The sequence below is a fragment of the Rhagoletis zephyria genome, unplaced genomic scaffold, assembly GCF_001687245.7.
Source record: "Rhagoletis zephyria isolate East Lansing unplaced genomic scaffold, Rhagoletis_zephyria_1.1 Rzeph_scaffold_00019, whole genome shotgun sequence".
NCBI lineage: Eukaryota > Metazoa > Arthropoda > Insecta > Diptera > Tephritidae > Rhagoletis > Rhagoletis zephyria.
This window is the reverse complement of record NW_016157103.1, coordinates 144670-215146: the sequence shown is the minus strand read 5'-3', so window position 1 is coordinate 215146 and position 70477 is coordinate 144670. Positions and strand designations below refer to the sequence as shown.

General features: G+C 35.2%; 2 protein-coding genes across 11 annotated transcripts in view; one reads left to right on the top strand and one right to left on the bottom strand.

The window, feature by feature from the left end:
* Positions 1 to 17291: 17291 nt before the first annotated feature.
* On the top strand, positions 17292 to 60727 carry LOC108361469 (uncharacterized). 10 transcript variants are annotated; one of them, XM_017614143.1, is made up of 8 exons: positions 17293 to 17382; positions 17751 to 17868; positions 43827 to 44337; positions 47755 to 49030; positions 50347 to 51130; positions 54257 to 54660; positions 56087 to 57208; positions 59780 to 60727. In XM_017614143.1, exons 4-7 carry the CDS (start codon positions 48262 to 48264, stop codon positions 56932 to 56934), a joined length of 2805 nt encoding a protein of 934 aa, XP_017469632.1. In that variant the 5' UTR covers positions 17293 to 17382; positions 17751 to 17868; positions 43827 to 44337; positions 47755 to 48261; the 3' UTR covers positions 56935 to 57208; positions 59780 to 60727. The 10 variants fall into 10 exon arrangements, with proteins under 10 accessions (XP_017469618.1, XP_017469601.1, XP_017469610.1 ...); XM_017614129.1 differs by lacking the exon at positions 17751 to 17868 and having other exon boundaries at positions 17292 to 17432; XM_017614112.1 differs by having other exon boundaries at positions 17292 to 17868; positions 43827 to 44042.
* A 9062-nt stretch (positions 60728 to 69789) lies between these two features.
* The window catches only part of LOC108361441 (protein terminus-like), a 1161-nt gene continuing 473 nt past the window's right edge, over positions 69790 to 70477 (bottom strand). The window contains exon 1 of the mRNA XM_017614063.1: positions 69790 to 70477. This exon is cut by the window's right edge and continues 473 nt beyond it. Within this exon, the coding sequence (XP_017469552.1) occupies positions 69790 to 70477 (688 nt within the window).

Genomic DNA, 70477 nt, shown 5'->3' with positions numbered 1-70477 from the left:
CATAATCAAATAGATCCCTTCTTAACCCTTTTTATAGTCCACAGTAAATTTATTTACTACTACAATGACACTTTTCAAACTCATTCCTCAACCCTTTCCCTACAAATCGTAGGAAAAAAAATTGAGTAAATTTACTAACTTCCTTTTTTATCGCTTGCGAGTGTAATATTTATATGCCAAGCATCGGCAACCTCAACTCACACCAGTTCACCCAACCCTGACATTTGTACTCCATTACAAGTACAACAATTTAATATGTGTCATACAAATTGCCTGAAAATATTTCCAAATCAACACAAATCCCTTCTGTGCCACAAAAGGCGGCACAGACCAGAAAAAAAAAACCACAACAACAACAACAAACAAAACACCAATTCGAATGCAAAACTTAACAAAACAAGCGGAAAGAAGAAGATCAGAGCATTTAAATGCCATTGCCGCATTGTGGAAGGCGTTTCAAGCTTTTTGCGGCACCGCCCACCCACCGCCAGCGCATTAAATGGTTTGTGCTACGCAAAATTTGAATAGAAATGACATTTGTAAAACCGTTTTCAAATTGTCACAACGCTTAGTATTTAAGCTGGCTGGCGTAACATACGAAATAGAGCAACTTTTTGCCACAGTGGCACACACATGCACGCATTCACACGCACACATGCACACACACACTTAGGCGCTGCGGTCTATTCTATTTTTTTTTTTTCACTTCCGCTTTGCCACTGTTAATGTCCTGCTGATTTTATGGCAACGCACAGCATTCGTACACATGCATAAGTAAATCAGCGAAAAAGGGGCAAAGACGCACCCAAACCCGCTGAGCGCTGGCTTGCTCAGTGCTTTGGCGCTCAGCTATACCGGCGCGCAGTAATGGAATTGAATAAAGCAATAAAGTTAATTTAGTTGCATAACAAACTGAAAAGTAAAAATACAAAAACAGAATACTTATCTAAAAAAAAGGGTTCAAAAGCGAGCAAAGTTTTTGTCAGTCGCTTAAAATTTGTTTAAAACAAAACTTTTCTTTCGCCTATTACTGTTTGTGCTTGCTTTCGGTTGTGCAATTGTTGTTGTTGTTGCTGTTGTTGTTTACTCACTTGCAACGCATTTTGTGGTTTAAGTTTATGAGGCTGCTAGCCAGCCAGCAGTCGAGTGAGTGACCCAAACGACGGCGGCAAACGACGGGTGGCCGGCCATATGGTTATGGTGACGGTGTAGTAAGTTAATGTCGGTTGGTAGCAGGAGTGGGGCAAAGGATAAACGTATCTAATATAAATAAAAGTGTACTTTTTAAGAGCATTATGACATAATACACAAGAGTGTGATTAAACATTTAAGCTTTCGGACAGCAGTTGGCATGGAAGGCAGTGCAAAGTGATTGCAGTGCGCCGCGAGTGGGATTTCGGTTTCGTAAGGCAGTGAGCTCGAAACTTGGAAGCCAATTCGAATGCACGCACACAACAGTTACATTAGAAAATTACAGAAAATATTTCATATTCTCGCTTTTTTTAAACGCGAAGGGACGCAATTTTATACACAATAGAAGCACTAACGGTAATAATTGGTTTTTATTATACAGGCAGTCCCGACACTATCCGGAGTTTCCAAAAATCCCGAACGATAACGGCAAAAAAATGAATCGATGAAAATGCCGCAAAAAACCCGAAAACGGCTCAGAAGAGACCCAGGAAAACCCAGGAACTTCCCGAAATGGTGGAAGTGCCCCGAAACCTCCAGAAGTAAAGCCCGAAAACTTTCGCTTAATAATTCCGTAAGACCCGAAAAAGGCCTGCACATTTCCCGAAGGATATTAAAAAAAAAAAATAAAACACGAAGCCTCCCGAAAAATCCGGAGAGTTCCAAAAGCTTTCATAACGTAAAGCACAAAGGTAGTGTGAAAAAAATTCCGAAATTCGCGAAAGACCATTTCAGTAAAATTCTCCCAAGGTCCTGAAAATTTTCTAAAAAATCCTGAAAAATTTATCAGGAAGTAATGCGAAAAACTACGAACAATACAAAAAAGAACTCAACAAGTTTCTAAAAATAACTCCATTAAAATTTTGAGAAGTCCCGAAAGATACTGAAAAATGTGCCAAGCACTATTCTGAAAGATCTCGAAAAAAACGGAAGTACCAAAAATAACTTCGAAATTTTGCCAAAAGAGATTGCTAAATTTATGTAATACGAAGTCTTCCGAAAAATACCCAAGATAATATAAAACTTTCCAGAAAGTAATGCACGAAAAATCCAGACAAAAATCTAAAAAAACACTGAAACGTCCTGAAAAATCGCCGTAGTGAAATTAAGAGGAAAAAGCCAAACGACAATTACTAAAAGGTCCGGAAAACAATTCCGTAAAGTTCACAAAACTTATCAAGAGATCCTAAAAAATATGTACATCACGAAATATTCCGAAACATCTCGAAGAAAAACTCGAAAAATCACTTAAGATATCGGAAAATATTTCCGAAAAATTACCCGAAAAAACTGTCAAAAAGTTGAAAAAATCTCGAGGAAATCTGAAAAAAAAACAAAAAAAAAATGAGATGTTTTTATTTTTATTTTATCAAAATAAAAAATGAAGGAAAATTCTATATTTTTTGCGGAAATTAGTAAGAGAAATGTTTTTTTAACTCACAAAAAAAATTACTCCGCACTGAGAAAGGATTCCAATGGTAACTTCTGAAAAATTGTACGACGCCATTTCCAATTTTTCTTTCGGAAGTTTACAAGTATATCTTCGGACACTTTCCGAATTTCTTGAGAGGAAATATATTTCGGTGCTTTTTGATTTTCTTGTGACCCTTTGATACCTTTTCTCGAGCTATCGCAAATTTTCCAGATTTTTCGCGATTTTTTGAGACTTTTCGCGATTTTTTTAAATTTTGTATGGTTCTCTGGAGATTTTTCGAAAATTTTTGGAAACATTTCCAGCTTTTTCCGGGAAGTTTAGTTTTTTCTGGACTTATCGGCGTTTTTCGAGATTTTTCGGGGCCTTAAGAACTTTTCCTTACACTTCGTTTTTTACCAGATATTTCGGCCTTATAATGCTTTTTACGGCGCTTTTTCGAGTTTGTCTCCTTACTAGACTTTTCGAGGATTTCTTCGGAATGTTTCACAATTTTCCGGAACCTTTCGGAATTTTCGGGACTTTTCGGGATTTTTGCAAGACGTTTTAGGAAATTTTAAAATTTTTTGAGGGTTTCGGGAACTTTAGGATTTTTTCGTGACTATTAGGAACTTTTTTGAAGTCTTAAGAATTTTTTTGCATACCTTGGAGATCTTTCAAGATTTTTGGGAATTCATCGCAGGTTTTTTTCGGGAAATTTCGTTTTTGCTTGGACTTTGAGAACATATTTTTTTCGGATTCTTCCGGTTTTTCGAATTTTCATGGGTTTCGAGAGCTTTGGTATTTTTTCATGACTATTTGGGACTATTTCAAGACCCTTAGAAATTTTGTTGCGTACTTTGGACATCTTTCGGGACTTTTTGGAATTTTTGCGAAGGTTTTAAGGGAAGTTTCGTTTTTTCTGAACTTATCGGCGTTTTCGACCCTCCGAGAATGTTTTCGCGATCCTTCGGAACTGTATTCATTTTTCACTATCCCTCCGATCCCTAGGTCTTAGAATGCTTCGGCATTTTTACTGCGGATTTTGGGGTTTGTCTTTTTTTTTTTATGTCACTACGGGGATTTCTTCGGGATATTTTAAAATTTTCTGTGACTATTTGGACTTTTTTCGGTTCTTCTTGAATTCTTTCAATATCCCATTGGATTTTTCGCCCACAATCGGAAGTTTTTGGGATCTTTCGTTTCTTCAAGATTTCTTAGGAATTTTCGTGTCTTCTTGTCATGAACTTCTTGAGACACTGCGGGATTTTTCACGAGTTTTGGGATTCTATGGGACTTATCGGATTTTTTTAGAAACACTTCGGGATTTTTGTGGAAAGTTTCAAAATTTTTCCGGGTCTTCCGAATATTTTCTACTTTTATTTCGGTAATTTTCAGGGGACCTTTGGTTTCGATATTTTTTCGGGGTTTATTTGCTTTTTATAGTGATAAAAAGTCTATGGTCAAGAATTCCTCACCCTTACCTAAAGCATAGTAAAATTCCAAGAGACTTCTGAAGTAGATAGATTATAAATCGCTATTATCTGCGTCTTTGGAGTTAAAAAGATGCAAGTGCTTTAAATTTTTAAATTTCAGCTACCTTCACACATACATATCTATGTATATGAATGCCATACTGAGCGAACTGATTTTTTTTTTTTAATTCTCTTACATGAAAATAAAATGTGACGAATATTCTTAATAAAACCCATTTTGGTCAAAATTATTACAACATTGTTAGTTTGATGGCAACAGCTGCTGGGGAACAACAAAGGACAAAAGATGACAGAGAGTACTGGACATAAACAAAATCTTTATTGGGGTGGAAGTAGGCCGGAAAAACTGAAATACTCATTTCTGAAGTGTGGAATATAGAGGACTAAAATGCTAGGAGTATTAGATTTTCAGATTTTCATGTAAGCCAAGGATAGGAAATATGTATGTATATTAGGGTGGTTCTTAAATGTAGGAAGATAATTGAAGTTGATGCTACTATAGTCGAAGATGTCACATATAAATTTTCGTCCGATTGGAGACGGTAAAGTCGTGTCGCACTCGGGGGCGAAGTTCATATTACCATATGAAGACGTCTTAACCGACTCCAATCGGGACCAAAATCTATATGTGAAATCTTTACCATTAGTAGTATCGATTTTCAGTATTAAATGAAAAAATAAATTTAATTTTTGGAGTCTCCATAGGGGCATCCGGCCATTGACCTCTTTGCGGCACGCCTTAACTCCAATCGGGCCCAAAATTTATATGTGTGATATCATCGACTATGGTAGTATCGATTCTGGGCAGATGAAAAAACAACTAATTTAAAGCTTTCGAGTCTATCGAGGAATCTGAACTTTTCCACCTGTGCGACCCGCCTCAGTTTCCAATTGAGACCAAAATTTTTATATGATATCTGTGACCATGGTATTGCCGATAGAGGACCACCCTAATGTAAATACATAGATAAATAAAATACACTTGCTAAAAATAGTTGAAAGCAGGCAAACGTTCATATCGAAGAAGGCGGAGAGTTGAATATGTGAATGTTCATAGGCATATGCACAAATGTATCTGGTTTTGCGTTGATGCTACTAACTATGAACGGTTTGCATATACTTATGTACATGGGAAACTTATTCAGCATACTGAGATTGTGAAGTTGTAAATGGTTGCAGTGTGTAGTAGTAAAATGTTAAAATTATACGAACGATTTAAATATCAAAAATATCAGAAAGGCTTATAACAAAACTAAAAAGCCGTATGCGGCTTCGCTGCTTGCTCTTCAGTCCAACTGCACTCCATAAGTGTACTTATGTATATGCAAAAAAGGGTCTTAGAAATTAGTGGCGATTAAACTGTGCTGAATGTCGTAAAATGAGTTTATGACATAAAAGGCGATAAAGCTTAGAAAAAAGATTTTCTTATTATAGCAAACACATATGAAAATAGGCATACCAAGCACTGGGAGACTGGAAAGACTTACATTTCATATCGCACACCACCTTCCAAGGAGGCTGAACTCAAATATCTGAACTTTGTTAAAAGAAAGGCATTATCTTAATATTTTTTTTTAAAAGTTAATGGTGACATTGTTCAAAGAACATAGTTTGTTTTAACGCTCCTTTGCTAGAAGAACTTGATTACAAAATAACGAATTTTTAAGAAAAAATTTTTTTAAAAAAGCTTTAAAAGTCTTAGTCCGGATTTTCGCTCTTAAACAAAATTCTATAATATTTTTTTATTGAGGAGGCATCATTCTTGCCGGTTTAAAAGTAACCGAGACGATTGCAACCTAATCGATGTAAAGCAAGACGAAGACGGCCACTAGAGTAATAAAATTGCAAACAGTGACGATGTCGTCTCGGGCGATTGGTCCGTGCGGCCTATCGTTCGAGATACATAATAAGGCTGTAAGTACACTATAGAAAGTGCACGTAAAACTATCACTGAAAAGTATTTATTTTTTAACCATAATCTTTGTAAATATCGAGCCCTAACCGCCAAAATAACGTACGCGAAATTTTTTTAACAAATTTTCTTTTTAATGCAGAAATCCATCTAGCTGCTCTAGGAATATTTCTGCATCAAAAATTAAATGTTGAAAAAAATGTCGCTTACGTTATTTTGGCGGTTAGGGCTCGATATACGCATAAAATGTTCAGGATATGATTTTAAACATGAGAGATGTTTAAAATAAACACATAAATATAAAAATTAAATGTTTAAAATTGCAAAAATTTTGAATGTAAAATTACATTTCCCACTAATAAGAAATATTAAGTGCTCATACTTACTAAATTTTTAAATATTTTATGTGTAATTTTGCTGTAAGTGAAAAATTTGGTATGCAGAAGTAAACAGGCAGTGTTTAATTTTATTATACGGTGTGTAAATTTGCGCACATTAGGACAGGAATCTGTGTGGGTACCTCTTCTATTATGTGGAAATTAAAAAGAAAGTTTTTAGAGCAAATTTTAGACATTTTATGTGTAAACTGCGCAATTTTAAACAATAAGTGCTTAGAATTCAACAAAAAAATTTGAAATTTGTTCTACGCCACCCGTATGGTACCTAAGCAAAATAAGAAAGTATTGTTTAATTTAATTAACACGGTGTGTAAATTTGCAATCATTAAGACAGGAAACTGGTTACCTCCCTTAGTATGCGCAAATTTAAATACACATTTTTTTAGAGTGTAGGACTAATGTACGGTTAGATGACGGAATGTCAAGATATTAAGTGAATTCGTTTAAAGAGGGTCTAGGTATATGGAGGTTCAGCCCCTTTGTACGGAGGAGGATTGGTTAAGAGCCCTACCAAGATAATTAGTACGTCCATTCCGCACTGCCGCATGGTAGCTCTAAATGTATTGACCATCTTTTTGAGCACCCTGGGGCTAGGTTTAGGTCGTCGTCGGTAGTTTACCCAAGTAGAATGCATCTGGCGCTGCACCGCCGTTTATAAACTATTTCTCTAAATAGGTGTGTTGGTTTCCTACAGGGTAGTCAATAGACATGTATTTGCATATATAAATACTTGCAAAGCTGAGAAGAAAACACACAGATATGTAAATACATACGTACACGCATAGAATTTGCTCATATTTCATAGTTGATATGAAAACATTTCTGGTTATTTTCGAAAATTTCAGTTCATGCTGCCGAAGTGCAAATCGTCAGAAATGGGCTGGACAAAGTGGATAAGGGGAACAGTTGAAGCAGAAAGCAGAGTAAATTTTTAAACTGGCGAATGTAAACTAAAAGCCATCAGCTGGTAGAATTTCATGTTAGCATATAAAATTTAAGTCTGCATATTAATTTCTTAAAACAAAAAAAAAAACTTCCTAGAATATGTGAAAAGGGTTTTACGCCTAGAAAATAGTAGTAGTTTAATGGCTAAGCTGTTGGGGTTATTTTGTGGTTAAAAGCAGTGAAAAAGGGCAGGCAAAATAAGTGCGTATGAGAAGTGGGTAATACTGAGTTTAGTTTGGTCACCACCGCTTTTGTAGTTGTTTTTTTTTTAGGCTTTATAGTTTCTGTTGGCGAGAAAATAAAAGGTGCTTTTCCCAGTTGCCTCGTTCAACGATTTTAAGTCATAAATGTTTAAGTTAAGTTAAAATTTCCAGCAAAAATTTTTTAGCTAGTTCTTAGCTGGGAATTAATGTCAAAAATTAATTTACAAATTGCATGCGCCTTTTTGGTGTTTTGTTGTTATTTTATAGAGCAGCAACCACAATCACTTTTATTAGATGCATGCAATATTTTGTATATGAAAAAGTAGGCAACACAATCATATGGAAGCCTAAAAAACTGGCAATCTCATTTACTTTTGCCTAAGAGCAGCGCTGTTGGTGGTTTTGTAAAACAGTTTTTGGGCCGGCGGTTAATTTCACACAGTGTTTTTTATTACTTTTGTAATTTTTTCCATTTTTTGTTTTGCTTTGAAATATATACACAATTAACGCCTAAAGGCATACATATGTATGCACATACGCATACGTCTACTTAAAATTGTTAGTTCACAATTTTTAATAAACTCATTTTTAGTTTTTGTTTGTGAATTCTAATTTTTAATTTGAACTCGACCCGCAAATATTTTTGGCTTAATTACTTGTACACATCGCTTTAATTAACTCTGAATTTGGCTTCAGACACTAGTTAATTGCCATTTATATATGTTTTATGTGTACGCCTTGTGTACGTGCATGAAAGCATACGTTTAGGCTTCAGCGCAATGAGAAAATAAAGAAAAAATACAGAGTAGTGTGAAGGTCGAGAAAAAAGTGCTTTCAGCGTATAGCTTTAAAATACAGTTTTACTTTGACTCGCATGAGCTTTAGCTAGATACTTTAATAACAATTTTTCTCAGCGGAAGTGTAAGTGTTTATAACGATTGTTTTAGCAAAATAGTAAACATTATTGAATAAACTATTTTACTGAGAACCAATCACTTTTTGGTCTAACATGAATTTTGTTTTTTTTTTTGCAAACCCGGCAAACGTTTAGTTTTGGTGGTTTAAAAACTAGACATGAATTTATGGTCATTAAAAATTGGAGGTATATTTTTGTTTATTGCTGAACTAGACATATGTATGAACACGATATTTCATTTAAAAAGTGTGCATAGATTTTAAGTCTTTTTAAAATTTCTGAACATTTGAAAATTGGCCATAAATTGATGGCACTTGAAAACTGGATATAAATTTTTTGGTCATTTGTTAATTGCACATAAAATGTCATTGAAAAGCAATACTGAAACGTTAAGTAGTCTAAAAGCTGGACATCTATTTTATTGACAATTTAAAAATCGGGGCTCATTTAAGTTTGCGATAAAACTCACAGGGATTGTTCCTTGAACAATTTAAGGAGACACGTATTTTTTCTTTTTGCTCAGAAATGCGAATTTTTCGAATAATGAATTTTTTTCTTTTTGAGTACGAACGCTTCTTTTTTCCTCTCTTAATAGCAACTTTTGATGAAATCGTTTATAACTGCCGCAAAAAAGCAAGGATTCTAACGATTTTTTTTTTAAATTGCAGATATTGATCTACTGAATCGATCTAGTGAANGGAATAGTATAAACTATTTTCAGAGCGAGTAGCAATATGCTAAAATTCGTCATTTTCGAGTTATGTTTTTTTTTCTGAGCAGATTACAAATTTTTAGACTATGTACAATAAATTTAATTAAAAGGTAAACGTAAGAAAAAAAAATCATTCAAACTCTAATTCCATCCACAAATCAGCTGCAACTTCATTACGCGCGCGCCTTACTTTAATTGAGAAGTTGTGAAACCACAAAATGAATGTGGGTACACCAAGATGTTGTGAATATTTGCATTCGCATTCGTTATGCGAATGATTCGGATCATTTTACACATTCGCATTCGCATCAAATGTAGTTTGGTGTAGTGCTTAGCCGTGCGCGCTACCACTCAGCAGCGCCTGGGTCCAAGCACGGCTCAACCCAACAACAAAAAATAAAAATAAAAAATTGTTTTCTAATAGCGGTCGCGACTCGGCAGACAACGGCAAACCTCCGAGTGTGTTTCTGCTTCTCATAAAAATACAATCGCCGTTCGGAGTAGACAATAGAGGTTTATTTTTTTTAAAGAGTTGCCACCTGTTAAAAAAGTAAATTAAAATTTTTAATTAATTACATTAATTAAGTTAAATGAATCATTAAGAGATGGGTATCAATGCAAATGTGTATAAAAAGGGTTTATTTCTTAACTGCATGTGGAGGGTTGCCACCTGTTAAAAAATCAAATTCCATTGGAATTAAAGGAATTAGTTATTGAAATAGATAGGTATCACCAAATGGGAGTTATACTAAAGAGGTTTCAGAAGGGTTTAGCTTTCAAATATTACGAAGAGGGTTGCCACCTGTTTGTAAAATCAAATTTAGTTAAACTAAAATAATAATTTTGTCAAACCAAAGGTTTATGACATCGTATTTGTTATTTAATTACAAATATATACATTGTCAATCAGTGATTTGTTTTGATTACATTACTTTTCAATTACTGGACTCTTAAATTAACTTAGGAATGCTTTTACTGTTCACTTATTTCTTGCTTAATATGTCCAATTTTGTATTTGGTCTCATACCCATATTGATATATGTACATATTTCAGTTACCTTATTCCCTTATCTAAAATGAATTTAATTTTTTAAACATGTGGCAACCCTTCTACGTGTCGTTTAAAGTAAAACGTTTTCAAAACCATTTCAACTGACATATTGTAATATCTAGTTCATTTAACCTATTAAATAATTTTAATAAATTTAGTAACAGGTGGCAACCCGTTTAAAAAAAATAAAATTTTTTTTTGCACATCTACAGGCCAAGCACTGTAATTTGGCACCTCACTTTAGAAAATGGAACGAACTATATGTACATACCTATGTAAATGCCACAAGAACACAAATTTTCAACTTCAAACTGCATTTACAGTGAAAGTATGAAAGTTATCCAAAAACGCAGTTTTGAATTTAGCGTCCTCAATTTTACTAAGATAATTATATCCGTCCATAATTATATTTTTGCCCACATTTCATATGGAAGAGATGCACTGTACGGCGGCGAGAATGTTAATAGAAAAAATAAATTTTAGCAAGTTTTGGTTACTTTTCTGTGTTTAACAAATGTTTATTATTTTTTTATGAAAATATAACGTACTATCTAAATAAACATGTAAGTCAAAATTTAAAACTTTGTTGAACATTACAAAATTTCGACGAATTTTAACAAATTTTTTTCAAAATTTTAAATATTTTAATCAGATTTTCTGGAATTGGCTTGAGTATGCAGTTTTGCAGCCCATTAAATTTTGGTAGAATAAAGGGAAGTAGTACCCTTGATTTTTGGCAATTTTTTGTTTGCGGATTTTCTTCCATCCAAAGTGCTATCTGTCTAAAATTTTGTTTGTATGGAGAAAATGAGCAACACCTTCCACAAAACAATTTACCAAAAATCAACGGTACTCATAATGTTTCTAAGAAATCGAATTAAAACGCTCAAAATATTGACGAATCTTTGTAGAATTTTGCTCATTTTTGTACATAGTTTGAAATTTTGACTTACCTGGCTTTTGTCAGATAACGAGCTGCACTTTCGTAAAAAATAATAAACATTAATACTAAATGTTAATTAATCGAGAGGAATAACCAAAGAATGCTCTGCCACGTTTGTACGAAAAATTGTTTTTGGGCCAGAGTACAGGAGACTATTATTAAATTTATTAATAAATAAACAACTGAAAATCGGGACTTAATCGGTACAAATACGAAAAATCGGGACACTTATACGTACCGACTTTTAAAAAATATTCAGCGGGACAAATTTCTCAAAATCGGTACTGTCCGCCAAAATCGGTACGAATAGTCGCCGTACTTACATATAAGCAACCTAGAAATAATTTAAGATTCCTCCAGCGAAGGCAAAGTTAGTTTTTTTGAAATATAATATGCCGCTTTTGAACTTTGACTACTAGATTAAAACACTGTATAGGTTAAGCACTCGTTCAATGTTCTAATAATTTACAATATTTTTAAGTAATGACTGAAGTTGATTATAACTTTTTAATGTCATTCCTAACATTCGCATTCCGAAAATTCGCGAACGCGAATGTCACAAATACGACATCCGAACCATCCCTAGTGTACACTCATACTTATAGAAATCCACTCATTGGCATACAAAAATTTATAAAATTACATGGCACTTAGGTTGCGTATACGCACTGTTGAACGCCCACACCAGAAAAAGCGAACATTTCAAATTCAATTTCACTTAAGTGAGTTGTGCACGCACATACACCGCTGAATTACGTTAAAAAAAACAAAAACAGTGAAGCCCTACAAAAATAACCAAGGCACTACTATAGCGCCATATCAGCGACAACAACAACAACACAAACTAATTGACAACAAATAAAACCAAAGCAACAAATGTAATGAGGCTTACTGAACTGCCATGCGCTCAAAGCAAGGCCAAAACAAATTCAATTTGAATTTTGTTGTCATTGTTGTTGTTGTTGTTGCAGTTGTTATGTAGTACACCGAAATTAACGCATAGCTGGCTTAGCTCAGCTTAGCTTTTTGTGGCGCTTAACTGTAAATTAAAATGTGTGTGACTTGCCGAAACGCACCAAAATCTCGGGCTACGACTCAACATGATTTGTGTATTATGTGCGCACGAGTGTGTAGATTATGCATGTATTACCTATGTATATGCATGTGTGTATTTGCACGTTTTCATTTGTTCATTTGCGCGCAATTTCAAATCATTTGCTGCGCACAATTGCAGAAATTGCGCCTGCCAGCCAGGCCGCCAACTTAATAGTTTTTGGTCGCTGAAATTTGGCTGTTGTCGGCATTACATACGCACTTACATACATGCTTTCGTAAGAGAGCTTGCGGCTATTTGATTGTCACCTGACGCTATTTCACACAAATCGTCTGCAAAATCTGCACAATCCGCACCTGTTTGCCCCATGTCGCAACCGATGTGGCTAGAGTCGTGTATCTAACAGCGCTCAATTCAAATCCACCATCGCCACATTTTCGACTACATACTACTAAGTAGTTGTGTTGCGTTTCACCTGCAGCTATGCTAGCATTATGGTCAATCGTTAAATTGAAATCAACAGCCAGAATTTAAGCAACTCACTACTGATTGCGCCCCTATTTGATTCTAAATTATATTTTGCTGCCGCGTTGGCACACATTTTACGCTAATATGATAGAACTAAGATTTGCCTTCAATTTCCAGGCAAAAATGCTAGAGAGCTGTATTTTGTTTGTACCGAATTTCACTCACTGGGGGAGGGAGGGCATGTCACCAGTCCACAAATTTTTTAAGCAAAAATAGATATTTCTCAAACCTAATTTCATTGGAAGTGGATGACATTTACCATATCCGCCACCTAGTTTAGTGGGCGTGGCAGTTCGCCAATTTTTGCCAGTTTTCATACTTTTCTTTCTTTAGTGAAAGCGGTTTAAATAGCAAATTTTTCCAAAATCGAAATAGTTTTACATCCCTTTCCTGCAACTTTTATAATGACGCAAGTGAACCCGCATGGCGTTAAAACGCCCAAAATTTAATATCAAAAATTTAAATAATATTCCAAATGTTAGTCAGAGTTATAAGAGATCCGAGTGTTGAATATTTAATCTAAAACACTGCAGTCGTTTCTGAGTGAAGAGAAGTCTCGCATAGTATAGGTTTTTAATTTCATCAAATTTCGAAACAAATTAAAAAATTAAAACTTCATCACACATCTACTTTCTCATTTCTTTTTTTTGACCTCCCATTTTTTAAACTCCTTTTCAAAGGTATACTCAAACTAAAATCTTCTTAAATCTCTTTCGTCTGAAATTTTGATACGCATGTATTTCAATAAACTGATGCACTAATTTGAATTTGATTATTCGAACCAATGGCAACTCTCCTAAATAAAGCTTAGAAATAAAGCCTTTTCAAACCCATTTCGATCGACTTTTAATAATTCATCCAACTTATTGAATAATTTGAATGTAACTTTTTAAACATGTGGCAACCCTCTTCAGATATTCCAAAAGTTCATACTAAAGATTTCTTAACAATTTTTTTGTTTTTTTATGGTAGTTTTATATTTCATATACTTTTCGTATTAATTAATTGAATTAGATCTTTCAAACAGTTGGCAGCCCTCTTCGAAAGTATTTTCAAGCTTAATCCTTGTTAACTCTCCTTCGTCGGGCATAGCAATACATATTTTAATTAACTGATGAATTAAGTGGAATTCGATTTTTCAAACATGTGGCAACCACGCCACAGAAATAAAAAATTTCAATTGATAGCCATATTTTAATAATTCATTGAAATTATTAAATTATTTGAATTTAACTTTTTAAACAGGTGGTAACCCTCTTCCAACACATCAAAAATATTATTTGCGTTCAAACTAAAGATTTCTTATTACTCCTTCGTTTGACATTAATATTTTTAAATTTCATCTAACTTATGTATAAGTAAACTGAATTGAACATTACAAGCAGTTGGCAACCCTGTTCAAAATACTACTACTTTCTGACAGCCCTTTCATTTGGCACCCATATGGTGATGCATACAAATTCGTTTTACCTAATTTACTTAATTGAAATTGAATTTGATTTTTTCAACAGGTGGCAACCCTCTTATTGATCAGTTAAGAAACAAAGCTTTTCAAAACAATTTCCACCCATTGATACCCATTTTGTGATAATTAATTTATTCTTTTTAATAATTTGGATATAATTTTTTAAAAGGTGGCAGCTCTTTTCAAAAAAATAAAAACTATTGCACATCTGCAGTCCAAGCCTTTTAGTATGACATATCACTTTGGAAAATCGAAAGAACGGTGCAGATATGATGGTATTGATTATTAGAAAATTTGAGTTTAATTATTCTCCAGGTGGCAACTCATTTCGAAAAAGTAAAACCAGTTTGCACATCTACAGACCAAGCGCTTTGATTTAACATCTTAATTTTTAGAAAATCGGGCGAACGGTACAGATCTTTTGTCCTGTATATATATATAGATATAGATGCCAGTGTGAAGCATGCAGTCTATGGAAGATTGAAGCGGACGCAGCTGAAATTTGTCTTGTTATTAGTTTAAACTCTGTAAGGACAAGGAAAAATGATGAGGACATAATGTGGAGCCACCCTTGCATACTATTGAACTTGATATTGAATATGAAGAAAAATCCAGTTTCAGCCGATCATTCAACTACCGTTTCTGAGTAGCTAAAATGCCTATTAAAATTTCTAAGTAAATATTCTATTCACAAAACCGACTTCCTGTGTCCTTTGATAATTTATAGAGTAGTTTTTTTCAGGAAACAATTCTTAAACCCTGTTTTCTAGACATCGAAGATGCTTTTAGTTTTCCGGCAGAATGGAGCACGGCTACCACTATCCAGTGTACGGAGCTGCTGAAGGAGCTCCAGTTCACCCTGCCATTTGATTACATTTGCTGTTGGCGTTGAACTTTTAGCGAGGAAGAAATTACTGGATACCCTTTATGATCTGTTCCAGTGCTACTTCAACTGGGTGACTACTCAAAGTTTAGCAAAAAGTAGACTTGCTATAAATTTTAGTAGGATGGAAATCTCCTGGTTCACCAGGAAGTACATACCGCAGCTCACGAGACTCTTCCCTCAATTGGACGCGTGCGCTGGCGCTTATCGTTAAGACTAAAATACTTGCGCTTAATTCAAGGCAGGAAGCTATCGTGGAAGTCTAACATTGAGGTAAAAGTAAATAAGGCATCAGTTGCATTCTACTACCACTGGAAGCCAATTGAGGCCAAAGGTGAGGCTGCGACGGCAACTACTAAATTCAGCCTTAGGTGCTTAACTGACGCAAGATCAAGAGTTCAACTAAATACTTATGTACAACGCTAATAAACGGACCACTGCAGGACTAGACTGCATCAATCTAACTGACATGAACTTCTCAGACGGATACACGCTAAGCAGTGGCTGGGACGAATGGGTCTTTGGAGGGGTATTTTCGGGAAACTTTTCCACGCAGTTGTAGCTGGCATTAAGAAAGCGGTCAGATGGCTTATGATTTGCGCGAAGTCGACATTGGAGCTAAACCTGTACATATTTATGTACTCAGTTAGCCAAGCGGTAATTAGACTGTTTGGTTAGCTTACGGTGCGCTCGAAGCTAATTGGCAATAGCATTTCCTTAACAGACTTTCTAAGTGCTGCCAGGTCCTGAAATATCGCAGGAATCTTTGTGCAGCGGATGAGCTAGGCTAGCGAGGCACCCTCGAGTCGATCTCAGCGTAGATATGTACAGATTTCTGATGACTACTGTTAGACAGATGGACCTGCTGTAAAGAAGCTTCCTTAGGCTCACGAAAGTGTAACTCTTATTTCTTGTGTGTGGATTGATAGGACACTGTTCGGTTAGACTTCACGTGTTTAGAATAAATATAACATAGGGTCCTTACCTACTGTTGCCGCTGCTTAGAAGGCGATGAGGTGAAGTAAAATCAACACGTTTTCTTAAGATAAGCAGCTTCTTTAGATCGTGGGTGCACTTAAATTATTTCAATTTGAAACAAGTAACGATAAATTGCGGTCACTTTTAGTATTTGTGTTACTTCCAATGGGCTAATGAGCTACCAAAAATATTTAAAAAAAAAATGTATACAAAAAAAGTAATTTTTAAGCAAAAAACAAATCCGACTTCAATTCTAATATACAAATTTAAGATTATCGTTGATTTCTTCATGATCCAATTATCGGATTTCAACCAAATTAGTATGAAACCACCTTAGAGGTAACACCTTTCCTTTAAGAAAAGAATTTTAGAAATCGGTCAACGTGGTCCAAAGTTATGCGGTAACATACATTAAAAAAAAAATATTCCGACGAATTGATAACTTTCTCCTTAATAAATTTAAAAATGTTTTTTAGGCCCCAAAATGTAAACGAATCATTAAAAATATTCTACCTCAATTTTGTCATAATTAGGTCTTAAGAGGATAGCTTAGCAGTTACCCTTTAATAGAACCACAAAACATGGGAAGAGCATGCAATTCACCACTGTGGACAAAATATGTACCATATTCGACGGAGAAAGCGCAGATTGAAGAGGCATTGAATACAAAAATTCAACAAACGCGTGAACGCCTAAAAAGATGCTAAAAACCTACCAAATTTATGAGAAAATGAATTCAGGAGCAAAAAAATAAACTACCAGAGCTGCAGAGAAAAAAAAGGGGAACTTACGAGGGAGAGAGAGCGAAAGAAGGGTAAAATAAAATAAAGTGAATAGTTCATCCAACTCAACTGTGGTGAATTATCTCACAGCTAACACTCCTTCACCGGTTGCCATATTCCTGCCTTTAACGGCACCTTAGCTATGGTCTTATTGTCAGCTCGTTAGCATTCGCAACATAATCGTTAACAGGCGCGTCAAGCAAAGAAGGCAGTGTGTATTAACATTAGCATAACTGTTAAGTGATAAGTGAAGGTGTATATTTTTCTTTGTAATTCTGTGTGTATGCGCGTTTCTGTATGAGTTTGTAATTTGGCTGACTTTCTCATACACCACAGCTTGGCACTTACAACTCACCATAGTTACAGCGCAGCAGGAAAGCTATCAATTGGCTTGGCCAAGAACCCATCAGTTCGGGTCGGGCATTTAACGGTGAATGTACGCTGTTGGTCAACGACGCGACGCAATGGCAGTGACAATGACAGTTAAGTGACGCGAAAAAGTGGGAATCATAAAGTAAGAAAATCGAGAAAGCAGTAACAAATGAAAATTAAATAACAACTAAAGTAAGAGCAAGCGAAAAAAACAACAAAAATTTAAATGGATAATTAAGTAATGCCATGTATGTATAGGTATTCTGATATACAAATACATTTATACGAGTATGTGCATCCACACGTATTTGTTTGAAAATAATTAAAAATTTATGTTTACGCGCCTGCTTTTGTGCCTGTGTGTGTGTGTGTGTGTGTTGCACAGCTCAGCTCATTTTTATTAAACGTGTACGGCGAGTGTGTGCTCTCTGCCTCTGCTGCAACTACTTCCCAATGCAACTGAGCATGTAGTACGTCATTGCGGTTGGCCGTTATCATTTTATGGCGCAGCGCACTTCCCCAGAGTGACGTTTTTACTTTCCGTTTTCACTTTTTCCTGGCTTCTCTGGGCTACGAAATGAAAGTGTTACAGAGAATGAAAATTTAAGCAGCTTTAAAGGGCGAAATGGTGAGTGAAAATTTAGTAAATATTTTATATAGATTACAGTAAGAGGTACCTATATTTACTTTAAAATATAAAAAAAGATAATTAAGTAGTCGTAGTTTTAATGAAAACTATGCTTTAAGGAGCTGATTAGGGACTTATTTTGGAATTTTGATACGCGTATGTTATTGGTTATTGTGTAAGGAACCAAATACAAAGTCATATCAAAAACATGATAAGAAATTTGGTAGGAGCAGAATATAGAGGTTGGTTTGTCGGACCAAAATTTCCGCGGTCATCTTTACCCAGTTACCACTTACACTTATTTTATATTCTTTCTCCATGGATTCCAAGCCAAGATTTTTCTCAACTTCCCCAACTTCGGCGGCGTGCTTGCTCCCATGTTTTGAACGATGTTTCTTAAGTCACAGATAGATGCTACCCGTTTACCAGGACATATCTTATTACATTTAACGAGCAATTCTTGTATATATATTTATATATATATCCATAGGGTTCTCAGAAACGGCTCTAACGATTTTGATGAAATTTTCTACACAGATAATGATTTGGATTTTAGGATTATCTGAATAGGCATTATCTCCGAGATGACTGGTATAAGGTTGCCATCTATTCGAAATTAGTTACAAATTAATTAAAACATCCTAATATGGGTATCAAAAGGAAGGTATTTTAAATATCCCTAATCCAAAATATTTTAAATAGGGTTGCCACCTATTTTTAATCGCATATTTATTTAATTTTTTGTTTAGAAAAAAGGGGAAAAAATATTACTGTTCATGGGTACCAAGAAAAGGTTCTTAAACAATGCTTTCCCTATATACAAAATGTTATCCCTTAGGATAATAGTGTAAGGTTGCCACTTATTTTCGATTTTGCACAATTTATACAAAACGCCGCAATATGGATATCAAATGAAAGGTATTATTGAGAACTTTGGTCTGAAAATATTTGTCATCAGGGCTGCCACGCTTCTATGTAGTGAAAATTTTTATTTTGTTACTTTCAATCAGCATTTTTTTTACACTACATATACGCTCAAGATATGCACCATTCATTCCAGCGTATGTCGGAATAGGATTGCCACCTAAATTTTGGAGTAAGAAATTTACTTAATATATATCGAAATCCAAATGTTTTTTTCTTCCAAAATATTATTTTAAAGGTATTCAAATCCTAAAAACTTTAAAAAGTATATGCACTCCGGGCAAAGCTCGGTGAACCTGGTACTACTCTATTATAGGATATAGAGAATCTTCCACGATCGTGCTTATTTAGAGAATTAGGCTTTTTGTGCCTTAACCAATCGGCTCACATGCAGAATTTCGCCGCTGAAATAGAAATATGGTAGCGACTATTTTAAGCTTAGCCTTTGGAACCAAAGCTTTTACCCGCATTACCGACGAGTCATCAATGGCGTTAGAGGATTTTGCCTTCTCCTTATCATCCAGACTTTTGTAAATGCCGTAGATTTGCTAATACAGTGAAACAGAGATATGACAAACCTTGATGTAAAGCTTAATAAATAAATAAATAGTAAAATTTTTCCCTTCACTACTTTATATATAAAAAAACTCATATCTGAACAAGAAGTGGTATAGGAGGTAGCTTCGACCTTGAAAATTTTATCAGTAGACTTTGTATGATTATTTAAGAAATAGCTCAAGAAATTGCTCGATTTAAGCCGTCCCAATGAAGGACTTATAAAGGAAACCCCCATATATGAACAATCAGTAATATGGATGCTATAGGTTTTAGTGATCCAATCTTTAGTAATTGAAATCTCTTTGATTCTGTTGATTATGAGTGAAAATAGTGCGCAATTTCATGTTACTGGCTTCAAAAATGGAGGAGTTATAGAACGCAGTTGCCACCATATAAAATATATTCGAATTTTTTTTTGTTCGGCAGAAAATAATAACAACGGCCGCAAAAAAATTGAGAAAAATCAACGCGATTTTTTAGAAACTTTAAACTTGCACTTGCACTTGGAATTTTTCTAAAAAATTTGATAAGAAAAATGCAAATTAGTATGCAAATTAAGTGATTTTTTCTGCGTTTTGCACAACTTTTAGAGATTTTTTGTTGTTTGTTGTTGTAGTATGAACTATATTTTTATAAAAAATTCGCGAAAAGAATTTATTTTATTACAAAAATTTGTCCGTTTGTTCATCACAGTATAACGAAACTATAGATATAACGAAGCATTTGTCCAACCCTTTTAACTTAGTTTTATCGAGGTTTCACTGTACTCGCAGGTTCGTCGGCTAACTTTACAATAACTGCCTCTAAAAGTTTAGCGTCTACCCGTTCTATGGTTTCGTCGTCATCTGTCCAGTCGGATGATTCCAGCCAATCAGCGCTGCGATTAAATATCTTCTGGCCACATCACTGACATTCGACACATTTCCACACAGCTTGGCTGGCCAGTGAGACTACCAGCAGCCGCAGTCCAAGGGTACGAAAAGTGTTCAACCTCCTCTTGTCCAGATATACATAAATTTAGGCCTCACCGGTTACACAGGACCGACTATCGTGGACGTCTCCTTCTCCTCTTTTAGTTCTTTTGAAATCTTCCCGTTGTCTTGTGATGAATGCTGAATGCTTTCTATGGTTGAAGAACGATCCGTGCTGGTTGACTTTAAATTAAATTAAAGTTTAATTAAAACTTTTGTGCCATTTTGATGCACTTCTCTTGACTTTGTATATATCGATGGCTGAGTGGAAGATCGACCGATCGCGGCAGCCAGTTCGAAAACGCTCTATCTCAAAAAACTTTTCAAGAACGCCCTATTTCAGAATTTAATTGAAAAACACCCTATCTCACTTCAAAATGTATTGAAAATATGCTGATATAGGGCGTTTTGAGTCGGCAGCTGAGATAGGGCGTTTTTGAAACGAATTCTGAAATAGGGCGTTCTTGAACAATTTTTTGAGATAGAGCGTTTTCGATCTTCCACTCAGCCATCGATATCTAATATTGCTTGGTCGAACCTTCTGAATTCTCTGCATTCTGATGCATGTAACTACTTCACTTACTGTAGCTGCTGTTCTAGTCTGCTGGTTGTGTTACTAAGTCTCTTTTTAATATTTTATGCCTATTATCTGCCAGGCTTAGGCACTCACCTAGAACAGGCAGGACATATACTTGCTTCGGTATATTCTGGCTGACAGTTACGCCGAAGCAGATTCAAGGTCTTCGTCTCTTGATATCTTGATAGCGTGCAACACTGACTAACGGTTTATAGCCGGTCCGAGGAAATTCCGATTAATTTCTCTTTGGCTTAAGAATGCAGTGCCATCGCTTCGGATTAATATATAGAGGTTTCTTTCGGAAATTGACTGCCTTCGTTGTTCCTACTTATATCCGGTAATCCAGACAAAAAATGCGTTCATTCAATGAGACATCACAGCTTCCGAGAGTTTTGCTCTCCGTTTTGACAGAGCGGGGTAATGACAGAGAAAATGTGGGACGGTTTCCTCTTTGTCTACATCTATGCAGATTCTTTAGTAGTCGTTCCAGGGTGCGCCCAGCCTAGCTGCATGTAATCCGATCAGACAATGTCCGGTGAGAGCTCCAGTCACTATGCGAATGTCCTGCCTCCATAGATTAAGTAGAGGCTTGGTACGTTAGGCGTTCGTGGCGGGCCAGAGTGTTTTGGCAATGTGACTGATCGGTTCCATTCGCCATCTTTCATTGGCAACTTCTATGAATTTTTCATTCAGTAGATATTAGCATGTTTGCAGAGGGATTCCAATAGTATCCCTCATGTCTGTATCAGGCAATGTCGTTGCATGATGCGTGAGTTCGTCAGCCTTGCGGTTTCGCTGAATGTCGCAATGGCCAGGTACCCAGACACGGTGTGTGCTGAATTTCTCAGCCATCTCGTTGAGGGATCGGCGGCATTGAGCAACTACTTTTGACGTCAGCGACATATTTCCCAGAGGTTTTACCGCCGCCTGGCTGTCAGTTAATAGATATCATGACTAGGAATCCTATCACACTGGACCAGTGATGCGGCCTTAGAGATAGCCATCAGTTCCGCCTGAAAAACACTGCAGTCTTCAGAGAGGCGGACGCTGAATGATATTCAGAATAGACCCCACCACCTGCTCATTTTTCGAACTTCGAACCGTCCGTGTAGACATGGATGGATCCGCTTTTACTGACTGTGTCCATTGACCATTCCTCCCTTGAGGGAAGAAGGGTAGTGAACACGGCCTTGGAAGTGCGGGTGGGTGGAATGTAATCGTAGGAAACTGAGCAAGGTCGTTCAGAATTTTGCAGTAACCGATGTGTGGATGCGTTCATTTATTGTCGCGTTGAGCCACACGTTTTTGCATATAGATCCGTCGGGAGAAATGCTAGCAGCGTGTTGAGTGCTTTTGTGGCTGTTGTTTTCATGGCTTCTGTTATCAGTAGAGAAGCCAGTCGTTGAACTTTGCTCATTTTCTTAGAGTTAATCTTTTTATTGAGAGAATCCCGCCAAACTACTACCCCGTAGAAAGGAATCGGTTTTACCACCGCAGTGTAGATCCATGTTACAATTTTGGGCTCCAGACCCCAGTTTTGGCCAATAGCCCTCGTGCAGGAGTATATGGCAGTTGTGGCTTTGTGGACCCTTTCATTGATGTAAGGTCTCCAATTTAGTTTCCTATTCAAAGTTAGACCTAGATATTTAACCTGATCAGTTCTGTGTAGTGTGGCACCATTTAGTGACATTTGCATTCCTTAACCAGCTAATATTTGAGAAACGTCCAGCTGTATGTATATTTCGGTATTGTATTTTTGTACCCAGCCCTTTTAAATACGCTTTTACAGGCTTAGAGAATACCTTTTCTATATTATTTTCCAAACATGAAAACAGAGCAACATCGAGTTTTTCGAACTAACTCCTACTCCACAATCCATCTAGACTCTGTCGGTGTCGAAAGAAAAAGATAGCCTCCTTATCGGCCATTTATCTACAGTTGATGTCAAGATTGGCTACCATATACTATTCCGTCTTTCCTAATTGTATCGAGGTTGTATCTTTAGTCCTTCTCTCGATAAATTGTTCCGTTCGATTTCGGGCAAGGATTACTTAGGTACCAGTTCGCAGAAATATAACAAAATATTCTTCATCTACTGAGTATGTATAGACCGTGCACCATTGGACTAACTAACCAGCGTTTAACAAGCGGGTGGTTTTTAGTCAAGTTGTAACTGTCCCGACCACCCCAGCGCAAGTTTAACCACTGGCGATACGCTGAGGATAATGAAATTCACCTCCTCCAATAACTATCCCACCATCATTTTATTTATATTACGTCCCGTCATCGTTGCTTTCTTTGTGGACTACTCCTAAAAGGTTTTTGGAAGATTCCTTTGAGAAGGGACGATATTTCTTTGGCCAAGCTACGAAAGCAATAGAATGAATGCACAACAACTATAATTGGTTCGGGCTCCTTTTCTATTCGGTGAATACCAAAAGTACAAAAGTCCTGATCTTGGAAAAGCAGATTTACATATCTGACTCATTGTTAAAATAAAAAACTGTAAAAATTCAAAAGTGGCCATTCAGAAGACATTACAGTGTCTGTAAGTTGGGAAAGGAAGGGTTCTAGTGGCTGCTGTCATATAGTTCTCTGAAAATAGGCTTAAGGGCCCGTGGTGCAATGGGTTTAAGGTTGATTTAGATGTCGATGTCATCGAGCTTTAGTTCCTCAAACACACAAAAAATTATCAATCTTAACGTGGACATCTCAGTATAGCTATTTAGCATCGGGCAGGGTAAAAAAAGTGTTCGACGTTCACGATTGACTTGTAGTTTAAATAGCCATCAACAAATAAATTCACTAGAAGCTTCAGTTTACTGCCACGGCACAAACCGACGAACGATTGTAGTGCCAAATAACAAGGAGACCCCTAAAGTTATGAACAGCAAAAACCCACATAATGAGCCAAAGCTGAAGGCGAGAACAGCAGTTACAGTAACGGCTACAAGGTTGAAAATTACCATCCTGTGAGTAGCATAGTCTCCTAATGAAACATGTAGCAAACTAATCGTGAATACAGTTTTATGTGCTATTCATTAACTCTTTAAGTGTCCTTTCGCTGTGCACAAATTATTCATTTACTTGGGGTTTACACCGGACAATACTGCACACTTTTTCTCTAATACATGCATACGTTTCCATTGGAACAATTTTGACAACTAATACGTATTGTCCGATGTAAACCCTAAGTAAGCTACAACTGCAGTGTTATGAATTATCGTTAATTAAATCGCCCTTTCTTTAAGCAGCAATGCTTTTAATAGGTTCGGTGTTAGTTAAGTACTATTAGCAATACCTGGCGTCAGTTGGAATAGAGCAGAAACGGCTGGCGCGCTTTGCTGGACTCCACCAGAATTGCCTAGGCGGTTACAGCGCCAATCAAGAAGATGCAGAAGTGATGTCTGGTTCCGCTTGTTTGCTAGCTTAAGTACATAATTTGCTTATCATCTATTTCGCTAGGTCTTTCAACAAAAGAAAGAAAGCAATATCAATGTGAGAGCTGCAGAAAGTTAGGTAGTGGCACAGAACGTGTTTAGGGATACATTTCGCATCGCCGTCATTGCAGGCTAGGTGTGATCCACTCTACGTTAGTGCATCAGGAAATCCGAACAAAAAATCACTCAACATTTTTTCTATAAGCGCTCGAGCTCTTTCCGCAATCTTGTGTTGAGAGAAATATATTTAGTTGACGTACACACATAGCTAAACTCTTTCTTAAGTATAAATTGGTAATAAATTGCGAGTTAAAAGTGGTCCATGCGAGTAACAAATTTCATTACAAATCATTAAAAGTGGATAGCCCGAAGCGCGCCTTGCGCCTTTGAGGGTTAAGGAGTTGCAATAATACGAATTTTACTATGCAGCTGTAAATTAAAAATAGTGCAACAATAAAAAAAAATGTATCTAAATCATTTTCGCATGCCTAACCATATTTTTCAACACAAACTGGTTGCGCTCATTTTGAAAAATATGCCAGCACCTAGTATTTACGTTTCAACGCATTTGAATGCGCTTGCTAAAGTAGGTGTAGGCTATTGTTTAGAACTTTTTTTCGCCACAAAATACACGAATGTAGGTAGTAGTATAGTTGTGCGACTAGCGAACTAGTTGCTATGTACGAGTGAGTAAATAACGAATAAATAACATGAAAAACAAAAAAAAAAAATAAATATATAAAGGCAGGCAAAAAATAGAAAAATATTGCTTTGCATAAATAATGCCGCGAGACGAGAATTACCGTCAGCAAGTGGCGTGTGTTCACTTCATACGAATGGCTGACTTACGCTTTGTGAGCGCTTGGGTAATGCTGGGTATGATGCCCAGTCAACATCAAAATTTGTACGAAAAACTTATAAAATTTGAATTTATTTTTGAACTAACCTTCCGGCTCTTCAGAGAGATTTCAGCTCTTCTTACGCGATTTATAAACGACAACTTGTAATAAAAACCCTTCGAACTCTCTTCCCGAGAATTCCTAAGCTTTTACTTAATTTTCGTAAAAAATTACCACTCTGCCACTCAACTCAGTGAATTTACGCGAATCAACTCAATTGCTCACTTTAATAAGTTAACCCAGTGAGCTGACACAAATACTTAAGCATTGACGCTAATGAGTCGTCTGCGGCTCCACTCTAGCTGGCTTAATCAATTTTCGTGGGCCAATTTAATGAATCATTCGTTAAGTCGTCCGTTACTTCACTCTAGGCCCTAGAGTCTAGGGCCATGTGGCTTAGTGAATTATAACCTTTAATACTTTCTGTAATAATAAGTGAATCGTCGCTCTTCTCGAAGACTCATGCACACATCGTTTTAATAAGTATACAGAGCGCTTAAAATGATTCACAAATTCTTTTTTTTTTTTATGGGCATGAGTCGTCTTCCGGATGAGTGATAGAAGAGTTGTTATAAAATTAATTCCGATTCTCTTACAGAGGATTCATTTACTTATTTCTGTTTTGTTATGAGTCGTCTGCGACTCATTACAAAACAGCCACCCAGCTCTACTCTAGAGCTGGGTGGCTTTTCGTGAGTCAACTAATTGACTCATTTTAGTAAGTTAACTCAACGAAGCGACACAAATATTTTTACCATGACACCAGTGAGTCTTCTGCGCACACCACTCAAAGGCTGAGTCGCTCGATGAATTTTTGCGTACCCGTATCAACTCATTAAGGTCTTTCCGTAATAATAAATGCATCGCCAACACCCTAAAAGGCTTATGAGAATGTCGTTAAGAAAAGTCTACGGGAGCTCTTCCAGACGAGTTGTTATAAAAAGCTTTTTGTCTTCTTCCGGAGTACAGTAAAATTTCAGTCGTCTTGGAAATGTCCTAGGATTTGTTCTCTAACATAGCCTGAAACTTCCACTGATTTAATACTTTCGTTTACACAAATCACCCTTACTCCAAGGTCGCACAACGTTTGCTGTTGAATGCACGACCAGACGGTGCTTGGTCGCTGATAGGCGAGCTCTGGGTACCGGCCAATTTACAGATTCAACTATGCTTAGAGTACGATTGGGATTTATGGGGTGAACCTTTCCCTTTTCCTATAAACTCGTTCGATTCCAAATGAAAGAATTTCAGTTTAGTCGAGCCTTCACGGAGGTCTCTCTAGCTGTGAGTACAGCCAGTAGACTAGACTCAGCCTCGTCAGGTGCATTGACTGCGCGGCAGAAGCCTGACACATTGTCAGAATCTGAGTAGCACAGAAATCTATGGTAACAGTAGCGTTTGCTCTAAAGCTTCAGGTATAAAAGAAGCTTTCAGACTAGTGCAAGTACTCCAATAAGACTTGCATGATGGCTGCGTTCATTTTAAATCCCGGGATAGGAGAATGCTCGACCGCGTCCAATAACAAGTTTGCTTTGAAGAGCAATAACACCACGACCACATTACAAAAACCCAGTTTGGTTCATATAGAGCCGAAGAAACTGCCTTTAGCTGGGCATAAGTAGCATAAAGGATATTTTTATTCACATTGGCTCTATACGACTTCTAAGAAGACAAGTTGGGACCTTTACAAACAGCAACTGTCTCACTTTAAAATACTTATTCTAAGTCAGATTCGCATGTGTTTTGTGGGAACAGAATCAGTTGACCGCTGTCTCTCGGTGAACACTTAGTCATAGCACATCTGTTTCCATCTTTGACATAATCAGGTGGCGACGAGCGGTGAAACACCCTTCTTCGAAGGGAAACATGTTTTTTTTTTGTTTGTGGGCGCTGTTTTATTATCCAAACGTCGGCTGGGTGAGTATGTATGCCAGCCAGACAAATAGCTGTATTAGAGTAAATATGTGTTCTGAATTCCTTTTCTAAATATGAAAGTAAATATAATTCTTGTCTGTGAATATGCATGTATGTATGTATGTATGCCACCATGTTTTCGCGTGCATGCTAAGTGCTTGCAATTTGCGCATTTCTATGCCAGCGAATCGAGATTTTCAAATCAGCAAGGATTGTTTGGCATACTACTAGTGGCATACTTTCATAAACATAGAAATGTGTTTAAGCTAGACAAAGTATGCATATACATATATACAAACGAGTATATGTACATTTATAAGTTTGTAGGCTCGTTTGTGTCGCCAATTTCCACTTGTCTGCTATTTTGTTGTCAAACCAAGCGACCACGGCGGCCATATGCACTTGAGTGCACCACTAAAGACGAATGAACATCATATGAACACACACCATAGAAACTATTCAAATCCCTGCAGCGATTCAGACTCACCCTAGGTTAGCCCTCAGATAGTCGCTATTGTTACCAGCACTAGCCCCTCATAATTCCTCTGCTAATGCTTTCAACTGCCATTTTTAGCATTGGCGTGTCATTGGAAAAGGACCGGTCCACACAACAGCGACCGTAAGAAACTCCGGGATTAGTTCAACTTTGGAGATTTTTTTCGTTGGAACACGATTACGTTCTGTACTTCACGGATGCTTTTTCATATTTCGGAAACAAAAAAAAAATTTATTATTTTATAACCATGTTGCTTCTGACGGCATTTGAACCCGCACCCTCCTGAAAGCTAACAAATAGTGGCAAGCATCTCTGCGCACTGAGCTACAGCCACACATGTAAATGTGTGTTCAAATGTTCACTTTGAATCAAGGCCAGACGAAGCGATTGGGGCATTTACAGGGTAGTGTTCTTTAAATTTTTTTTATTGAATTGCAAGCCAACACCACCCTGCCACTATCAAACTGTACTTTTCGTCTAACTCTAGACCGATTCGTTGGGGACTGGTCGAAGGCGGACATTTTCGATGCAAGCAAATGTCCAATTCTGACCAGTCAAATTTTAACCAGTGAAGTACTAGTCTTTTACAGAAAATTGGCGCCTTATTGCTGCAGGGATAGTAGTACCTACACACACAGATAAACTTATAAATTTACATACATACACTACTCGTCATTTGAATAGTGCGTCATTTCGATCCTTAGAATTTATTAGTTTTTTATAAAAACACAGCATATTCTACAACAAAAACCATAGAATAAGAAAGTGCAAGGTTCAAGTGGCTGCAAAATACCATTGATCGTTCTTTGTGACCCGTCAATAAAAAAAAAAAAAAATCCCAAAAATCAACGGTATTTTGCAGCCACTTAAAAAGTGCACCTTATTATACTAAAATTAAATGGACTAAAAAACTGCGTACTCGACAATTTTCTAAAAAAGTATTAACTTATTCACTGCTGGTCGTTAGGATAGCGCACCGCTTTGTTGAATTTTTTTTTTATTTGTATCAAATTTGATTTATGTACATGGTTTTTGTTATAGAATAGGTACGCTATATTTTTATAAAAATTAATTATACTACGCATCAAAATGGTGCACCGTTCAAATGACGAGGAGTGTATCACACTTTGGCGTCGCTGTAGTTCGTTGCTTTTGCCGCTCACTTAAGTGCACTTTAAATATGGTTTGTTGTTCGAGACTTGTCGCGTCTCGAAAGTTGTAGTCACTCCCTTGTCGTTTTTTTTCTTCTTAAGGAAATCATAGTTTACAACCCCCCGCTCACTGTCTTCCTCTTCTCCTTTACCACTTTAATACAGTACACTTTACCATTTCAATTCAAAGTCTTGTATTTTTTCGATTCTTTTCTGCTACTCTCTTCTCTTTCTTATTATTTCCCTCTATTTTCGCCACCACTTGTCTTAGTTTGACTTATTGTTGCGCTTTTAATGGCACTCGCTGACACACATCGGTATGCACTTACTCATAGGTAACACATCCATATGTATGTATACATGCACGTAATTACTCACACCAGCACAGCTGCGGTCTTGGTCACAATTCTTTGGAGTGCTTACTGCGCACGTTTGTCTTCGGTGCTTGTTATTTGATATGTGGATACAGCAAAGTGCAATGACTTACTACTGCCATGGCTGCTAAAGCTGCTGCTATTGCAGTGGGGAAGCAATATTGAAAACGAATAGTGCAAAAAATTGGCTGGCCTGGCAAAAATATCTGTGGTGTGATGATTATTGAACACGTAAAACATATATGGGACTGACATGAGAACATCTTCTCCTGAAAAGGATAGATCTACCAGACCTTTTCCGCATTTAAGGAAGCGGAAAAATATTTTGGACTAATGACTGCCGACAAGTTCTCAAGGAATTCAAACCTAGATACAGCTATACCCACAGGAAATCGTCGGAAGGGTGCAGAAGATGCGCATGCTTCTGTACATCGGATGCTGAGAGCACCTCACCCTTCGGATTGGCTTTCAAGTTAACAACCTAGCTATCGAAAAGCCCGATTGTCTTACAGAGAATAGTAGCAAGCCTCTAGTAGGGAATTACACTATCTTTGTTAATAGCCGAGCGGCTTTGAAAGCGTTAGGATACATAGTAGAGAAGTCTAGAATTAATTTGAGGTACGATGAGAACAAGTTCAACCACGGAGCTCGAGGTGATAGTATGTTTTCGGAGGGTTGCCATCTGTTTGAAAAATTTATTGAATAATTAAATAGATAAAATAAATGAAATATTACAATATGGGTATCAAACTAAAGAGGTTTAAGATAGTTTGCTGCGAAAATATTTTTGAAGCGGGTTGCCAGCTACTTGCAAAATTATATTCAGTTAAAGTGATAAGATAAGGTAAATACTGAATTAATACACCTTTGAAGAAAGTACAGGATATCTACAATCGAGTTATACGAGTATAAATTAAATCATCAGGATTAAATACCTTAGAAAATACATTAATTAACACCCCTATTCATAAAAAATAAAGTATGTTTCACAAATGGAAAACATAAAGCTCCTTAAATCTATTTTATTGTTTACGAATGAAGCCATACGAGTTTTTGGGAGGGAGTAACAACACAAAAATACTTTTAAGGCACAGTGAAGCACGCCGGGTATTTGCTAGTTTTCTATAAAATCACATTTTCATTAGATAGTTTTAGATTTTAATTCGCATCAGAGTCATGAGGCTGAAAAACCAAAACGAAAATTTAAAATCAAAAAATGCTTTAAAAAGCTTCTGGAAAAGCTTACTGTATGAAAACTTTCATATAGCTACATTAATTTGAAAGCTCTTACTGGTGTATGAAAAGGTTGCTTTCATCTATCAAGAGTTATCGTGTTTGAATATACATAGAGTTTACCTTATTTAGTTAATCGGGAAAATTCATAGAGAAAATCTCCAAAGCTGTATATATTCTCAGGTCAAAAATTTGCTTTATGGACGAAGAGGGTTTTAAATTTGATTCCTGAAAGGGTTAAAATGGATATTTGAGCAAAATATCTGCTCTGTCAGCGCATATTTATATAGTAAATTATCCGGTGAATAGTTTCATAGAACATTTCAATGCACTAGTTGCTTTATAGAAAAGTAATTTCGACTTCTCATTTTGAGACCTTACAAGAAAGTGCATTTTGATGGTCGTTAGATGGTTAAAACAAACTATCAAATTATTCCTCGGGAAATTTTTCGAGTATACTATTAACGCAAAAGTCTACCAAAAGAAAAATATTTAAGAATCATGCCTAGAAGTATGCAACGTTTTTTTCTTCAAAGTGTCTACGAATAAGCAAATTTAATACATTTTGGTAAATGTGTTTCATAAACTTTAACTTTGCCTACTTTTAAGCTGACAAATATTATATCATATAACTGAAGTGATGTCATTGTGAGTGGACGTGTTTTTGTGGCGCTGCATTTAATCACGCTCTTAAAGTAATTACCAACAGTTAATAAAGATAATAGTCTAATTTAGTTGAATATCTGTGCGAACGCCACCACTGCTGTAGCTGATAATTGTTTACGTCGCATTTTTTCGCTTGATTTTCTTTTTCGTTTTAAAATTTCCTCTTGTTTATCAAGCGAGTGGAGATGCCTTTGCAAACTCAAAGAAAAAGTGCTCGTAACGCACCCTCTCCTCTGCAAACTCCCGTTCAAAACCTGCTAAGCAAAGAAGTAAACAGTCCAACTACGGTGAGTTTAATAGAGAGACTTGAAATGAAATTGGAAGCATCCATGACTAGCATAATGACGAAAATTAAAGAAAGCGAAGACCGAGTTATGCAGAAAATGTCTGAAGTTTGTGCTGATCTTGCCAATTTTAAGTCCGCAATGACATCTATGGAGGAGCGAGTGAGTGCGCTAGAGACGTTGCGCGAAAATGGTAACCAAAACAAAGATGTTATAACATTATGTCAACAAGTGGATGAGTTGGAGAATGCGCTAGTGGCGACTGATGTTATCATTTATGGTGTTCCGCAGGTGCCAGAAGAAAATTTAGCTCTCTTGTTCTCACAACTATGCCAGGCGGTTAACTTGCCCCCACTTCCCGTGCGCTCTACCTTTCGTCTGCGCGCGAACAAAAGCAAAAGTAAGAACAGAGGTAGTAACCAGCATTGCCCAATTATCGTCAAACTAAACTCTGCGTTTGATCGCTCACAATTGTTTAAGGCGATTGCTACTTTTTTAAAATCTGGCCGAAATTCTCTGTCTTTGCGTAACATAGGATTGAATACTGACGAGAAGATCTTCGTACATGAATGCCTAACTAGGAAGAATCGTGAGCTTATGCGACTGGCAACTGAGCTAAAAAGACAAAAACGCCTAGTTAGTGCATTCTCTATTCGTGGACAAGTCTACATTAGAAGGTGTGCCGACAGTGAAGCGACTAGAGTGCATGATCGTGAAAGCGTTGATCGCATTGTAGCTGCCATTTGAAACCTGTATACATATATATTATCTTTAGTTTTATTACTTACATAGTATGCATAAGCAGAACGATTTGTTTTATGTGTGTTTTTGTTTCCCTTATTATCTTATGTATTTCTTTTCTATCCCACATGACCAAAACTCCTTGTCTCCCTTTCACATTTACTTAACCTTTGTGACTGCCCTCTTTGTAAGCATCTTAAACAAGTGTATATGCATATGTTTAGCAACTTAAGGCACACTAGCAACGACAATCTAAGAATAACTCTTAAAGTTACATGCGAACATAATAGTGGGTTTAATGTTTGCCATTTTAACGCTCGAAGTCTAACAGTTGATAAGCGAGAATATTTAAATTTTATTTTTCAGAATTTAAACGTTGACGTGATTTGCGTAACCGAGACATGGTTTAAGCCGTATGTAACTAACTCCGCATATGCTCTCTGTGATTTTTCACTAATAAGAAATGACAGATCTGCTGGCCAAAGAGGCGGTGGGATAGCGATTTATTATAAGCCTAAGCTCAATTGTAAAATCATCTATAAATCCTACTATCCTGAAGCGGTCGAAAGTATTTTTGTTGAGTTTAGTGATAGCGTCCAAAAGTGTCTGGTTGTCTGTACTTATAATCCCCATAAATCTAATGATATATCGCCGCTTTTCACTAAAATTTCAGAACTGTCCTTGAGCTATGTGAATGTCCTCATTTGTGGTGACTTCAATGTGGATCTCCTCGTTGAAAATGCTAGGTGTAAGTTCTTGCTGAATAGCTTCAACGGCTGCGGCATTACCATAGCGAACAAATATGCAACTCGCTTTGCACCACACTGTAAGCCTAGCATGTTAGATCTCTTTGGTGTAAGTGTTGCTAGCGGAATAAATCATGTAGACCAGTTTCCCCTAGCCGGTGTTTCTGATCACGAGCTAATATTTATTTCTCTTAATATTGAATTTTTTAAAAAGGATCCAATTAGCCACTTAACGTTTATGGACTTCAAAAATATCAATGTAGCTGCATTAACTGACGATAGTATCTCACTAGACTGGAATCGCTGCTGGTTCTTTTCTAATATTGATGAAAAATTAACCCACTTCACTTTGCTAGTAAAATATCTGTTTGAAAAACACGTTCCAGTAAGAAGTACACAAATAAATAATTATAAAAAGCCCTGGCTAACGAATGCTATCCTAAATCTTATTAAAGATCGATCTAGGGCCTATAGGTATTGGAAACGAAATCCTACAACTGAGCGCTGGAATAGTTATAAAAATCTCCGAAATAAAGTGGCTAAAGCAGTACGTAATAACAAGAAGAACTACTTGGAAACCAAGCTCAACACTAACTTGTCCCCTAAAGCATTGTGGAAAAATTTAAAAACATTAGGAGTCTGTGCTAAGGACGCGAAAACATGTACGATTGATGCCGATGAAATGAATACTTATTTCATTACTGGTGCTGCCTTGTCAGATCCGTATCCTTTTACTACTAATGAAAGTTTAAATTATAAGCCGGCATACGAATTTTCATTCGATGTAGCTACGGAAGATGACGTCGCAAAATGCGTCTTTGCAATAAAATCAAATGCTACCGGCGTGGATGGAGTCAGTCTACGCTTTCTAAAACTAATTCTGCCTTATGTGCTGCCTACTCTTACACATATTTTCAATTATGCCTTAACCTCCTCTACCTTTCCCAAAGAATGGAAAATTGCAAATATTATTCCGATCCCTAAAAACAACTCAGCTGACTCTCCAAGGGACTTTAGACCCATTAGCATTTTACCAGCTCTAGCGAAAGTTTTCGAAAAATTAATTTCCACCCAAATAATTCACCACCTTGATAAGTACAGTCTCTTGAGCGAGTTCCAATCTGGTTTTCGATCCAACCACAGTTGTTCTACTGCCTTGTTAAAAGTTATGGAAGACATTCGTCCTGCTTTTGATAATAAGTTACTTACTATTTTAGTGCTCTTAGATTTTTCTAAAGCTTTTGATATGGTTAGACATGACATTCTTCTGTTAAAGCTGCAACATTATTTTGGTTTTAATTCAACGTCACTCAAATTAATTAGCAACTATCTCTTAAACAGATACCAACAAGTCCAATGCGGAGACATCTTTTCTTGTCGCAAAAAAATAACTTCTGGAGTACCTCAAGGCTCGATTCTAGGTCCCATTCTTTTTAGTGTTTTCATAAACGATATTGTTTTCTGTTGCCAAAACTCATGTATTCATTTATATGCTGATGACACACAGATTTATTTCTCGCGTCCCATCGGTCTAGGTGAAGATTTAGTGTTTAGGTTAAATGAAGATCTTGGTAGAATAGTAAAGTGGGCCAAAACGAACGGTCTCAGTTTAAAAGCTGCCAAAACGCAGGTACTGCCTATATCGTTTGATCCTCTTGATTTAAGAAGTTTGCCGTCATTAATGCTGGGCAATACGGAGTTGAATTTCCAATCCGTTGTAACGAATCTTGGTTTTAAAATGAATACACATTTAACTTGCACAGATCACATTAGCCATTGTATATCCAAGATATATTTGATTCTAAGGAATTTATGGCAAACGTGTAACTGCCTACCAACTAACATAAAACTTAAATTGGTACGGTCTCTTATTGTCCCCAACATTTCGTATTTCGAAATGGTTTATTGTAATCTGGACAGTGAATCCAAGAACAAATTAAATATGGCCTTAAATAATACAGCCAGATTTATTTACGGTAAAAGAAAGTATGACCACATTTCAGAGTTCACAAAAAGCATCTTAGGCTCGAACTTGGAGAGCTATCTGAAGATTCGTAACATCTTATTTTTGTATAAGTTAATTAGATACCGACAACCATGCTATCTTTACCGAAAACTGAACCTGGTTCAATCGTCTCGCACCCATAATTTTATTGTACCTAGGTATAAAACTTTAACAGCGTCTAGATTGTTTTTTGTTAGTGTTGTCAGAATCTGGAACTCCTTACCAACCTCAATTAAATGTATAACAATGTTTGGATGCTTCGAAGCGGCAGTTACAAGTCTTTTTAAGTAAAATCCTTCTACCTTCCCTAAAACTCCTCTCCTAAAATATTATCTTTATCTATTATATATATATATATGCTTTTTTTTTTTTGCACAACTATTACTTATATAAAATATAAATATTGTTGTTACCATCACAATATTTTTCTGTACTTTATCTAATTAGATTTTAGTTGAAGTTAATTTTGTAATTTTTTTTTGATTATTTGTACATTGAAAAGACCTCGCGTTTTATTGTACTCAAGAAGTTAATAAATTGAATTGAATTGAAAAATATTGTGAAAAAGTAGTTCAAAAATGGAATGTCGCAAAACTTTTACTTGACTTGTCTATGCTCCACATAAGTTAGTACATAAATATGTACAAGTATAAATATGTATGTATGTACATGTAACTTAGATTTTCAAAAAAGTTTAGTCCTCTTCATTTTTTTCGCCTATTCTCGCACTATTATCCGGATTTATCAGCTTTTGCACTTAACTGTTGACAACTCAGCGCTTAAGACTATTAGTAAAAACCCAGGCTGTTATGCATTTGTACACATGCACACATATTCACCAAATAAGTACATACATACATACATACGTACAACGCCAGTTTACCCAACAGAAGAATTGTTTACTAGGCATACATAGATACTTATATAAAAAAATACTGACATTTCCAGCTAAGCAAAATAACAAAAACCAAACACTGTTGTAAATAGACGCCTTTAAGTAGTTTTAATGGTAGACCCTATGGTATACTCTTAAGGGCAACATGTGTAAAACATGGCAAACAACAAAAATATTGGCTACAGCCAAAGTGAGTAGAATAAATGGAGCAAATTCGACAAATGTTTGAAACAGAGCAACAACAACAACAGAAAGTGAAATTTGAAAAATCACCAGAAAGTAAAGAGAAAAAGAGAGCTAACGTTTACGCAAAATGAATGAAAAAGTCAAAACAATTTGCAAAACTGTAAAATTGGTGATGAAAGAGTCAAGTTAAGGGATTTGTTAGGGTACGCAAGCATAAATTTATGTATGTATATACATGGATAAATATTTACGTTAGTAAAGTGAGCTAAATTTGAACATTTCTTATGATAATATTTTATGTTATATAACTAGGGATGGCCGCGATTAATCATTTGATTAGATTACTCGATTATTTTTGTTCCATTTACGATTTAGTTGTATCGCAGTTTTGTATTTCAATAATCGATCAATTAATCGATTAATTGTAAAAATATTTTCAAGAAATATAAATTCTATAGTTGTCTAAAACCCATCCATCGAACATTATTTTTCGCTAGCTGCATAAACTTTATTCGACCGGAGGTTTGAAAAAATTTATTTCAAAGATCCGTTAGCATTGGCCTCAGTAATGCAGTTCTTGCGAAATTAAATAACGTGCGCAACTAATCTTATGGAAACGGGTAGGGATTCGTCATTAGAATCAGTAGAAATTTAAAATTTTATTATATTTTAGGTCTGTTAAATATGTATGATACTTTCAAAGAAATATATTTTTAAAGAGGAAATGCATAAGAAAAAAAAATATGTATACTTCAAAAGCGTGTTTACTTTTTCTTTAAAACAAAATACTGTATATTTTTTAAGATTAAGCTTAACAGCAAAGCTTTTTTTTTTGCAAACATGGTTAAAAATATTAAATAACTATCGCCGCTCAAAATAATCGTTTTATGTTATTTCTGGCTAATTAACAAGAGAATTAGAAATTTTTGCGGAAAAGTATTTTTTGAGTACTCACTGTAAAAAAAAAATTGCTTTAAAAATTCTATTCATCGATTATTTCTGAATAATTGCAATTAATTTTTTTGGCTTGTAATTAATCGATTATTTAATTTCTTTGCCATCCCTATACATAACTAACGTGTATACATGTTCTGAAAAATAACCAAATCAATTTTTTAACTCCTTTATAGAGAAATATACATCTTTTTTTTTAATTCAAATAACACAAAAAATTGCCGATACCCTTTGTTTTTTTCAGGTATAGGAAAAATTGTTGTGATTTTTATCGATTTTTCTCAGTGTTTTTTTTTTTGCGAATTTGATGTGGGCTCTTCAGGATTTGTCGATATTTTTTTAGACGTTTCGTCAATTTCAGACTTTTTAAGTACTTGTAGATCTTTATTTAGCTAAAGAATAAAAAATAAATTATATTTTGCAGCAAAAATTTAAATAATTTGTCCTTTAATTTTCTCGGGATTTCCTGTTACTTTTTTGGGTTTTCTGGAATACTACCAAGACTTTTAATGTTTTATTCGGGGATTTTCGGAAATTTGCAGACTTAAGTTATAACTTTTTTTCTTATGGGTGACTGAAAAACCGAAAATGGGCGGTTTTGCTTGAGAAAAAATTAAAAATTTTTGCTTTTTCGGGGTATTTAAGAACTTCCAAAGATTATTTTGAAAATATTTCAGATTTTATTTGTATTTAGTCGGAAATGTTTTCAGAATTGTTTCGTAATTTTTCGAGAATCTTGTGTCAACGATATTTTGGAATCTTATTTTTGCTTTTGATCAACGCTAAAGAAATAAAGGCAAAGGTTACAGGTTACATTTTGCAGATACAAAAAAAAAAAAAAAATGGCGGATTTTTCGGGACGTTTAGAGTTTTTCACGGAAGTTGCTTGGAAATATTTGGTAATTTACGGGTTTGGTTTGAAATTTTACGAAGCTTTATCCTTTTTATTTGGGAGTTATCCGATTTTTTCGGGCCTATTTAGGTTTAACGATGCTTTTAGAAATATCTAAATAAAGTTAATAAACTCGAATGTATAGTCTGATCAGTTCTTGGTATAAATTTTAATTTTTAAAGTTCGTGCTTTTTCAGTTTTTTTTATATTTTTTCCAATTTCTAGGTAATTTTCTTGGTATTACTAGAATTTTTTGAGTTTTTTTAAGACTCTTCGGTAATTTTTTGAGACTTAGCGTATGCTTTCAAATTCTTTGACAAATGCCGCTTATTTACTGCAACAAAAATATAATAAATATGCCTATTGGGATTTTTGGGGAGATCAATTCGGAATTTTCTTGGGATTTGTTCCGATTTTTCCGAATTTATCAGACCTTTTGAGGAGGAGAAGCTCGGCCAAACACTGACATATGTGTAAGCGCCAATCTATTATTATTTGAGGTGTTGCCAAAATTTTCGGGTTTTTGGGGAAGTTTTCACGACTCTTCGTAAATTTACGTTCTTAGCTCGGGACATTTCGGGGGTTTTCTGGAATTTTTCAGATTTTGCTGGTTTTTTCCTGTGATTTTTCGGAATTTTATTGAACTCAATTCCAGATTTTTTAGCAATTCTTGGGAGTAATACAGTTAAATAATTTGCGTAAGCTTTTCGCTACTTTCAATAAAGGCCGCAATCGGTACGTTCCTTGATTTCAGCATAAACTCATCTAACCTAAGATTCTTTAGCCAACTTTCCAATCGATTCTTACAATTCATTACGATACCAGAATATAGAATTTAACTGCCTCTCCGGCTACATACCTGTACGTGGTCAATTATTCGTTAAACACAACTCTAACAAGTTTCAGAAAACATGCTATCGTAACACGAACGAAAAGTGTTAAAAATTTAAAGCGAAAACGAAAACAACAAGAACAAAGTACTTCAAAACCTACATACATACATATGTACATACATCCATTTGGCAGACTATGTATGTACTTAGACACAAGAGAATTGCAATCAGTTACTCCACAAAGTTTTTGCTACGCCTCAACGGTATGATAAGCAACAACAGCAGAGCATAACGAGAGTATTAGTGACAACAACAATGTGGCCAGAGCTATAAAAAAAAGTTCTAGCAAGATATGTGCACATAAATGGTGGTCAACAGTGCGTATACGTAACATTGTAGCAAGCATCAGGCAACAGCAGCAGCCACCGGCAGCTAAGCCGGATAATAGTTGGTTAATGGACGGGTGAAGAAATGTGTGACCGGTGAGAGTCGGTAACTGTGCCAGTGCAGGATAGAAGAAGTAGAAAAAGAAATGAGAGAAAGGAAAGGCATAGACAAGCAAATGCAAAAAAAAGTAGTAGAGTAGAGTAAGACGAAGTTTATTGGGGTGTAAGGCAATGTCGAGCGTAAACTAGTATTTCAATATACATACGTATGTAAAAGTGTGTGTGCATAGAAATTCACTGTAGCGCCGCAGTTGCGTGCCTCTAAGCGTTGATGATGCCTGGGATTTGGTCGGTGGTAAGTTTGTTGAAGAATTTTGTTGCTCGTAGCAGCCAACGGCACATCAGACAGCAAGCAGTAGGCAGCATTAGTATTAAGTTCAACGTGTTGGCCAGCGCAGCCGTTGAGGCGTGAGGATTTGCTGCTCTTAACTGAGTTGTTAGGGCAACAAGTTGTTCAACTACATACAATTTACATACTCATACATACATAAATAAGTGCTGAGGTGTTGTGCAAATATTTGCCAATGTATTACAATGTTACAAGTTATGAAAGTCGACCGGGAGCGAGATGAGCAAATATTCAACGTTGGCTTTATGCTGGGTAGGTTAAAAAAAGTGGCGTTTAATTAAATTAAATGTCATGTAAGTCGAATAAGCTACGCTTGACCCGATTTTTTTTTCTAGCTCATTTAAGTAATTTGATTATTTTCAAAACCGGAATTTTTTGTCTTGAAGTTCAGCCGAAACCGAACCGAATCCGAATTTTTTAGAGTACAAATTACATAAGCAATTATATACCGCAAAATAATTGATTAAAAGCATTTCTAATTTTAATTTTATGTAAATTATCCGTTATTGTTTCTCAAAAACAAGCGATCAGTTTCACATGGCAACATCCGATTAGCTTGGAAGCACTTGCAGCAGAAATAAAAATTGCTAGTGCAGCACGGGCAAGTTGAAATATATTTTCGAAATCGATATTCACTCTTTCAAGTGCAGTAAAATTTTTATTATTTTTTATTTCTGAAACTGATTTCCGACATGTGGACAGAAAGTTCTTTCTGGCTGCTAAAACGTGGAAATAAAATTTCCTTTCACTTGACATCGAGTTACAAAGCAATTTTGAAAATTTAACTTGCCCAAAGTTGTATCGGGCATTTAAACTTCGGGAAGGAAATGAAATTAAAAGAAAGGCAAAAAAAGAAAGTTGCCACAAAAAAGCAATAAAATCAAATTACAGAAACGCGAAAGCGGCGCTTCAATAAAAAAAAAAATAAAATTTTTATAATTTGTAAAAACTTTCTTTATAACTTTTACGCCTACCGAACCGAATCCGAACCCGAACTTCATGGCCGAACTTCGCTAACCGAACCCGAACCCGAACGCTCGGTCGAACACAAATAAAACTCATTTAAAACTGATTGGCAGTCATTTTTTAGTTTACAATACAAAGTAAAAAAATTTTAACAAAAAAAAAACATTTTTTGTTAACTGTCGGTTTCACGGAAGTAATTTAAATGAAAAATGTTTTTTTTTCTGCTTTTATGAAATTGACTAAGTAAAAAATTTTAAAACGAAATTTAATTTTCTAAAATTTCGTTGAGTATTTTCCTGCATTAGAAATTTAAAAATGGATAAAACAACTTTTGACAGATTTTTTAAGAAAACTAAATTCGATCTTTTAACACTAAAAAGTAGCAAAAGAAAACGAAGTTTTAAATATTAAAATAACTAAACAAATTTTAAATATGTACCTATGTATTAAAAAACCTTTAAATTTTTAATAAAATGGCAAGTCAAAATTTCTATAAAATTTATAAATTTTATTTAAATATGTACATATGGGCGTATATGGCAATTTTTTTCTTTTTGATTTTAATATGAACTCAAAATAACAAAAAAAAAACAATTAAGAAAAATCCCAAGCAAAAAATTTTCATTTTTTCTCAAAATAACTTAAAAAGTAAAAAAAAAGTCTTTTTAAATTAAATTAACTAAAAAATTAATTAAAAATCTTAAAGAAATTAAAAAAAGTATGTGTACATACTAGGGATGTTGCGAATGTGGAGTTTTAGACATCCGCGGATGCGAATGCGGATGCGAGTATCTAACCGCTAACATCCGCGGATGCGGATGCGAATGCGGATGTCAAGTATTTTTAAGAAACAATTAGAATCTATGTAGCATAATGGTGAGATCGTTGTGTAAACAGCGCTTACAAGCCAAACCAGATGTGTCAGGTTTTTCTAAAGCTTTTTAAAAAGAATTTTTCATTCTGTATGCAACTTCATCATCGTTTTTCGATTTTAGTTTTTATAATTCATTTAATACGACTGGTTTGAACAATTTGTGATTATAGCGAGCTAAATAGGTGGATATGGAAAATAAATTATTATTTTCCAGGAATGAAAATTTTGAACAAAATTCTGTTTTCAAAGTCGTGGCTGTCAGCCGAATCGGATCAGAATACTGTTATTTTTTAAAAAAGCACCCCGTTTTTTATAAGCATTTGAATCATAGATAGTTACGTATGTAGTTCTTATCTTATTAAAGGTCAGACCTATAGCTTTTTAATTATTTGAGCATCGATTCTCTTTATAGCTAGACATTGACCATTCTACTGGAAATACCTATTGAAGGAGCTTACTCTTTGAATTTAAATAACAAAGAAGGGATAGTTTTACCACAGAAGCTTTTTGCCAAGTATCCAATGTATATCCCTATGAAAAAATCATTGCCCGACAAGTAAACAAAATTACTGTTTATTATTAACGTCAAAAGCAAATCACAAAAATATGGTTAATAATTACAGTGCACACTTTCTTCTTTTGTGTCTAGCAGTTTTTTAAGATTGGTCCAAAAAAATCATAACAAATAAAGAAAGCAATGCAGGTATTTAAAGAAGAAAAAACAAAAAATATTGTTAAAAAAACTATGTTCTCGTTGACGTACGTCAAAGGTCAAGTTGAAGTTGGAACTTGTATGACTGCCCATTGATAGCTCGCTTAGATAGCTTAAGAAATAATATGTTTAGAGACATTTTTATCAAAGTTGATAAATATGACATTTCACCAGTTTTGTTACACAAATACTCCCACGACCGCAGGCAAAAATATTGGCTATAATTTGTCAGTTTGTTTGCCATATATACGTTTTATCGGTGGACTTGCCCAACATTCGCATTAGCAAAAGCTCCGCATTGATTATTTCGATTGATACTATATAAAATTTTTTTTTTCGAAAATTTTCAATTAAAACATACAAAAAAATTTTTTTTCGAAGAAAATGAAAGTTTTTCTCACTCTAAAACAGAAAAGCACAGTTTTTAAGAGTGTGAAAATAAAAAAAAAAAACTAAAAAAAACCGAATAAGAAAACGAAAGAAAATAAGGCCACCTTCACGTTTTTATATTTTGTAAGTAAATTCGAGTAAAAATATAAAAATGTTTGCGGCTAATTTTATAATAATCGGTTTTTCCTAATTTGCGCGCTTTTGAATTTTTTTTTTACTTGCTGTTAAATACAAACTTTTAGCGTTATGAGTTAAGGCTTAATTAGTTACAACTTTAAGATTTTGAAAATAGCAAAGCGAAATTTGTAAAAATAAAATGTTTGTAGATGTTTTGTGCTTGACTTTTTACACTACAACTACACTACATTTTCGGCAAATTTTTTGTAAAAAAAACAAATTAAAAAAAAAAAAATTGTAAATATGTTTTGCCTTATTGCTCAAAAGCTAGAGCTTTAACGGCCTAACAGAATGTAGTCATAGTTTTGATCGTACAAAATAAGAATAAACCTGGTTTCTATTTAAAAATTATTTATTTTTTTAAATTAATAACAATAGATTGGCGCTTACACATATGTTAGTGGTTGGCCGAAAGGGGGGACCTACAGTTAATTATATTTTTATGAAAAGCTGTTTTTCATGGCAGAAATACCCTCGCAGGTTTATCATTGCCTGCCGAGGGGGACCGCTGTTAAAAAAAAACTTTTTTTCTATATTTTTTTGCGATATAGCTTTGACCAGGGCTTGGACCCAGGCCCCGCGGAGTGGTAGCGCACACTGATAATCATTACACCACAACGGCCGCTTTTTTAATTGCGTAGATTAAAAATTCGTTTGGTAAATATGTGCACACATTCTACTAGTTTAAAATTATTAATTTTTCAAACACTAAATTTAGGCAGCTTCTGGCTGTAATTTATATAAAGAAAAGCGTCTATTTCGATGTCCAATCAAAAATGAAGCTATTTTTTTTTTTTGATAAATTTGTTCACAAAGATATGCGGTTAAATTTATGTAAGGTGAAATTACCGGAAAATAGGAAATATTTCGACATTTAATCAATGCAGGAAAAAATTAAAACAAATTGATCATCAATTTTTTTTTTTAATTTCTTCCACGCTTGGTTTAACTTTATAAGAATTTATTCAATAAATTCGGGTACATTTTTTTTATAAAATTTTTTTGCATTACTTTTGGAATTTTTTATTGATTAAATTTCCTCAGCATACATACTTATGTACATATTTCCGCAGAAGGATCATACTTACATCTACAGTATTTTAATGAGCAAAGCGTGATTACTTCATGTATCTTATATGTGTAAGTAAATAATGTTATTTAATCAGCCCAAGTGCACACGAATATTATTTTAATAAACATACTTACACTTACAAATGCACATGAGATCATACATTCGCTTATGTCCGCAGATTAAAATCTAATCATTCACTGACAGCATTTTTTGCTTTTGTTTGGCTTTTTCAGGGCAATGCAGCGAATAAAAGCGAAAACCACGCCAAACACCAAAAAAGAGCAATGAACAACAACAAAAAAAAAATCAAAGAAAATGTGCCACGAAATTGAACTAAATTAAATATTTTCTGCGAGCTTTTGGAAAAAAGAAAATCATGGACAATATAATGCGCAAAATACGAAAGCACAAAAGAATTTCAACAGAAACACCACAGAACGCCAATCAATGTGAGGAAAAAGCCGAAAAAATGAGCAAATTCAAAAAGAAGAGTAAAGCAAAAACAAAATAAGGAGTGAAAATTAGGTGCAGATAATATGAAAGCAAATGATTTTTGGGAATTTCAAAGAGGAAAAGAAACAAAAACCGAAAGCTTGATAATATTGCGCATAGCATATGGAATCATAGCACAAAGAAAAATTTTGCTAGATAACGTGACAAAAAAAACGTATATCTATTGTGAGAAATATCCATTGGAAATCGCATTATCATCGCATAATCGGTGGAGGGAGGGATATAAATATGGTTTGTGAGCAGCTTTTATCAAGTTCTAATTAAGGTACTGGGCCTTATGCATAAAAAGTGAGCTTAAGCTCAGACTCAATTTTTGCACTGATGCATTGAGCTCAAGCTCAAGAAATTGTACTGAAAATCGAGTCGGAGCTTAAGCTCACTTTTCCTGCATAAGGTCCACTCAACAACGCGAAGCTTTGTTCCAATTTATAATGAAAGTTCCGGTTTGTTCCATAAAACACTGGTGCAATGTTTAGAAATTTGAAAATAGTTAAAGTCAGTTCTATTTGCTTCTTCTTTTTCTCTCTTCTGCACGTTTTCATGTAAAACCACTTTTTCCGATAACTACAACATCTGCTAACAAACAATGCGATAACTATATCGACCTCAATAATTGAAGTGATGCTTAGAACAACATCGAAAATTATGCCTACATAATAAATAAAATAATAAATATAGCGTCAAATTATCGATGTCATTATCAACAAATATAACGATAGCACGAGAAAACGATATAAATAACACGGGTAACGACAGCAACGCTAATAACGATATGTAGAAAATATCGATAACTCAACCGACAAAAGCTCAAAAAAGTTCAATGTGAAAAATCGATAAAAATATTGGTATCATTAAAAACATCGAGAGGATGTTCTCTGAAAACAGTGATCACTTACAAAAAATCAATACAAATAATATTAATTAGCACAACAACAGGAATGCTAATAGCGTTAGGCGATATTTAAATAGCAAATATCGATAACTTAATCGATAAAAACTATAAAAAAATTATATGTGAAACATCGAGAAAAATATTGGTATCGCAAAAAATACCGATAGCCTTAGCAATAATTTAACCGACCGCGATATAGGTTGGGATATCAATGACCATGCGTATACCGATTTGATATCGACCTATAGATAACATGATTTATAAACTGCATCAATAACAATAATTTATAATAATATCAATAGTGAAGTTTATAGCAAATAAACGATACGTAAATCGTGGAGAGACAAACAAAAACCAGCGATAAAAAATTTGATAAAAAAATCAAATTGATACCACAAAAATTATCTATAACGTGGACAATAAATCACTCAACAACGGTTCTGGTAGCGATATGAATAACCTTAAAGACAAATATAAACAACTTAACTGATCAATCGCCGATAAATAGTCGATAAAAGACACGATAACGTGTAAAAGTAAACTAACGATAACAATAATTATAACACCACTAATACATAGCCATATACTCGCATGTTCGCAGATAGCCATTTCTATATCAATAACTTAACAGATAAAAACTGGAAAAAGTAATCGATGACAAAGTCAACAAAAAAATATCGATAACATAAAGTTTATCGCTGAAGATAATATATACGCGAAATCGTAAACCTTATCGATCAATAAATCACTAAAGCGACAACAATAGAAGTGAAAACAAAATTAACAGCCGGAACATAATCGATAAGAAAATTAATAAAAATATCGTTAAGTATATCGAAGATAATATCAATATCATAGAGCTTTGAATGCAAAATCGTAAACAATATCATAACTACATACATATGACTGTTTCCATGAAAATGTAAACCGAAAATGCAAGCAAATTGGTTCAAACGAAAAGATGTTATGAAAACGCGAAATGGTGGAGGGAAAAACTAAAAAAAATAAATAAAAAATTGAATTATATATGTATTATTGACAATATATTAAATATGAATTGTACTGTTCCTTAATTTAACTTTATTTAAAAAAACTTTGATGAAAGGGATGACCTCACAGGATTCGCCGAGTTTTGCTTATTTTGACATGTACTCCGAACCACTTCAGTTTTTGTCACGCCCAGTGTTCCAAGCGCACCTAATGTTTTTTGTCAAACAACGAATGGCTTAAAAGCTACACAACGGCACATTTTTTTTATAACTGACTTCCGTTTTCGTATCAGTTATTCAACTCTAAGTCGTACGAATTTCACGCCCAACATCATGGAAACACCTATATATCACTTCCTCCATCGATTCCAGACGCTTCCATTTTTTGTATGCATTGTAGCTCAAGGACGCATAAAAGTGGTTTGTAGCATACCAACGGCTTCAAGATAAATATGGACATACATATACAGTGCCGCACAGAAGTATTGACACAGTGAATTTTTAGCAATATATGCAAAGTTTTTTATTCTAATTTATTTTCGATAATTTTTTATAAAGATATTGTTCATTCTACACCAGAAAACATAAAAATAAATTCTCTATACTTTGTGAAAAACTCAGGAAAATTCATTAAATTTGCACACTAATTTGCAACTTTTTATTCAGATTTTTTATAAAAATATAGTCCATTTTACACCAAAAAACATAAAAATAAATTCTCTATACTTTGTGAAAAACTCAGGAAAATTCATTAAATTTGCACACTAATTTGCAACTTTTTATTCAGATTTTTTATAAAAATTCTAAGTATGCAGTTTTATAGCCCTTTCAAATTTAGTATAATAAAGTGCAAATTTGAAGTTGCTAGAAAATTGCGTTGATTTTTGGTGGTTTTTTTTCACGCAAGTTCTTCCATACAAAGTATATTCGACAATTATTTTTTGTATGGAGAAAATGAGCAACACCTTCTATTAAAAAAATTGCCAAAAATTAGAGATCTACAATTTTTCTAAAAAAAATCTGAATAAAAAGTTGCAAATTAGTGTGTAAATTTAATGGATTTTCCTGAGTTCTGCACAAAGTTTAGAGACTTTATTTTTATGTTTTTTTGGTGTAAAATGGACAATATTTTAAAAAAAAATTACCGAAAATAAATTAGAATAAAAAATTTTGTGTATATTGCGTAAAATTCGCTATGCCAATACTTTTGTTCGTCACTGTATATGTATGCATGTCTACTTGACTATACAGAATGAAGAGAGCTAGAGATTGAGCCATGACTGTCCTACCGTCACTTAATGCTATTGAGCCATACAAATTCTTTGTAATTCAATGCCTAGTGGAAATTCGGCATTACACAATCGTCCACTTTTGTCTACTTTTTAGCTAAAATACCTTAACGAGCAGTGCGCAAAGGCTATATTACTTTCTAACGTTAGGCAGAAGCTGTTCACTTCTTAATTTAAGCAAAAGAATTTAAAATTGTTAACGAAGAATTTTTTCTTGTTGCTATGGGCAGAGCGTATGCAAATGAGATTTTACTTTTCTCAATTTTTTATTTTTTTGGGGGAATTCTTAATTACGTGCTATAAATCAAAAGCTGTTGTTGTTGTCACGCTGATTCTCAGTGGAATTCTGGGAATGATTATCTATTCGTATTTCCATTAGGTATTCAATCAAGGCGAGGGATAAGATAAATCTTGGCTAGCTTACGAACTTATTTACATATTAAAATGTATTTACGTGTTTGTTTATTCGTCTCGGCAGCATTGAAAGATGACTTGAGGCTTGAATAGAGATAGTAGCAGGCTGATAAGGAAAACGCAGCAGAGAAATGACATGCGAAAGGAATTAAAGTGGGAATCAAAAAAGACAGAAATAAAATAAAAAATAATGAAAAATTAAAAACACAGCTAAATAGAAGCTCCGCAACTGAGATTAAAAAGTGAGGCAAAATAAACTGATATTGAAATGCAAAGTAAAGAGTGTACAAAATGACAAAATGAAAAAAATAAATAAAAATTCTTAGAAAAATAGCCAGCGTTTGACAATTTTAAAAACGTGGCAACAAAAAAAGAAAATCCTCATCCGAAAAAATCGACGTGAACGAAAACACAATGAACTGAAACCCAAGCCAGGATAAACGAAAACAAAAAGCGAAACAGCCAGCGAGGGAAAAAAGTGAAAGCAAAACGCGCCAACACACCACCACCCACACAAATAAACAAAACAAAGCAAAACAAACACGCGCGCAACGACAAAATTTCAAACTCAATGAACGAGAAATTATCACTGCCAGCAGCCGCAGCCACACCCATAGAACAGCTGCAGCAACAACAACAACAACACGCGAATTCCAACATTTGTGCGACCATTGACCATGCGGATTATCACTATGAATCAACGCTGCCAGCAGCAACAGCCCCAACACCCCCAACAGCCCCAACAACAACAACAACAACTACATACAAACACGAAAGCAACAGTACGAATAATAATGCCACAGTGTGTGGAATTGATGTGGGCAGCTATGTGGAGTGTGGTGGTGCAGTTGAAGCAGGTGGTGGAGGAGTGGTTGTTGGCAGTGAATTGTATCGTTACGCGTCGGTAGCAAGTTTAGGTGGTGGCTGTGGTAATGGCGGCGCTTCTTCAAAAATGCTCAGTGGTATGGATGTTTTCATGGCGAGCACTGGTGTGGGTACTACTGCTTCCATCACCGCTGGTGCGCCACCACTCGTGGCACCCTCAGCAACAATTCTAAAAATTAGCAACAATAGCAGCGCCAGCGGCAGCAAAGGTAGCAACTTGAACAGTCCGCATAGGCAGCGGCAGTTGGGTGGTGGTGGTGGTGGTGGTGGTGCACCACAGCGCGACAATTTTTGCGGTTGCTTTGGCGGTGGAGGTGGGGTGGCAGGCAGCGACGGCAAGGGGATGGCGCACGAAGCGGACGGCGATAAGCAGCAATTGGCCGCGTTGACTTTTTGGCCTGCATTGTTTGCCAATTTGGGTATTTGTACGCTGCTGCTCGGCTATCTATTCATTGGTGAGTATAGATACATTTGGGAATGCTGTAATTTTTCGCGTTTGGCATTTTTGCGTCGCTTTTTTTATTTGCGTTTGGAATTTTAAATTTTCTATCTCTGCATTTGTATTGCGCGCGACTTTCGTAGCTGTGGTTTGTTTGCTTTTATTTGTGAACTCTAAATTCACAAATCAATAGATTATGTAAAGTCTGGAAAATGTTTAGGTGGAAAGCGGAAATACGTTGGAGAGTGTTGGAAGTCGAAAGTTTAATTTGCATTGAGTTGATATTTAAATTATCAGAGCAATAACTTAAAAATTTTAAATAGCGTTTTTTTTTTAATTTGCACCACTAATCAGAAAGCTGTAATATTTAAAGTGTGTAAATAGAGGACTCCAATAATTAGTTTTGTAGCCTAAATTTTTCAGCGAAAAAATCTCTGCATTTTTAAAATCATTTTATTTAACTTACGCTACAAAATTAATAAATAAAATTTTAGGCAGCTTAAGAGAAAGGAAAAACTACTGTAATCTGGAAGACTAAATTTGAGATTGGGAGGGCTACTTACAAAACATCCCTCTAAAAAACCCTCCATTCAGGCATCCACCCATCTATGTAGAATTTCGCGGGTACCTGCTACCTGCTTCCACTTGGCCACTCACCCCTAGGGGGGAGTTGGGTGAAGAAAGGGCGTGATATCGGAGACCGTATGTTCAGCATGCCGTTGAGTACCCTAACGGGAGTGGTGCTACGAGCACCTCTGATAACAATGAGTGCCACTCGCTCTACCCAAGCTAGCTTTCTGACTAGTGTAGTCTTCTGTAGTGCATTTGTTTAAACAATTTTAACGATTAAAGAAACCTTTACAATTTTAGAAATCAGTTTTCTATAATTTAAATTCAAAATTTCAAAATTTTAAACTTAACAAATTAATACCTTCATATTTATTTAAGTATGACTAGAAGTCAACCAAAATCGAATAGGGTGCTTTCAAATTAAAAATTTAACTTTTGAAATTGACGGTAATAAACAAATTATTCTCTCAACTTTTTATTTAAAATTTAAAATTTTAAGCTGCTGTCTTACTAATAAATTAAGCATAAAATATTTACTTAAATACGTACAGGTTTGTTACAAATTTAATTAAGGCAAAAACTAAGTTTTTTATACTTTCCCCATATATGTATCTGAGGCTTCTTTAATTTATATTTGTACGGGCTTCTGCACCGAGCTTGCAAAAAGTAGCAAACATTTTCAACAACAAAAAATTTAACCCCCCCCCCCTCGATTCACATTAACAAAATCAGAAAATTCAATTACATTTCTCTTTGTCACAGGTTCATTTCTATTCCTCACCATAGAAACATCCGGCGATGGAGGCAGCGCAGCTGGCGTTGTCAGTGATCCGAATGCCTGGTCGTACGCGCAAAATGCATACATATCGACACAACAACAACAACAGAAACATACAACAGAGCATGCCAGCTTTGTCGAAGCACAGCCAAAGTTATACAAACCAAGTGAACCGTTATTGGATGTGGCAACCGCAGGAGGAGAAGGGGAGCACTTGCAAGGCGCAGCTGTAGCTGATGGAGGTAAGCCACACAAATACGAAGGCAGCGCCGATAGCAGTGGCAACTTTCACGTGAACACGCCGAATGTGAAGAGGCAGGCTGCGGTGAATGACACAACAGCCGGTGCAGTTGCAATGAGTGTTGCACATGGTGATGTGATTGCACAGCCGGAAAATCCGGAAACATACATTGACAACAGGCACGCCGACAAGTTGCGGCAGCAGCAGCCAAATGACGTTGCCACTTATTCAACGCTGCAAAGACAAGCGAAGGCAGTGGAGGCGCAAGCCTTTAGACGAGCTGCTGTTAATGCCATTGATGCTGCCATTGGCAGTGACATTAACGGTGCTGTTGATGAAGTTGATGTCGGTGGGGTCGTTGGTGTTGCGATGTCTGAGGGGGAGGCTGGCGATGGTGATATGGCTAGCGCTGCGGCTGGTGCTGGTGGCGCTTGGGGCGGTGAAAATGTGGCACTGCAGCGTACTGTGGAGAATATTTGGGATATAACGGTTTCATTGAATATACTCTACAAGGAGAATTGGACCAAGTGAGTAATAATTAACAATAATAATGAAAGTGCGTGAATTGCTCATGAAATTTGAGGCTGGCGATGTATAAATGTGTAGGTACATATTGGTTGAAACCCCATTTTGGTAGTGAGGATTTCATTTTAATAATAGTTGTCGTTGAAATTTTTAAATCTAAACTAAATTAAGAAATGGCAAAAAGGAAAGTTTCCATAGCCGAAAAAAAATTTTTTAAGCCATATTTTTAAAACAAAAAATTTATAGCTAAATTTTTTATGTACAATTAAAATTTTTATATTAAAAATTGTAAATTTGTAAAGAATTGTTTTCTTTTTTTTTTTTTGAAACGGTAACTTTAAATTTTTTATTTTCCTTTTCAACTTGCTAAATAAAAAAAATGCTTAATCGAAATTAAAATCCTTTATTATTATTTTTTTTCAAAGTTTTTATTTAAAAATATGTAAAAGAAAAATAAATTCTGAAATTTTTAACTTATGTTTATTTAAATTTAAAATAATTATTCATACAAAATTTAAAATTTTCATTATTAATATTAAAATATATTTTAAATTTTCTTATTTATTACTCATTCAGAAATTTTTCATTATTTACATTTAATTACAGAATTTTAGTTTTTAAATTAACGAAAATATTTTATTCATAATTGCTTCAAAAGTTTCTAATTTACAGAAAGAAGTGGAAAAAGATAAGCCTCGCAAGTATTGCGAGTATTATGTTTTTCAGTTTGAAATTTCGATTCCTCTGTGTAGCAAAATTTTTAAACCAGAAAAAGTTAAAAACTAATTTATTGTTTCAGTTAAAAATTTGTATTTACATGCATATAATGAATAATAATTTTATTTTTTTGATGTTTTTGATTTTTGGTTTATTTTAAATTGTGTTTAAATACCAAATTTATAACTTAAAAAAAAAAAATTAATTTGATTATTGAAATTTTTCATTTAAAATTTCTTGCAAAAATATAGACATTTCAGACTTTTCGCTTGAGTTTCAGTGTAAAACGTGAAGTTTTCATATTTTCTTAGTTTGAACTGATGTTTAAAAAAAAAAAAAGTATATAAAATTTTTATATGAGATTTCAAGACTAAACACATTTAAAATTTTGTTTTATGAGTTTCGAAGTAATTTTTGTTAATTAAAAATTAAATTTTCGAAACCACTACACTTTTTGAATTGAAAACAGTGTCGTATACACTTTTTAATTGAAAACTCACACATGTTTAAACGTTTGCAATAGCTAAAAATTATATACTCGAAACAAAAATTGTACAAAGCGAAATTCTCAACTTTTTTTCTAAATTTTAAATTTAATATACATAGTTACGTTGAATTCGAAATATGATTAGAAATTTGTAATAAAAATTTTTTTAACGTTTTAATTAAAAAATGCACGCAAAAATAATAGAAAATGTGCATAAATGGTGCACTTAAACAACAATACATTCTATAATTAAAACTTTTCATGGAAATATAAATTTTTTTTTTTCCAAAAATTCAAAATTTTTTTATGAAGAAAAATTGCAAAGAAACTACAAACGGTCAATCCTAAGGGTGAGTACACACAGAAAGCCGAACAGCTGGTGTTCACATTGAACGAAGAGGAGCGGCGGGGCTTTTTACAAGTAATCAATCGTAAAAATATCAAAAAATTTACCGTCAATGAAAAGCGGCTAAAATGTTTGTTCAATTTGTTTCAATTCTCCATTATTTATTTTAGTTTTTTGTTCGCATGAAGCTGAAAAATCAAAGAAGAAATTTGTAAATCAAAACATGCTTTGCATTCAGCTCCAAAACGATTTTGGAAAAGCTTGATGTATAGACATCATATTGCTACATTAACTTGGAAGCTTGGAACGGCTTCGCTCGGGTCGACTCCGCTTTCTGTGATAAGAATTCAAATTACTTGTGGGAAAAGTTGCTTAGTACATTTTTTTTTTAATTTTTGAGAAGAAAAAACTTTTTACCGCCATTTTCAGCAAGTATTTTTCGAAACCTTGAAAACAACATTTTGCGTGTTTAAATCAAAGCAAAACTCTATACGAATTCCTTCCGTGAGTTTTTATATTAAATAAAAAAATAATTATATTTAATTTTCCACTTAAATTGCTTTCGTGAATCTCGAAGAGTTTTCACAATTATTTTAACTGAAAAAATTAAAAAATTTTAGTTGAAAAAACTTAAAAGTGAAATAAAAAAATAAAATTGAAATTTTTTATTTGGATTCAAATTCAAAAATTTTATATTCTAGAGGTTTCGACTATTAAGAAAAAAAGTTCTAACTCAAATTTGCAAATCCAGATTTCAAATTTAGTATTTAGAACTATCTGTCGGTTATTTATATATTTAATAAACCACTTAAATTACTTTCCTTAAAGGGGATACAAGAGTTTTCACAAATATTTTAACTGAAAAAATTTAAAAAATTTGAATCAAAAAATTTTTAACGTAAAATAAAAAAATAGAAAATTGGAATCTAAAAATTTTAATTCTAGAACTCTCGGCACTATTTATTTCAATTTTAAATTCAATTTTTTAAGTTTAATTAGAAAAAAATCACTACAATAAAACTACATAAAAACCAATTTCATAACTGAAATTCTCGAACTTTGATATTATTTTTAATTTGGTAGAACTTCCAATTGTGAAGAATTATTCATCTATTAACTAATAGTTTTTTCAATATTTTTCGGATCTTTTTATGATTTCCCCGCTACATTTACATAGTTCTTAAATACTCAGAAGCCAGCCTCTATAACTACTAATTTTGTAAGCCGCCGAACAAAGTCTCTAATGCAAGTTATATAACTTTTTTTTTGGTATTTAAGTTAAGGCAAATTATGCTGCTGTCACAAAGTGCTTAAATAAACCACGAACCCACTGAAATATGCTACTTGAAAACTTAAGTAAAATTCAATACAATTTTAAAACCCACAAAAGCACTTAGATAGCCCACTTGACATTAATCAAATTTGTCTGTTACACACTTCTTAGTCGTAATTTAATTAAACTTAATGCTATTAAACTAAATGCAATTTTATCTTTCACCTCTATTTCGTTTCTTAACTGCTGCTCTCGAATTTCTCATCACACATACACACACACACACATAATGTACGAACAACCAGATTGGCTGCCTTGGAGATTAATAAATTTCAGGATCAATTAGTCAAGCGGCTTGTCATGGATTTGACGCTATCAACAGCGTCCACAACAACATCGAACGATGCATATTCAAGGCACCAGTATCAACAACAACAACAGCAACTACTTGCAAAACAAGAAAACAACTTTGGACAACAGCCGCCATCACAGCCGTACGATTATCACAGCATGGAACCGGCGGCTACCAGTAAACATTATGGCAATGATGCAACTCAACAGCGTCAACAACAGCAACAGCAACTAGAACGCTACTGGCAATTACAGGCGGCAAGACAACGTCAATGGTTATTGCAACAGCAGCAACAACAATTTGAATGGAATTTCGCAACGTCCTTTCTGTACTCGCTGACCGTTGTGACGACAGTGGGTGAGTTTATAAAAAATTTTAGAGAATGTGTATTAGGAAATTAGTTAAAAATAATTTCTTCACTTGGTTGAATTTAAAATAAAACTTGATACAACCAATATATGTATGTACATATGTCATGGTAAAAAATATGGTCTGCACAAACACTGCCTACATATGTATGTACATCTTGGTTGTTGAGTTATATTTGCTTAGATAGAGTTGGTTATTTGGTTCTGTAGAGTCCACTCGGTCGCCACAGAAATCCGATCTAATGCTCAGGAGTGTTTTTATTTTTTTTTTAATTCTACATGAAGTGTTTAAGCCATTCCGAGCTTCAACGATTCCAGGTTGTTTTTCTCCTGAAACCACTATTCGTTTGTCACATATATCTTCTAAGACACCGGTTTCCAGTAGTCTAAGCCGCATACTTCAAAATAGTCGTTGTGTAAAATTTTAAACTTAACAATCTTATAGTGAAAAGTCTAAGGTTTCGTGTTCATTAATAACGAAGTGTGGGCCAAACAAATAGCCGTCGTCTGCAGGTGTTCAGATTAGTTCACTTGTCGGTCGTAACTTATTCCAAGAGTGAAACTTCTTTAGCGGCGGTTGGTTGGTTGGTAGTAAATTGGCAAATTCAACGGAAATTGCACACGGAAATGGTGCAACGGAAATGGGTGGGACGGAAACAAGTGCTTCTTGAAAGTATGTTATTAATTTAATTTGTTGTGCTGCTTCATTGAAGGCTTTAGTAACTCATTGTGTAGATACTCTTCAATCATAAGGAGGCATCCAAAGGTATTACGCCGAACGGCTGGAGTGTCAACGGTCTGCTGTTAGTCATCCTACTTAGTTTATTACAGTCCAGCCGATAGGTACGTAGGTGGAAAGTTGCAGCCCAGCGGATTGAGGGCCTTGTATCTGCTACCGAGTTCATTACTTACTGCTGTAAGTTGCGCCAAGTAGAAAACGAGGCTATTAAAAGTATCAGGGTGCTTGTGATCGAAATTTTAGCTCCATCGATATCAGTGTTCAGTTTGTGCTTCGTTTATAGTCTAGGGCAGTGAAAAATCTGCGGCGTGTAGGGCTAATTGGAATTCTCCAAGGTAGTAAGCGCAGTTTTGCAAAGAAAAGGCTGAATGAGGTCGTCGATAGTATTCCGTCCTTCGTACGTTGTTAAATTCTACTCCGTCCTGAGTTTTTGTGTCGAAATCCAGCCGGTAACTGCCTTCCTCGAAAGATGGGTAGTAGGACTGACGATGTTAGATCTCCGTTAAGCTCCGAATACCCGACGGTATGAAAGGGCGACTTTCTTCGGGTTCGACCGCATCTTGTGGCTCAGCGTTTTAAGTTTTTACTCAATTTTGAGAGATTAAAATTAAGCGGCATTTCCTTCCAAGATCCTTCCATCAACTATTTACATATCAAATTTCTTCTCTCGTTTCAGGCTATGGCACTATCACGCCACGCACCACACTTGGTCGCATGGTGACCATTGTGTACGCCACACTGGGCATACCACTCACCTTGGTCTATCTCTCGAGCATCGGCAGCATACTGGCCAAGTTGGCGAGCAGATTTTGCGAGCGTCTGCTCTGTTGTTGCTTTTGTCGCGCATCCACAAATAAACGACACACAATTTGTGGCTTCAGCCGACAACAGGTCTCCGATAAAAAGTGCAATCTTAAGCTGCAACAGCTACAAAAACATCACCAACAACAGCAGCAGCAGCAGCATTCGACGAGTTCAGCAACGTCTGCGCAACAACAAACAGCGCCCTCCACGCAATCGGCACACTTGCCCTACTGCTACGTGCGTCCTCCGGCTGAGGATGCGCTCAGCTATGCCGCTGAGCACTCACCACTCTCCTCCGTACACTCTGGCCGCATGCGCAGCGGCAGCGCGCATACTCTACGCTGGTCCTTGGCGCTGCCGCTCGGCTTCTGTGTGGTGCTGCTGCTAGCGTATATCGCTTTCGGTTCGCTCGTCATTGCCTTACTCGAGCAGTGGTCACTCTTCGATGGCATCTACTTTTGTTTCATGAGTCTGACCACAATCGGATTTTGTGATCTGCTGCCAGGCGCGCATGTGCGTCCGGCTACAACCGCTTCGACATTGGTGGTATGGTTCTGCGTGGCGTATATTCTGAGTGGACTGACACTCACATCTATGTGTGTGAATTTGTTGCATGATGAGTTCTTGCAACGCATGCGTGTTGTGGTGAAATTCAAGAAAATTGCTACTGGCAAGAATACGGCAAAGGAGCGCAGCTTCTATGGGGCGCCACCACCTTGACGATGCGGCTGCGAGAAAAGCGAAAACGAGCCGTGGCTTGGTGTGACAGTTGTATGCCATGTAACTCTGGCGGCAAAACTGCTGTATGGCGATAACTTTCTACGTATGCTGGGCTTGCTGCTGCGGCATGAAATAAAGATTCAACAGTGGGCAAGCGGAAGATGAATGTGTAGACGGATGTATGTGTGAAAGTGTGGGATGACAAATGTGTAGATAAACATTATATATACACATATATTAAATCTGGTGGCAAAATGTGATTATTTGTTAAGTGGTGAGTATCAAAAATGCATTGAAAAATTAAATGCAAGCAGACGGCCTTAGTCTAGCAAAAAATAGGCCCGTTTTCATGATAGCATTCATTAAGGGAAGGAAACAAAAAGAACAGGAGCGGGTAAATGCGGGAAAACCGAATGGTGCCTTGAGCCTACTCTGGTGAATTCTATTCGAACAAATACCATTAAAGACTTCCTTCAGTAATCAGACCTGTAATTTATTTAGCTTTAGGAACCCTTGGAACATCTCTGGTTTATCCGAAATCAGAAAACCTGGTCGCTTTGTATTTTTGGGCTTCCATTCAGTTATTATGAGCCGCCTAGGTCTAGCGAGTTGTCTAGACAAAGATCGCATGGGGCCAAAAGAACGCAAAACTCTTTTTACCCGGGAACGGCTCGGCCAGACAGGACGCTCACCAGTATTTAAACTGCTTGCGATACCGTTGTGTTCTGGAACTCCTACGAAGTAGACTAGTGCGATAGAGTGGAAAATCAGAGTTTCTTTCAGAAGACTCCTAAAACTACCCAAGTTTTCATATACCTCCGAGCCATCCATAAAAAAAACCTCCTCATAGAATTCTTTCGTTGGAATGGGGATAGTGACGGATAAAATCGGTCCCGGCAAAGGTGTGGAATTCCGGATGACTGTTGGAAGAAGAAAATTTAGAACCTGCATTTTTGAGTTCAATAAACCATACCATACCTACGAAAGAGTCCAGCACATGCTAATGGCTCTTCAGCACCTTAACTCTTCTTCAATTTTTGACTTTAGGGATAGTTTGCAACTTACATGTCATTCTACAAGAGAGTATAAATGGAATACAGCCTATTATAACATCGTGAATATGATCAGTAGTATACCATAAATATCATAAATTTTGTATCTGCTTAAGCTTCGTTTTGCTAAGGTCTACACTCAACCGATACTTGACAAAATTTACAACCAAGTTACGATATTCTTGTAGAAGCTCATATGCTTGTGGTCAGATGTCTTAAGGTTTTTTTCTGAACTACGAACCCGTCAATAACAAACCACCTATATCCCTTATTTTCAAATTGTTCAGTATGTCCCTTCGTCTCAAAGTAGGAGTGAAGGTACTTATGCTTGCTAGGTACTCTTAAAGATTAAACAGACGGTAGCTTTGTTCCGGATCAACTCGTACTTACTCGCGATCAACTGCAGTTAATTCCCGAGTTGATCCGGATCAACGCTGCCGTCTGTTTATGCTTTTACTCACTCTTATCTGGATGAGCACGAGGTAAAACTCTTCCTCAGCAGTTCAGTAAGAAAACTAACGATAGATACATCCGATAAAACGGATTCAATATCCAGCTTTTCCAGGATCTCTATGGTTTCCTCAGACTGGGCGTTATTTAAAGCTACCTCCATTACAAGAAAACTGCTACGCGAGGTTCTGTCGAGAGGACTGCTCTATTTCCCCATTCCTATATCACGAAAAGCAGTGATTTCACCGCTTTGTCCTTACAGTAAGCGTGGACTCGCCTGCTCTGGAAGTCCTCTAATGTCAAATTATAGCGAAATTTTAAGTTTGATCGCCTTCAACCCTAAAATTCACTTAATTAAGATGATTATATTATTGATGTAGGTCATTAATTAAAATGTATGAAAAAGTCCGTAAGTAATTAAATTAATTCCGAATTATTACCTTAGCTAAAAGGGGTTTGAAATTGCAGAATTTGTGAATGCAGTACTCCTTTTATGTTCCAAAATTTGACTTAAACATCAGAAAAGCTTAGTCCCGAAGTTGATCAAACAATCCCGAAAGCGATATTAGCATTACTACGGCTTGAAATATTTATATAAACATATGGGAGCGAAGTAAAAAATATCGAAATACATTTTTTTCATTGAAAACTTCGGAATTTGCATATGTACTTTGATGAATACCGAAAAATAATTGAAAAAATTGCAATACTTCAAAAAAAAAATTTATCAGTGAAACTAAAAGGAATAAATTGTTTCTAAAAATTTGAAGTTTAATTTTATTTCGAAAAATATTGAAATCCTGAAATTATCCCAAGAGTTAAAATAAAATTCTCCTAACCTTATGCCTTCATATTTCGTATGCTATACTTAAAATTTAAATTTAAGTTAAATCAGATATTATCAGTAATGCCGGAGAATCACGAAATTTTTTTTCCAACTGACTTTCCATAAAAATTTTTAAATCAGCTAACACATTTCCAAAATTTTACGTACAATCACAAAAACAATATTTGAACATTGTTCAACTTTCCGTTTAACTTTTTGTTGGATGCGACAGTTGAATGGTGTAAACGGCATTTCAACTTATCGCTTTCAATGATGTTGGCCGCCAGCCAACTTTCGTTCAACTTTTGATTCAACTAATTTTGCAAAAATTTACTAGCAGCATAAAAATTTACAAATTAGTAAGCACATGACATTTTCCCCTAATACCAAAATTGATTTCAAATAATTTAAATAAAAGGAATATTTAAACTCGTGAACGAAGAAATTCTACAAATCAATACATTTTGACACAGCACTCTAATCTTTCCTTTTCATCTCCATCTTTTGTATCTTCCAGTTACTTTTACTTAAGTGCTCAAATAACTTTATTTTTCATCAATTCTTTTTAACGAAGAAAATCTGCGATTGATTTCCCGCAACAAAAGGCACTGACATCGTGACAGCTCGCGAAGTGAGATATTGAGATGCGCCGAAATCAACGCCAATCGGCATTCATCACGTCAACGCATAGCCACTCTTCCTACCGGCACTTCGCGCCACCGCCGCTTTTTCAGACAATTTGCGTGCAAACTGAATTAACTATTGGAAATTTAAGCAGCAATCGCTAACAAAACATGGCTATAACAAATATTTAATTTCGAACGCAAATTAAGACGAGCTTAAAACTTTGCGCCAGCCCTTCCTTCCGCGCAATGACTTTTTCTTCAACTTTAGTGCAGCCTTCAAACCCACCAGCCAGCGAATACGTGAGTTCGCAGCGCGGTTCAATTTCGCGTTGGCTTTGCAAAACGTGACAGCGAGATGCGATTCAAGTGACACAACAACAACGTTGAGGCAATATTATTATTTTTGTTTTTGTCGCGCGTTAAGTAAAGGAATGAGATCAAGAAGTGAAAAAGAAAAAGCGCGCCGGCGAAACTTGACAGTTGACAGTGAAAGTTAAGCTGCAGCAGCTGCCACAATTGACAACTCAGCTGACGTTGGCGCTGTCATTGTGGTTGAGAATAGCGCAGCGGCTGTGTGAACGGAATGGGAAGGCGGCAGCAAGCAAGGGTTGAGATGGCGTAAGCTGTTTCAAAACAATAGCAACAACAATTTGGAGTGGTTGCATTACTGGAAGCTGTCATCTACATATTACTTTCTTGTATTTAAGTAAGCAGATATGTATGTATGTAATGAGTGCCATGGCAGAGGCAAATTTTAAAATTGAATTTAAGCGCTTAAAAAGAATGTGGAGATTTTATTTGGAAATATTTTGTAAAATTAAATTCTAAGAAATCGAATTTACTTTTATTAAAACAATTTTAATTTAAAATGTTGTAACATTTGTTATACTGTGCCAAAAATTTATTAAGTATACATACATGTATTGATAAAATAAACATTGAAAAAATAATGTAAACTGTATGCAAGTGTATGATGTATAATAATAATTCACGTACATAATTACGTATGAAAATTTAATTTTCGCAAATAAATAATGTATTAAATCCTATAAAATATATAAACGAAGGTTCTTTTAATTTTGTCAGTTAACACAACTCGGTTCGCTCGGGTAAGTACTCTGTGGCTCTTTCAAACAGATATTCTTTTTAGATAAAATACGTTCTATTTCAAATATGTACTTCTAGAACATTCCAGCATAGTCCAAATAAAAGGTTTGCTCTTAGCAGTAGACTTAAGCCAGGAAGAAAACACCACGAAACAGAAAATAAAAAAACTGACTGCACGTATTCTCTAAGCGGGGAAGAAGGAAATCATTCCTCCGAAAGTAAACATTTCGTCTTCTCCTTCATCGCTATATTCGGCTTTATCGTTATCGTTATCTTTATTTGTATCTCTATTTGTATCTTTATTTGTATCTTCATTTGTATCTCTATTTGTATCTCTATTTGTATCTCTATTTGTATCTCTATTTGTGTCTCTATTTGTATCTTTATTTGTATCTTTATTAGTATCTTTATCTTTATTTGCAGTGTAGTAGCAACTGTCAACTCAATTGTTTTCTTTTGAAAAAGTTTTCTAATTTTAGTGTGTTTTAAAATATTTCATGTATGTATGTAATTTTTTAATACTATTACCTTTAAATATGAGCGACTTAAATGTTTCCAAATTGCTTTGCAAACTTCTGGGGTACAATAAACCAAATACGAATGAGAGAGTCTTAGCATATCAATAAACTGCGATTTGTTTCACCAGTCGCTAAATACCGAAGAGTAACTGCCAACTGTTCCTCCGGCGAAATGGTATTTCAAGCATTTTTTATGCGTTTTTCTATGGCGGGCCTGATCAAATTTAAGATTTGGTCAAATTGCGTATCAGTTATTCTGACGTAATTCTTAAATGACCAGAAATCTTAATTTTTAAGGTGCCTATGAAGAAATGCATATGATCCTTCTGAGTTTTTAGTGCGACGCCAAATAATTGCACGACAAGTTCTGGAACGTCTGAAAGCTCCAAACTCCAATAAAGTTTCGATGACTCTTACCGCACTCGTTATAAAATTTCTGTGGGTTTCTCTCCAAAAAACAACACACCGACCTTAGTACGTCTCTCTTATCATGCTCAACACTAGAATTGTCTTTGTAGAATTCAGAAAATTACGATAATTAACTAACCAACCGGCGAGAGCAAACAATACCTTCTGCAAATCCGACAAACGCAAATAATTATGACTGTGTAGTCTCCGCTCAACACATTTGCATATTCTCTTCTACAAAGCACTTAAGTGAAGCGCATTTGCTTTGTCATTTACATTCTTTCACTGCTGGCTGTCTTCGCTACCTAACTTCTTCTTCTTACAATCTCTTACCTACATGCATATATATTTACTATGTAGGTGTACTGCAGTGGCACTTTGTCATTTTTCATTGCCTGCAATTCTTTTGGGTGCACTCCATTGAGTTGTTCATTTGTCCGTCCGGTCGTTTGTTCATTCGTTCCTTTGCCTGCGCCTTATCCGTGTGTCTGTCCGGTGCTCGGTTGTTTGTTTACATTTAATACTAATTGCATCTCTGACTTGGACTTTGAAATACCACAGCAATTACTTATGTAAATCCTTTTAGTGGCAGTTGCCAAGGACAGTACAGAATAACTACATAATACGAGTACCTACTAACGTACATAGATAGCTGGCGCGCTGTAGCGGTGCGGTTTGTTATCCGTGTGTCTGTGTACCTTACGTTGTTTTTCCCTTGCAATGCTTTAGCTTAAATGCTGTAGATGTTTTCATATTTTGATATTTCCTTTGGCTTGAGATTGGCTACTTGTTTGCTATTATGTATCAAGTAAGTAAATAAATAGTTGCATCTTAAGGCGATTGTGACTTTGTTGTTATTCTGTTTTCTCTCGAAGCAGCGAGTATTTGGTGACTGAGTTTTGAGCTTCCGAGTAGAAAATAGTTCTAGTCCTGTTGCTTAGAATTACATTTTGATAGTGACTGCTACGAAAGCGTCTTTTATTTTCCAGCGTATCGGGCTGGAAATGTTTTACGCAAATCCAGATCTGTGTGCCTTGTCCATGTCGTTGTAAAGCTCATATATCTCATCGTTCCATCGTCAAATGAAATTTATTCGTCAGCAATATTTATGACACTGTCTTAAGAATTCCGGATTTACTGTCTTGTTAGCCGTTCCGAACGGAGTAAAGCTTTCAAATCAATGTAGCTGTATGAAAGTGTTCAAACGTTAGGCTTTTTGTAGCTAAAAGATAGCATTTTTTGCGAACAAAAAATCTAAATAAATATATATGATCAAATTTTTAGTGAATTCTAAGAAACAAAAAACAAATAACCCGGTGAAATCGGAAAAGCATGAAAATTTTTTAGTGAATTCCAAGAAGCAAAAAAAAAACACAGAAAAAATCGAAAATCATCCGAAGCTATAAAAAAATACTGAAAAATAATGGAAAATCACCCCATTAAATCGAAAAACAATGACAAATTCTTAGTGAATTCAAAGCAAAAAAAAAATATTGAAAAATAATCGAAAATCACCCGATGAATTCGAATAAGTATTACAAATTGTTAGTGAAGAAAGTTTTATTCAAAAAAGTTAAAAAATAGCGAAAAGATGGAAAATCATTCGAATAAACCAAAACAGTTCCGAAACTTTTATAAAAAAATTTAGTTTAATTCAAAGTAAAAAAAAAAATGTGAAACCCCCGGAAATCATCCGATTAAACCTACAAAAGCCGAAATTAATTTAAAAATTCTGATAAAATTTCGACAATGCTCGAAAAATTGTTAGAAAGTACTAAATAAATCCTTAAAATTTCTTACGAGTAAATCCCGGAACGGTCTGAGAGTTGAAAGGCCCGAAAAATACTGAAAAACCTTCGCAGATGTAAGGAAATTATACCAAAAAACTTCGAAAAGTAAAAAAAAACTAAAAAAAACCCTCAAATCATCTCAAACCTTTCAACGAATCATCAGTACTTACTCATTACTGAGGAGAAAATCCTAGCCTCTCTAGAGATGGGATGTTCAATTTCGAAAATTTTTAAGAAATCCCCAAAAATTTCCCAAAAGTCTCGAAAAAAAATAATTATAATTAAATAGTAAGAAAATAAATATTTAATCACAACTTGTCGATACATGGGTAGTTACGATAAGCACTCAGTAACAATGATAAGACAGAAATGGGCCTCGATCTGTTTAAGGGGGTGTTCGGAGGTTTTACGCAATCTTTCTTTTGGGTAATTTATGGTTTTTTATGCTTATTTCCATTTTTTACGAGGCCTTTAGGACGTTTTTTTGGGAATTTCGCAGAAATTTTCGGGATTTTGTGCTAGGATTTTTCGAAACGAGCTCGCGGTGTCCTTTCTTCATTCGAAATATGATATGGAAAATAATCGCTAAAATTTTTAACTCCATCATGCACATCACCCTCTTCTTCTAGTCCCTGTTTTATCCAGCAGCGCTCGCATGCCAAGTATGCTTCGCCTGATCTTAGTGAACTTTTGCTCAACAGCAAACTTTTAGCTCAAAAACAGCCAAAGGCTTCCGCCAGGCAGGCAGCCTGCTTTCTACACTCGGTTCGCACATACAACTTTCGTAATTTATTTGCAATTATTTTTATTATCGCACATACATACAAATTTATGCGCACAAATGCACACAGAGTAGTTGCATACAAGCAAACAGATGTAGGCTGTATCCCTGCAGTAAAATTTGGAGACAGTCTGACAAAGCGCTAGATCCGAACTACATATTTCAGAACTATCTCTGAACTGGTGCAAAACGGCTGCAGAACGGGACAGTTGAAGCTCTTGGTGTGCTAGTTGCGCTCTGTTGAGAAGTAAATGCACAAATTCTCATTTCTCGTACAATACTAAATAGCTCAGCGGGAAGACCTCCGACTCTAACATCGTTGGTCGCGAGTTCAAATCGCGGTGGAGGCAGTTGTGATTTTCAGATTTAATAAATTTAAATTGTTGAATGCCGCTTAAAAATTGAAGCGAAAATGACAAAATTTAATATAAATAAAATAAGAGAATAAAAATATTAAATAAAATGAAAAAATTAAAAAAAATCGAATAATCAAATTTTTTCATAAAAAACTTATTGTTGCAGATCTGTCCCAAATGGAAACAGTTCAGAAAGGAAAAAATATCCAGCAATCTAGTTTTAAAATTTTTTCTCATAAAAAACTTATTGTCCCAGAACTGACGAAAATTGAACCAGTTCAGAACTAGTTCGAAAGTTCTGCAGAGGTGGCAATTTCCACTTCGTAGGACATCGCCATGTAAAAAGAGACAATTGAAAGCATTGCGTTGGGATAGATCGAGAACCAGTACCCGCTCTTAAAGAGCTAGTTCTGCGCTAGTTCCGAACTAGCGCAATTTACTGCAGGGTATCTTTCTCCCTCTTTCTTTCGCACACACACGGATGCACTTACATACATACATACATTTAAGTATTTTCTTTTGAGTTGACATTTGAAGAAAATTTATTTGCGGTTGGTGGGGATTTATGTTTGCATGGCTGTTGGCATTGTGGCAAATGCTTAAGAGGTTGTTTTTGAGTTTGAAAAAAAAAAATAAATAAATAAATAGAAGCATGCTGAAAGATTGGATCTTTTTTTTTAGTTGTGGAAGGTGAGGCACTAACAAATTTCAATGTCAAATGTGGTTGCAAATTTGAAATTGCGAAATATTTACAAAAAGTAAAGGATTCTAAATAATAGAAAGTACTCAAACAGAAGCACATATGTACATATGACTGTGTAAGGGCGAACGAAGGTTAATTGCAGAATTCTCCGAAACAAAGTTAAACGAATTAGGTAAGATTTTGCTTGGACTGCAATTGAGTTGTTGCTTTTTGATAAAATAAGTTTAGTTTTTTCTACACTGCCCTGAAATGCGCTACAAAATCTATTTCATGAGCTTTCACAATATAATGAAAAGCTTTTAAGAAATTTAGTGAGCTTTCACATTATCCAAAAAAGCTTTGTTACAATATTCGCTTAGTAACTAAAAGCGAAATTCACATTTAATCGAAAAGCCTGAAAGCCACATAAAATGATGTGCATTTTCCTAAATGCCCAAATAAATAGTAGAGTTAGAGCTATGAAAGTCGAGAAATAGCAATTGAATTGTTGCTTTTTGATAAAATAAGTTTAGTTTTTTCTACACTGCACTTAAATGCGCTACAAAATCTATTTCAAGAGCTACCCAATAGTTATGAAATTTTTAGAGCTTTCACAATATAATGAAAAGCTTTTAAGAAATTTAGTGAGCTTTCACATTATCAAAAAAAATCTTTTTACAATCTTCGCTTAGTGACTAAAAGCGAAGTTCACATTTAATCTAAAAGCCTGAAAGCCACATAAAATGATGTGCAATAGTAGAGTTAAATCTGTGCAAGTCTAAATAGCACAGCAACAATGAGAAAATACTTACAGCTTTTAAAAGCTTTCCCTGCGGGATATGCTGTTCCTACTCGAAATACGAAAAGCTTTAAACAAAATATTTTCAATAGTCAACTATTAGCACACCGGAAAAGATCAACGAAACGCCGATTTACTTAGTAATCATAAGTCATAAGAAGCGTTAGGCGTAGAAGTGGTCTGAGAGAGGAAGGGTTTTCGGTCTATGCCCGTCTTTATTAAACACACCCTTTGGGCGCGTATATAAAATCTACAGAAAGCTTTAGAAAACTTCTGCCACAGGACGTGTTTCGTTAAAAAATATTAAGAAAGCTTAAATAACAAGCGTGCAAATAAAATAGTAAACTCAGTTTTAGAAGAGATCTTAATACTCATTGAAAGCTTTTACAATTACAATCCACACAAAACGAAACTTTTAGGAGCGGTACTTAACTGGGAGTGTTCAAAGGACTATGAAGCTTAATAAAAGCCCTTAAGCTATCAACATTTAATGAAAGTCGCGCGAACATTAAGAACTGCATTGCCATAGCGAAGAAAAACCGTAATTTCTTTCGGATAATCAGGAAACCGTTAGCTTAATAGAATATTTAAAAGCTATTGATAGAATTTTTGAACTTTAGAAAATTCTCAAAACTTGTTGAAAGTTCACTACTGTATTTATAGCAGTAATGTATGCAATTTGTGCGAAAAACATATTTGACAAAGTTTTCAATGATCAAAAAAAGGGCGAAACAATTTCCATGCAGAAAACTTTCATTTCGCTTTATTTGAATAATTAGGTAAAAATTTCTTTCAAAACTTTAAGTTGTTATTACTTAGAATATATATGCAAAGAGAACTTTTATAGCTTCGTCCGCTCAATATTAGTCGCAAAAAAAAACGCACAAGACTTCAATTTTTTTAGAAAGTTTTCTCATCTCTTTTTAAGAGCAAAGCAATTTCTAAAATAATTTCACTAAATAGTGCCAACACTTTATCACAACGTTTGCATATATGACTCCTTTTATGGGAGCCTTAAACCTTTTTTGTGCTTTATTTTTTAATTCCTACGAGCAAGACACATTTTAAACTTCCTCTCTAATACAAATTATTAGACTTAGTTGCTTAATATTTGGTCTTAGCCTGCCAAGTGAACGACTATTAATGGCGTCCAAAAAAGAATGCTTAATATCATTAATGGAAAATTCAATTGAAATGAAAGCTCTTTTACTCTTTTAACACTAACAAATTAGAACAACTTTCCCCCTGTTGTCTCAGTCAGTTCCAATCCTGGTCTGATTTGCATAATTTTTAGCTTAAATGAATTTATAATTATATCCTTTTCGCGGAACACCTGTTGCAGCAAATCTTTCCCTCAACACACACACACACAAACACACGCAGGTGACTAATTACACTTTGTAATATTATAAATTACTAATTACTTCCATAATAACGTAGAACCAAACAACGCCTTAGCCAAATTTTGTGCTGCTGCATATCCACATTGCAAAGCTAAATCTACGCTAAAATCTTACGAATAAAAAAGTTTGAGTTGCTAAAACCGATTTAAAATTCTGAGTGGCACGAGTGGCTAAGTAAACGAAGCAGGTAAGGTGGTAAATAAGCCTGACAGGCGTCACTTATGCCAGCCAATTAGCGTTGTGGCCGTCCCAAACATCAGAAGCGCTTGGTCGTCGTTATCCGCACCTTTAATCTGCGACATGTTGAATTGATTAAATTTGAATTTAATTGGCGCATGAAATTGGCGGAAATTGTTAAATGACAGCTGTTAAGGAAACTAAAAGTGATATGCGGCTATGGTGTTGGTGGAAGCTCTATGGAAATCGTTAAAGCTTTCATGGACGAACGTTTTTAGTATTTTAAAAGCATAATGTGTTGTGAACTCAAAAAAAAAATGTTTTAGGTCCAAATCTGTTTTCGTAGCATTATAGAGCGTTTGGAGCTTTCCTTTAGAATACACTTTTTTTAGTAATTAAAACACGTTTACCGTTAAGCGCTTAGCTTCGATTTTCTTTGTGTATATTTTTAGATAAAAAAAGAAATAAAAAAGCTTTGTGTACGTGCTTTCTAAAATATTAATTGCTCGAGCTTTAACTTTTTCTTTGCAGGGTGAGCTTTCCCTACGCAAAAATATTCAATGAAATTAAATTTTAAACTAAAATTTTTTTATAGATTTCATATTCTGGAGTAGCATTTCAGAATAATTTACTAAGCCATTAATTAATTAACTAAATATTAAAAAAGTATGCAAGCGAACTTCTGATTTGGCACCGATGAAAAATGCTTAGAAAAACAAAGGATGCTTTACTTGATTTCGGAGATTCTATAAATTTTTCACTTCACTTTTAAAGTCCACAAACTTTCACTTAGCATGAACGCGTTCTTAGCTATTTTAATTGCTCAAAAATTGTATTTTATTGCTGTTAGGTTGCATTAAAATTTGTTGACCTTTCGTTTATGAGAAGATAAGCTTTCAATTCTTACACATTGTATTCGAAAAAAGTCAATCTTAATAGTGCCTTAAAAATTTAGTATCCTTTTTAGCGTGAGCTTTTGCTCTTGGCACATTTTTTTAGGATACTTTTCTTACATGTTTCACGTTTTTTACACATCTATAATTTGTATTAATTTTTAAGTTAGCGAGCTTTTGAGCTTTCAATTTTAATTTATGGAATATTATCATTGAATATTTTTATTGCCTCCTCTAAAAAAACATTTGAGAAATCCGAGTATTTAAGATTTCATTTTGTAATAAACAGAGCTTTAATTTTTTTCAGTTTATGATTTCTTAAAAACCTTATTGAAACTTTGTAGTGATTTCGAGGTTTTCTGAATATCTTTAGTACCTCACTCAACGAGCAGAGCGTTCGAGTGTAGGAAAGCTTTCGAATGAAACAAGTTCGAATTTTGTTTATTTATCGCAGAACCGAGGAGTCTGCTTCAGCCTAGATCAAGTTAAGCACCGAGATTGTTCGCCTACTTGGAAAATATGTTTTCTTCTAGAGCCATAGATTCAGGGGCCGAACAGTTAACTTAGGTTTGATATATGTATATACATAATTCTAAATATAAAACTAAAAAAAGATTTTAATTTTTCGCATGCTAAAGTCTTATATCGTCGTTTAAAGTACAAAACCGCGTATCAACAAAATGCAAAACCGCGTATGTGAGGTTGCATAAATTATTTTATAGAGAGTAAAAACACTCATATTTCAAAATGATTCTCTTTTTTATAAAGCAATCGCATTTCTGGCTAATATATTTCAGGACGAATGGATAAGGATTGAGCTAAGAGCTTGTGTGAGCAAATCCAATTTTTGACAGCAATTGTCAGTTAGGCTGTTTTAGAGAATGAGGCTCCGCAGTTTTTTTTATTTTAAACGACGATATATTTTTTCTTGTTTAATATTTTGTTCGATTTTTTTTAGTAATTTGTTGCTGCCTCCCTTCATTGCCTTCACTGTATTATACCGTACAGCGGCCATTTGTAGTTGGCGCAGCGCATTTGCAGGCAACTCTCGTAAATCTCCAAATAGTTGCTATCCAAATGAAGTACCTCGAAACCGCGCCCGCAATCCAGTGATTTGTGTAGCTGCAACCTTGTGCGCTGCGTAAAATTCGCCCTACACCGTGTGCACATATGAACGCGGTCATCCGCTTCGGTGCGCAGGAAGCGATACAAGTTCGTGATCTCCAAAAGCTGCTGCAACTTGCCCTCCACACTCTGCAGCATAATATAGTGAGAGCCGCAGCCTTCTGTGTCCCACGGCCACCTCAAAATATTCGATTCGTCTTTCTCGCCACCGCCGCCGTTGATACGACACTTGCCTAGCTGATAAGGCACCGCGTACAGTTCTTGTGTGCGCGCGCATACGCGAAAGCAGTAAATATTAGCAGTCGCTGTTGCTTCAACGCTAAGCGCGTCTCTAGGCATTGCTGTAGCATGTTTTATGCGGTACTGTAGCGGTAGTGTGGCGTCCGTCGCTAAAGTTGATGCTGACTCTCCACTTTTCGTGAGCGTCTCTCGACGCACGTGAATCTTTATGCGCTTCACGCAATATTCGGCGGCACGTGTTGGATAACGCACATACATATACGCCTCTATGCGCTCCAGCAACATGAGAAACAACATATCCACAGATTCG

Excerpts from the sequence above, each read along its gene's own strand:
- LOC108361469 (XM_017614129.1), top strand. The coding sequence starts at position 48,262 with ATGAACGAGAAATTATCACTGCCAGCAGCCGCAGCCACACCCATAGAA. Across the intron at positions 49,031-50,346 it reads GCTCGGCTATCTATTCATTG|GTTCATTTCTATTCCTCACC; the intron begins GTGAGTATAGAT and ends TCTTTGTCACAG. Across the intron at positions 51,131-54,256 it reads TACAAGGAGAATTGGACCAA|ATTGGCTGCCTTGGAGATTA; the intron begins GTGAGTAATAAT and ends ACGAACAACCAG.